This window comes from Zingiber officinale, chromosome 2B (assembly GCF_018446385.1).
Source record: "Zingiber officinale cultivar Zhangliang chromosome 2B, Zo_v1.1, whole genome shotgun sequence".
NCBI classification, from domain to species: Eukaryota; Viridiplantae; Streptophyta; class Magnoliopsida; order Zingiberales; family Zingiberaceae; genus Zingiber; species Zingiber officinale.
This window is the reverse complement of record NC_055989.1, coordinates 75,489,317-75,561,405: the sequence shown is the minus strand read 5'-3', so window position 1 is coordinate 75,561,405 and position 72,089 is coordinate 75,489,317. Positions and strand designations below refer to the sequence as shown.

The 72,089-nt window shown below is 40.8% G+C and overlaps 3 protein-coding genes across 3 annotated transcripts; all 3 read left to right on the top strand.

Moving 5' to 3' along the window:
* Positions 1-5,797: 5,797 nt before the first annotated feature.
* Positions 5,798-9,008, top strand: LOC122045920 (disease resistance protein Pik-2-like). The gene has a single exon (XM_042606354.1). It carries the CDS (start codon positions 5,821-5,823, stop codon positions 8,731-8,733), a length of 2,913 nt encoding a protein of 970 aa, XP_042462288.1. The 5' UTR covers positions 5,798-5,820; the 3' UTR covers positions 8,734-9,008.
* A 2,663-nt stretch (positions 9,009-11,671) lies between these two features.
* LOC122045919 (disease resistance protein Pik-2-like) lies at positions 11,672-14,683 on the top strand. The gene has a single exon (XM_042606353.1). It carries the CDS (start codon positions 11,693-11,695, stop codon positions 13,988-13,990), a length of 2,298 nt encoding a protein of 765 aa, XP_042462287.1. The 5' UTR covers positions 11,672-11,692; the 3' UTR covers positions 13,991-14,683.
* A 19,639-nt stretch (positions 14,684-34,322) lies between these two features.
* LOC122045918 (disease resistance protein Pik-2-like) lies at positions 34,323-37,359 on the top strand. The gene has a single exon (XM_042606352.1). It carries the CDS (start codon positions 34,386-34,388, stop codon positions 37,149-37,151), a length of 2,766 nt encoding a protein of 921 aa, XP_042462286.1. The 5' UTR covers positions 34,323-34,385; the 3' UTR covers positions 37,152-37,359.
* The last annotated feature ends 34,730 nt before the right edge of the window (positions 37,360-72,089 follow it).

The following is a 72,089-nucleotide window of genomic DNA, read 5'->3' as shown; positions in this document are numbered from 1 at the left end:
CGTCCCAATCGATAAGTGGATCGATTGGGAGGAAGTCGCGAAAGCACAGAACGCCTCTGGATCGATCAACTGATCGATCCAGAGACTCCGATCGATCAGTGGATCGATCGGGGTGGCGCGTTTTTTCGCGATAAGCCCTGGATCGATCAGCTGATCGATCCAAGCAAATTCCCAAAGCACAAAGGTGCTCTGGATCGATCCACCGATCGATCCAATGCCTCCCCGATCGATTGGGAACATTCCAATCGATTGGGATCCGACCGTTGGCATCGATAAAGGCTGCAGGCGCTCGATTCCTTCGAGACATCTCTCTCGGCATTCATCTCAGATCTTCACTAGCTTCTCCACAGCGATCTTCCACTCTCAACGCCAGTTCTTGAAGGATCTTGGAGGTTATTCCAAGTCAAGAGGCGTGACTACTACAAGAAGAAGAAGCTAGGGTTAGGGCTCTTGTACTCATTGTAAGCTTGTGCTTGTATTTCATTACCTTTCCCTTTCTTCTTGTATTGAGAGTCTTGTAGGGCTTCTTCGCCTTTGGTAGTAACCATAAAGGAGTGTTTTATTAGTGGAGGGTGCGTGAGTAGGTGTGGATCCTTGGACTAGTCACCTCTTGTGAGGTGGATACCAAGTAAATCATCCTTGTTAGCGTTGTGTGTGTTTGTTTCTTGTATTTCCGCTGCACATCTTTGAAGAAACAAGCAACGCCAAGCACACGAGCACGCGACGAGCTATTCACCCCCCCCCCCCTCTAGCTACTTTTCGGTCCCAACAAGTGGTATCAGAGTCATGTCGCTCTTCACCGGAATCATCGTCGGAAGGGGCAAACAAAACAAGCAAAGCTAGAGGGTGAAGAAGTTGGAGCAAATTCATCAAAGTCAAAGAACTCAAGAAGCTCAACTTCAAGATGCAATTCCAAGATGGACTTGGATTTGACACAAGGGTGGCTCCACCATACACATCTACAAGCTTCGATCTTTGGAGATCAAGGATCGAGAATTTCTTGATGGTGGAGATAGAGCAATGGTTTGCTCTAATGGAAGGCTTTGAAGCTCCAAAGAACTCCAAGGGCAAAGCTCTCAAGAAAAGCAAATGGAGTAAGGAGCAACTCCAAAGATGTGAGACCAATGACAAAGTGACCAAGCTTTTGGTCAATTTATTGCCGAGCAACATTTTGACTTAAATTGGAGAGTTTGAAGATGCCAAGGAGCTTTGGAGCAAATTGGCAAGGATTCATGAGATCCCCTCCACTGTACCAAATCAAGGAGAATCCAAAGAGGGCGGTATTTTAAAGATCAACGATATCTAAATTTTCTTTAAAAAAATATCCCCTTTGTCTGATTAGTGGTTGCACCAAATCAGAGCGGTACTTGCTTTGATACAACTAGTTGGATCATGAATGTTTGATAGAGGGGGGGGTGAATATCGATTTAAAACTTTCGTCGAGTAAGCACAGCAGAAAAGGAATAAGCGAGGAAACAGAACAACACTAACACAGTTCGATTTACTTGGTTCGGAGCCTGTGTCGACTCCTACTCCAAGGCCCACACACAAGGGTGCTTTCGTTGGGCAATCACTAATTAATTCGAAAGATTATTACAAGACTAAGTACATAATTAATTAGGAAAGAAAGAACCGACAATAAAATAAAAGTTAAAAACAAACTGGCACTTGTCAGGGAACTTTTCGCAGCGTTGCAAGAGCACAAGAGAGTAGATTCTGAGTTATTTTTTGAGCTTCAGCCTTGACCCTCCTTATAAAGGAGGTTCGGGGCGCCTGGAACCTTCAGGGCGCCCTGAAAATGATGTAGCCGAGCCAACCAGGGCGCTCCATGTGGTGAGGCAACGCTAAGAATAAATTTTTACCTCTCAGCGCCCAGGTACCTCCCGCCCTGAAAATGATGTAGCCGAGCCAACCAGGGCGCTCCATGTGGTGAGGCAACGCTAAGAATAAATTTTTACCTCTCAGCGCCCAGGTACCTCCCGAGCGCTCGGACCTCCGGGTGCCTAGGTACCTCTCTGGCGCCCGGACCCTGTTTTCCAACAGATTCCTTCCTGCAAGAAAAATGTTAGTCCGAGACACTCATATCTCCTGCAAAACAGATTATTAGCACAGTTCATAATTCAAAATAGAAAGAGTATGACTTAGATTCCGTCTTTCCGAGATCGGAATCTAGTCACGATCTCGACTTAGAGTTCCGAAATGGTTCTAAGTCGAATCGGCGCCTAAGTTCCCTTCCTGGGAACGCGTCCTCACAGTCACTCCCCTCCAGTGACTTACCTTTACTTACCTGCCAGACATCCGATCAACCCTTCAACACATCTGGACTTTGCGCCAATTATCCAGTCAGCCCGTCGACCTAGCTGGACTTCGTGCCAAACGTTCGGTCATCCCTTCGACCAGTTTGGACTTCATGCCAGCTATCTGGTCGACCCGTTGACCTAGCTGGGCTTCGTGCCAGACATCCGGTTAGTCCGTCGACCTGTCTAAACTTCTCCTGCACACTCGGTCAGAGTGTTAGATAACCACGAAACTAATTTAACCTACTTTGTCATTCATCAAAACCTGGGTTAGACCGTTAGTGCTAACCACACCAACAGGACTGACCGGACGTCTGTCAAGTAAGTGAAGGTAAGTCAATGGAGGAGTGCGACTGTGAGGACGCGTTCCCGAGAAGGGAACTTTGGTGTTGATCCAACTTAGAACTATTTCGGAACTCTAAATTGAGATCTTGACTAGATTCTGATCTTGATGAGATGAAATCTAATTAATATTTTATTTGATCATAAACTGTGCTAACACTTTGTTTTACAGAATATATAATTAATATTTACCTCGGACTAACGTTTTCTTGCAGGAATGAAGCTGCTAGAAAACAAGGGTCCAGGGGACCAGAAGGGATCTGGGCGCCTGGAGGCAAATTTTATCCTTATCGTCGCATTGACACGTGGAGCGCTCTAGTTGGCTCGGTTATGTCACATTCAGGGCACCCCGAACCTCCTATATAAGGAGGGTTAAGGTTGGAGCAAAAGAACAACAACAAGATCTTTTATCACGTGCTCTGCTGTGCTCCTGTGACGCCGCAAGGCTACTCCGACAAAAGTGTTTTCTTTCTTCTTTTCCTTATTATTATTGTCAGAATTTCTTTTAGCATTTCCTGTAATTCAATTATATAATACCTATTCGAATTGCTAGTGGATTGTCCAACGAAAGCACTCGACGAGTGCGGGCCTTGGAGTAGGAGTCGACAAAGATTCCAAACCAAGTAAAACGAATCTTGTTAGCATTGTTGTCTTTTGATTTTTCTGCTGCGCACTCTCAATAAATTTTTATCGCTATTCACCCCCCTCTAGCGAATTCTCGATCCAACAATACCTTCTTGCTAAATGATGGCGCCATCTCATGGAACGACAATGGAAGTTGTGTGTCTTGACTTGTGTATCCTTGTCGACAATAGAAGCTATATGGCTTGGCTTATGTAGCCTTGTCGACAATGGAAGTCGTGCGGCTTGTACATCAGTTGTGCAGCAAACTGTCAAGTTGAAAAGGTTCCTAAAACATTTGAAGATTGCTAAGAATAGTGGGAGTCCTATTATAGTGTACTGTGACAGTCAAGTTGAGGATCCCAAATATCACAGCAAAGACAAACATATAGAAATTAAGTATAATTTTGTAAGGGATATCGTGGACAAAAAATGATAATTCTTGAGTATATCCCTACATGTACTATGCTTACAGTCCTTTTACTAAGCTATTGACTAAAGAGTTATTTCAAGGATATAAAAAGTTTTTGTGACTTCGTAAAATGTAACACGTTGTAAAATGTCATGATCTATTCAATGTATATGTTGTTGCATTTTGGATTAAAGTCTCGATTAGCATGTTGGCAGGTTGAGATTGATCCACTCACATGGACAATTATCTCTATTTGTTAAGTATAAATAGAAGTAAGACTGTTAAGGTCGCTTTGATAATTATATCAAGATGAGATCATTTATGTCAGGATCAGAGTAAATGAACCCACCATTTACTGAATCTGCTTAAGGCCGGATTAGAATTCATATGTTGAATTCAGAATTAAACATTAGGTATGTTTAGATCGAAATCTATGCGATGTTAAATTTTGAGAAAAACATGCACTCTTTTTAGTAAAGAGAATAAAATCGTAGCATATGATTTATACCACATGTGTTATGGCGACAATAAGGATAGTAGGAGAATGGATCTCTGCTTCTCTATTATGTGAGACTCTTGAGATTATAAGTTAATTTTAATTTTACCGTAAGTGACTATTTAGTTGTCTATTTGAAGTTATTATTAGTGTCTGCTACTTTAACATGTTTCCTATTAACTATGAGTGATTCAGTCTATAGAGCATAAATAGGAAAGTGACTGATTAGAATAAATAGATTCGACCTAAAAGGGAAGATTAAGATATATTTACATCTTTGATGTTATTCACTGGTCAACTCATTTCTGTTCTGTATAGAAATGATTGTGAATATTGAATATAGAATATGCTCTCGACATAATTGTCGTTATGAGAGATTAGAGATGCTTATAATTTTGTAAATGATTAATATGGGGAAAAGATAAGTTATTGATGTCTTTGATTCATTTTATAAAGCAGCTATGTAAGGTGTAACAATTTTCTTAACAATAATTGCTTAGTGTATTTATTGTCGTCTGAGTCATTTTCTCTAAAGTATTGATTGGATGTTCTTATTTGGTCTTTGTGACTAATTAGTGTTTTATTCTGGTCTGTGTGACTTGATTATAATATAGTTTATATGACTTGTAATATGATCTTTGTGACTCCAATTGGTGCAAAAAAAAAAAGGTGATGCATCAAGAAAAGGTTGTTGCATTATGGACGCAGATGAAATTGAAGCACAATAGAAGTGTTATCAGAATTCTGCTGAGACTATGTGTCATGCAGAGAAGAAGAACATCCTAGGTTTGGGATTTAATTTGTGAAAATCTAAAAGAGCTTTCCAATTCGTGATTGTTCTTCCGACAATATGCGAAGATCAAAATCATCTTAGAATAGTTTTATAGATTTTGTATTTCTATATTTTTTTTATTTTTTTATGCTTTAAAAGTAATAGATGGCTTCCAAGCTGAGAAAATTACGGAGCGCTGCTTCAACCAGTTGGTGAGTCGTAGCTTGGTGCAGCCATCAAAATTCAATTATAATGGGACAGTGAAATCATGTTGTGTCTATGACATGATGCTCGTAATCTTAGTCTCCTCGGGGCGGTGCGATGGTTAAGGCATGGGGTATTGCCACATAAGATTTTGGGATCGAAACTCAGCGTGACCGAGCATAACCTCCCCCATGTCTTGACCATTTGCACTAATGGCTAGTAGACACCTATAATTTACCTTCTCTATGTTAACCTAGAGACGGGTTGATGGGAATACTGAGGACGAGTGAATTATCTTTTTGCCACATGAGGCTCGTAATCTCGATATCAAGAAAGATGAACTTTGCAGTGCTACTGAATGAGCACCCCACGAATCTGCCGCAAAATCAGAAGATAAGACGCTTATCCGACGCTTATCCTGGCAGGGAGGAAGCAGTGGACTAGTGACTAACACTGACCTGTCCCACCCCCGATCCTTCACTGTATTTGGTTAGGATGTACCACCACCGAAGGATTACAGAAAGCAGAGGCTGTTGAGGGCAATTGACCTGGAAGAATAAAAGAAGCACTAATTCGGCACTTGCTTTGAGCTATAAAGCTACAAAGCCACTTTATTTAATTTAATATAAATCATAATAATTTCAGCGGCTTTTTTAAAGTTGCCATCGTCCAAATTATGTTCGATCAATGTTCCAAAGTAAAACAGGACCTGAGTTCTCAGCAACTTTACCTTTCTTTCATCGTCCTCATCTCTCTTCCTTACCGCTGCCGGACGGAGATTGGCAGCATGGAGACGACGATAGCTATGAAGCTTGTGGACTTCTCCTTTCAATCCATCGTGGGAAAACTAAGGAAGATGCTAGAGGAAGAAGCCGCGTTGCTGGCCGGAGTCGAAGATGATGTCCGATACATAGTTGCCGAGCACAAAAGCATCATCTCTTTCTTGACGGCCATATCAACCAGGCACAATCTGGATGCTGAACTGAAGAACTGGGCGCAGGAACTGAGTGAGGTGGCCTACGATGCCGAAGACTCGATCGATGAGTTCGACTGCCATCTCCGATCGACACAAAGTTTTTTCAAGCACTTCCTTCGCAGCATAAAATTATTGAAAGATCGCCGTAACATCGCTTCAGAGATCAAGAAATTGAAGGTTCAAGTAGAAGATATTAAAAAAAGACACGATCGCTATTTCCACCTAAATGAAGCTACAAGCTCTGGCACCGTCACTGGCTTGGACATGACTGACAGATACTCCGATCCACGGATCATCGGCCATTTTGTAGAGGAAGCTCAACTCGTGGGCATCAACCAGAGTAGAGATAAGATCCTCGGGTGGGTGATGGACGAGAACTGTCCCGAGCTTACAGCGATTTCTCTCGTCGGCTTCGGTGGTTTAGGAAAGACAACTTTGGCTAAGACGGTCTATGACGATCCTGTTATCGTCGGAGGCTACTTCCAATCTCGAGCTTGGATCGCAGTGTCACAAAATTACGACATCAAAGAGCTTCTCAAAAAGATTATTCGACAAATTTCCGTCAACGAGGAACAAATCCGAGATGTTTCTGGGTGCCGAGATGCCCGTTTGAACACTGAGCAACTTCTGAACATGATGGACGAGTCGCAACTGGTGCAGACTATCAGAGACCATCTCCATGGAAAGAGGTATTTGATCGCTTTTGACGACGTTTGGAGCACTGTAGCATGGGAAAGCTTGAGTATTGCACTACCACAAGGTGAAGAAGGAAGTAGAGTGATAGTAACCAGCCGCAGTGAGGAAGTGGCAAACTATAGTTGTTCTCGTAATCGTCAATTCATATTTAAAGTCTCTCCTTTATCACCTGAGCTATCGTGGGAATTATTCCGTAGAAAAGTATTTGAAGCGCCTGACTATAGTTGTCCTCCGGAGCTAGAAAATGTTGGCAGGGAAATCTTACAAAAGTGCAATGGACTGCCACTTGCTATTGTGACAATCGGAGGTCTTCTGGCTTCGAAGCCTGATAAAAAACTTGAGGAATGGAAAGACTTGCGCGACCACCTTCGTTTGGAGATACAGACTAATGATATGCTGTCAAAGATCAATCAGATACTAGGTTTGAGTTACAATGAATTGCCTTACTATCTCAAGCCTTGCTTCTTGTTCTTAGGCACCTTCCCTGAGGATTATGAGATTCGACGGAAGCGTCTGATGAGAAGGTGGATAGCAGAAGGGATTGTGCATGGCGTAGATGGCTTACCCGATGAGAAAATGGCCGAGCGCTGCTTCAACCAATTGGTGAATCGTAGCTTGGTGCAGCCGGCAGAATTTGATGATAATGGAATAGTGAGATCCTGCCGCGTCCATGACATGATGCTCGATGTCATAATCTCGATTTCAAGAAAGGAGAACTTTGCGGTGGTACTGAATAAGCACTCCATGCTGACGACCATTCAGCCGCGACATCAGAGGATAAGACGCTTATCCTGGCAGGGAGGAAGCAGTACTGGACTAGTGCCTAACACAGCTGATCTGTGCCACCTCCGATCCTTCACTGCAACTGCATTTGGTGAGGATGTACCACCACTGAAGGATTATAGAAAACATAGGCTGTTGAGGGCAATTGACCTGGAAGGATGTTGGGCAATTGATCATTTCCACCGCAAGAGCTTTTCCAAGTTGTTTCTTTTGAAGTACTTGTCTCTAAGAAATACTGAATTATTTGAATTGCCAGATTCAATAGGAGATTTGCAGAATCTAGAGTTTTTGGATATAAGAGGAACTTATATTCAAAAACTACCTAATACCATCGTCAAACTCCAAAAACTGGTCTATCTGCTTGGTAGCTCCGACAGAGAATTTAATTTCCCGAAAGGAATAAGAAAGTTGAAAAGACTTACCACGTTTGGAATGGCACGTGCTGATAATGTGCATTCGCTACACGAGATTGGTCAGCTTGTCCACCTCCACAAGCTTGGCATCTATTTTGGTGGCTCTGATCTATCACTCAGAATGGTGGAGGAGATCAGCGCCCTGCTCTCGAAGCTCAATGGCAGCCTTCGATCTCTAAATATTTTCCGTACGCCAAACATCAATCTGAAAAAGGCACTAGATGAGGTAGCTTCGCCGCCATTGCTGCTCTGCAAGTTCCAGATAGATGGCAGACTTTACGAGTTGCCTCCTTGGGTTGCATCTCTGAAGCATATTGTCAAGATATCTCTGTACTTAACACGACTGCAGCTCGAGGGTCTACAAGTCTTGAGAAATCTCCCCGCTTTGGTCTACTTGAAATTAGGATACGAGTCATTCGTCATTAATGATGAGGATTTGGTCTTCTATCGGGGAGGGTTCGCACAACTTAAGTTCCTGGAAATTGAAAGGCACAATGTGAGTTTCGAAGAAGGTGCAGTCCGAAGCCTCGAAGTTCTTAAAATCCGTCCTTTTGGCACTAGATTTAGCGTCAAAGGCATAGAAAATCTGCATGGGCTAAGTGAGGTTCACATTCGTACTAATAATGAAGATATAATAGAGATGGTTAAAAATATTGCAGCAAACCATTCAAATCGTCCCAAATGTTTTGCAAAACTACACGAGTATGAATATCACTTATGATTTAACACAGAGGAATCAAGCAGAGCTTTCTGTCAATGCAAAGATGAAATTATTAAAAGATCTGGTGTGGTGTGTACTAGTTCTCCTAGCCAACTTATCCATTGTTAATATCTTCCTTAATTCTCAAACTTGTTTTGCTATTCAAATTATCCTTTGTCAATCTCTTCCATCATGCGTTGCTTGTTAGCCTTTGTATTTCTGAAGCACTATGTAATGTAATCTTCAAACATTGTTCTCTTAAAGTTGTTATTCAAAATAAGAGTGATTATATAAAACCAATATGATTTGAGAGAATATCATTATACTATATAACTGATATGTACCATATTGTTCTTGAATTAGACAAGTAGTAAGTGAAAACTAGAAGTGTAAACATTCTGTAGCCATCCCTTCGATGAATTCATAATTATGTGCTCAGGAATAAATCTATATACTAGTAATTATTAGAAATAGAAAATAGCAAAGGAAACTTATTTATCTAAACTATTTTTTGGAATTTTCTTTTTAAGTAATTAAATGATTCATACAACGTATGTAAATAGAATTTATTTATTTTTTTCATAATATGCGCGTTTAAAAGAGGATCATATGCTTTTGGTAAGTATTCTTGTTTATATAATACTACTATCAATAGTTACACTAATTGTTGGTGCAGCTGGTATCAATGGTCAGACTTGAGTTTTGATAAATGACAAGTGAATTAAAGTTAGATGTGTTTATGATCTAACCTTGTTACCGAATGCACAGGGTTGACTAACTTGATGGATCAAGAGAATAGACACTAGGCAGGAAGTTGGATGTGCGATTCTCGATTGACAAAGTCCAAATATGGGATTATGACAAGAGGTCGAGATGTTTGATTCCCGATGAGTTGAAATCCGGATGTGCGATTCCTGTAGGAGGTCGGGATGTTCGATTCTCAATTAGCGAAGTCCAGATGTGTGATTCTAACAAGAAGACATGATGTGTCAGATTGACGTCAAGAAGGTAACTTGACACTTTGTAAGTGAAAGTAAGTCACTTGACACTTGGTAAGTAAAGGTAAGTCATTAGAGGAGAAAGACTTAGTGAAGATGTGTCTATGTTGAGGGGACAATAGGCGTCAGCCTAATGTAGGTCCATTTCGGAAATCTAAATTGAGATCCTGACTAGATTCTGATTTCAAAGAGACATGATCTAATTACTAATTAATACGAACATGTACTTAGACGACCAATAAATGCTCCAGTTAGGCGATGTGAAACTATGATAAACATACATATCAAACGAGGAAGAGGAAGACAAAAAAAGACTTGGTTAGCAATAATAAAATAAGATAAAATTTATTTAAATATAGTTGATGATATAATAGGAGATAGAGCTCAATGACGTAAAAGGATTCATATAGCCGACTCCACCTAGTGGGAAAAGGCTTGGTTGTTGTTGTTATTGTTGTTATAGAGGAACTGAAACTTTGATTAAGATTTGAATTATATATATATATATATATATATATATATATATAATTTAATAGTATTAATATAGCAAGACGATTATAAGTAACTTATAGCTTAGAATTTTAGGTATGTAGGATTTGGTTTTTTTTTCTATAATGCATCCGAGCCTTCGATCCAACTAGTTTAGAAGATGAACGGTTTGGTCCCACAAATTGACTATTGGACAAATCGGGAAACGTGAGCAATTTTTCACACAACAGTCAACATCCTAGATTTTTTATTCCACTAGCGGAAAATACTCTACAATACGTTATAACTAGAATTCGAACTATAAATGCTTGAGAAACTACTTGAGTGCTTTGTCGTAGTATCATAGCTCCAATGACATATAGGATCATTTTTGTAAAATAATAGAAATGTTGATAAAAATAATTCTATATACTGTTTAAGTAAGATAGTTGAAATGAAGAATAACAATATGTGTTCGTTGTAATAGTAAAGAACCTTTTAAATTTAAAATAAAGTTTTATAAATGAGAGTTAAATTATATGAAATTAAATATTCAGTTATGAAGTGAACACATGAAAAAAAAAATGAGAATTAAAAAAAATAAAGATATTAAAATGAATGTGTAAACATACTAACAAATAAAAAAAATAAGAATTTAAAATTGAATTTAACTAAATCAATATAAAATCTTACTCAACTTTCTCATCGAGAACCAACAAGGATGGAAGATTAAAGTTAACTAATCCTAAACAGTTGTTAAGTCGGTAGGTTATGCCGGCTAAGCAAAGCAATGCCGTGGAGTTGGACCAAATTTGATCATCATCAAGATGAAAAGGAAAGCTAGTAATTGCTAGTCAAATATCGCTTCCTCTATAATTTGATTATGATCAAGATGAAAAGGAAAACCAGTAATTATGATCAAGATGAAAAGGAAAACCAGTAATTGCGTCCATTCTTGATTCTTGCTTCCTCTCTAATTTATAATGATCAAAATGAAAAGAAAAATTAATAATTGATAGTTAATTCATTCATTCTTTTTAATTTGATCATGATCACGATGCCAAAGAAAAGTCTGCTCACAAGCTACAATAGAGTCTTCATGCCCTTGGAATTACGGTACAGTGGAAAAGTGTAAAGTTATCATCCAAACATTCAGATTTTCCACTATGATATATTTATAAGATTTTTTTTTTCAAATGACGCACAATCATAATATTTTTTTTTTATAAGATTGGAATTAAGATATGTTAATTATAATTATTATAATTTTTTTATTTAAATTTTGAGTTACGATGAAAATTAATCCTCAGATTTTCATAAAAAAATTTCTTTTCTCTTCTTTATTTTATCCTTAATTTTATAATCACTATACTATTCTGCACGGCGTGATGTTATAATCATAATAATTTCAGCTTTTTTTAATGTTCCGAATTAAAACAATTAGAGGACCTGAGAGCTTGACTTGTCATTCATTCATCTTTCATCCTAACAACCGCCCGACGGAGATTGGCAGCATGGAGACAGCGATAACTACGAAGCTTGTGGAATTCTCCTTTCAATCGATAGCGGGAAAACTAGGGAAGATGCTAGAGAAAGAAGCCGCGTTGCTGGCCGGAGTTGAAGATGATGTCCGGTACATAGTCGCCGAGCACAAAAGCATCACCTCTTTCTTGACGGCCATATCAACCAGGCACAATCTGGATGCTGAAGTGAAGAACTGGGCGCAGGAGCTGAGTGAGGTGGCCTACGATGCCGAAGACTCGATCGATGAGTTCGACTGCCGTCTCCGATCGACACTAGGTTTTTTCAAGCACTCCCTTCGTAGCATAAAATCGTTGAAAGGTCGCCATGACATCGCTTCAGAGATCAAGAAATTGAAGGTTCAAGTAGAAGATATTAAAAAAAGGCACGATCGCTATTTCCACCCAAATGAAGCTACAAGCTCTGGCACCGCCACCGGCTTGAACATGGCTGACAGATACTCCGATCCAAGGATCATCGGCCATTTTGTAGAGGAAGCTCAACTCGTGGGCATCAACCAGAGTAGAGATAAGATCCTCGGGTGGGTGATGGACGAGAACTGTCCCGAGCTTACAGCGATTTCTCTCCTCGGCTTCGGTGGTTTAGGAAAGACAACTTTGGCTAAGACTGTCTATGATGATCTTATTATCGTCGAAGGCCACTTCCAACCTCGAGCTTGGATCGCAGTGTCACAAAATTACAACATCAAAGAGCTTCTCAAAAAGATTATTAGACAAATTTCCGTCAACGAGAAACAAATCCGAGATGTTTCTGGATTCCGAGATGCCCGTTTGAACACTGAACAATGTCTGAACATGATGGACGAGTCACAGCTGGTGCAGACAGTCAGAGGCCATCTCCATGGAAAGAGGTATTTTATCGTTTTTGATGACGTTTGGAGCGTTGAAGCATGGGAAAGCTTGAGCATTGCATTGCCACAAGGTAAAGAAGGAAGTAGGGTCATAGTCACCACCCGCATTAAGGATGTGGCAAATGCAAGTTGTTCTCGTAATCGTCGATTTATATTTAAAATCTCTCCTTTATCACCTGAGCTATCTTGGGAGTTATTCTGTAGAAAAGTATTTGATGCACCGGACTATAATTGTCCTCCAGAGCTAGAAAATATTGGCAGAGAAATCTTGCAAAAGTGCGATGGACTGCCACTTGCAATTGTGACAATCGGAGGTCTTCTAGCTTCCAAGCCTGATAATAATTTTGAGGAATGGAAAGACTTGCGCGACCACCTTCGTTTGGAGATACAGACTAATGATATGCTGTCAAAGATCAATCAGATACTAGGTTTGAGTTACAATGACTTGCCTTACTATCTCAAGCCTTGCTTCTTGTTCTTAGGCACCTTCCCTGAGGATTATGAGATTCGACGGAAGCGTCTGATGAGAAGGTGGATTGCAGAAGGGATTGTGCATGGCGTAGATGGCTTACCCGATGAGAAAATGGCCGAGCGCTGCTTCAACCAATTGGTGAATCGTAGCTTGGTGCAGCCGTCAGAATTTGATGATAATGGGACAGTGAGATCCTGCCGCGTCCATGACATGATGCTCGATGTCATAATCTCGATTTCAAGAAAGGAGAACTTTGCGGTGGTACTGAATAAGCACTCCACGCAGACGAACATTCAGCCTCGACATCAGAGGATAAGACGCTTATCCTGGCAGGGAGGAAGCAGTGGACTAGTTCCTAACACTGATCTGTCCCACCTCCGATCCTTTACTGCATTTGGTGAGGATGTACCAGTGAGCGATTATAGAAAGCAGAGGCTGTTGAGGGCAATTGACCTGGAAGGATGTAGGAACTTGGATGATTTCCACCCAAAGAGCTTTTCCAAGTTGTGTCTTTTGAAGTACTTGTCTATGAGAAATATTGGATTATCTGAATTGCCAGATTCAATTGGAGATTTGCAAAATCTAGAGTTTTTGGAAATAAGAGGAACTTATATTCAAAAACTACCTAATGCCATCGTCAAACTCCAAAAACTGGTCTATCTGCTTGGTGGTCCCTTCATAGGATTTAAGTTCCCGAAAGGCATAAGAAAGTTGAAAAGACTTACCACGTTTGGAACGGCACGTGCTCATAATGTGCATTCGCTACAGGAGATTGGTGAGCTTATCAACCTCCAGAAGCTTGACATCTTTTTAGGTCGCTCTGATCTATCACTCAGAATGCTGGAGGAGATCAGCGCCCTGCTCTCGAAGCTCAATGGCAGCCTTCGATCTCTAAAGATTTTGCATTGGGCAGACAGCAGTCTAAAAAAGGCACTAGATGAGGTATAGCTTCGCCGCCATTGCTGCTCTGCAAGCTCATGATACAATGCAGACTTTACGAGTTGCCTCCTTGGTTTGCATCTCTGAAGCATGTTGTCAAGATATCTCTGTTCAGGACACAACTGCAGCTCGAGGATCTACAAGTCTTGAGAAATCTCCCCGCTTTGGTCAACCTGAACCTAAGAGGTGAGTCATTCGTTTATAATGGTGAGAATTTGGTCTTCGATCGGGAAGGGTTCGCACAACTTAAGTTGCTGACAATTGTACGGTACAATGTGAGTTTCAAAGAAGGTGCAGTCCGAAGCCTCGAAATCCTTAACGTATTTGATCCCCCTAAATCAGTCAATGGCATAGAACATCTGCATGGGCTAAAGGAGGTTTACATTCAGACTGAGAATGATGATATAATTGAGATGCTCAAAAATATTGCAGCAAACCATTCAAATCGTCCCAAATGTTTTGCAAAACTACTCAAGTCTGCTTAAGGCATATGATTTGACTCAGAGGAAGCAGAGCTTTCTGTCAATGCAAAGATGAAATTATTAAAACATCTGGTGTGGTGTGTACTAGTTCTCCTCTCCAACTTATCCATTGTTAATATCTCCCATTATTCTCAAACTTGTTTTGCTATTCAAATTATCCTTTGTCAATCTCTTCCATCATGCGTTGCTTGTTAGGCTTTGTATTGTGCTGGGGGAGCGTATTCGTTTTTTTTACCACAATTGTTAGGCTTTGTATTTCTGAAGCAGTATGTAATGTAATCTTCAAACATTATTCTCTTAATAAGTTGCTATTCAAAATAAGATCGTGATTATATAAAACCAATATGATTTCAGAGAATATCATATAACTGATATGTACCATATTGTTCTTGAATTAGACAAGTAGTGAGTGAAAACTAGAAGTGTAAACATTCTGTAGCCATTATGTGCTCAGGAATACATCTATATAATTTAACTATCATCATGTGCTTGGTAATTATTAGAAATAGAAAACAGCCGAGGAAACTTAGAGTGCGTTTGATTTGTACCGTTTTCATTTTCATTTTCTGGAAAACGCGCGTTTTCTAGAAAACAGAAAATAACTTTTTGTCATTCTCTGTTTTTCTAGAAAACGATAGCCAATTTTTTAGAAAACGCGCGCGGAAAATGCAAACCAAACAAAGTTTTTCAAAAAACATGCGTTTTTCAAAAAATGAAAATGGAAAATGCACGTACCAAATGCCCCCTTATTTATCCAAATTATTTTTATGAAATTTTCTTTTAAAGTAATTAAATGATTCATAATTGTACGTGAATAAAATTTATTTATTTTCCCAGATATGCCTAATTCAAAAGAGGATTATATGATTTTAGTAAGTATTTTTTTTTTATATAATATAATTATCAATAGTTACACTAATCACCCATGAGATATCATGAGGTGTGGACATTCAAATTGTGATCTAGATATTTATGATTCGATCCCTATTTATGATAAATTTGGAGAAATTTTTTCTCTAAATGAGGCGTTCAACTAAAAGATGCTGGACTTCTTGACGCATACCGTGAGTATTTCCTGATTTACTCTGATAGCTAGTGAAAAAATTTAGTGAAACCGGACCAAAGATTCAGGACTAGAAAAGACAGTATGATCTAAATTGAATTATTTAGTTAGATATGAAAATTATAAATCAGATTGTAATACACAAATAAAAAAAATTATCAAATAATTTTTATATCACCTTGATAACTTAATGAACTTTTAAAAAATGATTTGTACATTTTTTTAAAATTGTTAAAATAACACAATTAACCTCAATGTCAAATTCTTAATTTTCTAATTTCATACAAAATTCCTCATCTTCTATAATAAAATAATAATCATCTGAATGGCTAGCACGCATATATAAATTAGAAAACAAATATTAAAATCAAACAATTTGACAACATTAGATGTAGGTAATTGCAAACACAATGAAAGATAAGAAATTGAAACCAACCGACGAAAACAATAGGAGAAGAAAAAGAATATCACATTCAAAGCTCCCCGCTTTTGCTTTGATTCCGCCATCCTTTGCTTTGACAAGGAAATGATAGTTTTAATTTAAACGTCCCTATATATTTGCAACCACTGGCAGGTAATGCTGGTTTTCTACTTGGTTCATCGTCAAAAGTAGAATTTTGATGGTTTGAAATAGAGAGATTACACTTTTGTTGATTTAGATGTACACAAACAAAACTAACTTAGCTTCAAGTTAATTCAAGGTTATTTATGATCGCCATGTAAATATCATGATTAGTAAAGAAAAACGTTCCGTTAGAAGAATAACATCAGACCCCAACTTTGTGACCAAAAACGTGATAATATAACTAGTTTTTTTCCATCAATCCAAAGAAATAACTAGTTTTGATTAGTAATAACAAAATAAATAGACTCAATTCGCCGGAAAAGGGAAACGAGAAGAACTTCAATAAAATGGAGTAAATGATTTTAGATTTGGAGAGAATGGTCATTGGGATATGATGAGAAACATCATGAAAAATAAGTAGATTGCGCATTCTTTTTAGTAACATGTGTTAAATCTTTAAATCCTAAGCCATGTGAATTCGAATAACAGGGAATACAAGAACAAGTATTTAGTTCCATCAAATCTTACGACAAAATAGAAATTAAGTAAAACTAAAGATTCTGAGACATAGAACATGAATGCAATGGAGTCGACATCGCCTCAAAGAGCGTCGTCCGTCGTCCACTTATCGGAAATCATTCATAAGAAAAAGGAAAAGTGGAGGGTGGTCTTCAGGAGGAGTTAGGGTACGTTATGGTGTCGGAATCTCTACATCAATGGGGAACACAGAAATTTGTCAGATCCATAATCTAACATGGATCAAGCCCTTAAATAGAGGGTCTACATCCGTTATGAGTCCATAGATAATGATGATGCAAATTTAAGATTTTACACATATGAAGTTCGCATCCAATAACCAAAACTCAATAAACTTTAGTCTATCACATAATGGATTTGGTTTCTTAATGACATAAATTCATATGTGACAAATTGCATGTGAGCCCACCTAAAGGAAATAAATGTTGGTGCAACCTTAGGTCAAGGTTGACCTGGTTGACCTGACTCGAGTTGACCTGACTCGAGTTGTATTTTGATATTTGACGAGAATATAAAAGCTCTATTCTGATGTTTGACGAGAGTAGAAAAGTTGTATTCTGATGTTTGACAGAATACAAACTTGGGAGATTGTGGGTGTAATCTTTGGTAAGGTTGACCTGGTTGACCCGAGGTGAGTCGACCTGATTCGGGAAATCCTAGTGAGTGAAGCCAGGTGAAAATCCTGGTGAGTGAAGCCAGGTGAAAGTCCTGGTGAGTGAAGCCAGGTGAAAGTCCTGGTGAGTGAAGTCAGGCAAGGGAAAGTCCTGGTGAGTGAAGCCAGGCAAGGGAAAATCCTGGTGAGTGAAGCCAGGTGAAAGTCCTGGTGAGTGAAGTCAGGCAGTTGGAAAGTCCTGGTGAGTGAAGCCAGGCAAGGGAAAGTCCTGGTGAGTGAAGCCAGGCAGTTGGAAAGTCCTGGTGAGTGAAGCCAGACAAGGGAAATCCAGATAGGTCAAGGTTGACCAGACATCTGGTGAAAAGTCCAACTATGGAGACTTGGCACGGAAAAGTCCAAGTATGGAGACTTGGCACGGAAAAGTCCAAGCAGGGAGCTTGGCACGGGAAAAGCCCAAGTATGGAGACTTAGCACGGAAAAGTCCAAGTATGGAGACTTGGCACGGAAAAATCCAAGCAGGGAGCTTGGCACGGAAAAGTCCAAGCAGGGAGCTTGGCACGGGAAAAGTCCAAGTATGGAAACTTGGCATGGGAAGTCGGAGAGGGCTTGGTAGCTCGTTCTCCGGACTAGGTCAGAGAGGGCTCGGTAGCTCGTTCTCTGGACCGGACGAAGTCGGAGAGGGCTCGGCAGCTCGTTCTCCGGACTAGGTCAGAGAGGGCTCGGTAGCTCGTTCTCTGGACTGGACGAAGTCGGAGAGGGCTAGGCAGCTCGTTCTCCGGACTAGGTCAGAGAGGGCTCGGTAGCTTGTTCTCAGGACCAGGTAGGGTTTAGGGCTGGGAACTCTAAACCTGGATCGGTCTGGTGAACGATCCAGTGTTACGCTGGTTGACTGATCGGTCTGGTGACCGATCAGTAACCAAACAGTGTTTCTGTGAATTACCTGATCGGTCTGGTGACCGATCAGAAGCGAAGAAGATCGGGAGAAGAAAGAGGGGGGATCGGTCTGTGGACCGATCCACCTGAGTCCTGATCGGTCCACAGACCGATCAGAGACGAAGCCAACTCTCACAGAGAGTTGGCTGATCGGTCCCAAGACCGATCAGAACACTCCTGGACCGATCAGGAGTGTGCCTGATCGGTCCAGGCCTAGCCGTTGCGACACAACGGCTATCTCTGCTTCGTTTGTTTTCGTCTGTTCTTCTTCACAGGTTGCAGGGAGATACCAGATGATATAAGGCCTCTACAGTGAAGAACGAAAAACAACACTGGAAGAGCTGCTTCTGCTAATTCTTCTTATTCCTCTTGAGCTTTGCTGAGCTCTCGGTTTGCTGAAGCTTCGCGTAAGCTTCATGCTGGTTTTCTAGCTGCTGGAGCCGTGAAGCTGCTGTTTCATCAACGAACTCCGACGAGAAAGCAAGCAAGTGTGTTTACAATTTCTATTGTTCTTGTTTGCTTCCTCTATTGTTGTACTCCTCTGTTTTGCTGTTGCAAAGACTTTGTGGTGAGGTTTCTCCACCCAGAAGGAGTTCATATTAGCCGGTTATCCGGGGTTTCATCCACCGACGGATTGATAGGCTTCGTCCACCTTACGGACACGCCGAGGAGTAGGAGTATCATCTCCGAACCTCGTTACATCGCTGCGTCTAAGGTTTGATCTTCTCGTTTCTATTATTTTATTTCCGCTGCGCTAACCTAATTCGTAGGAAGAAACGCGAAATTGGGGTCGGCTATTCACACCCCCCCTCTCTAGCCGCATCCGAAGGTCCTAACAATAAAATCCAACAATCTCCTACTTGGGCTGCATATGATTTGTGTACAACATATGAGAAACTTTAGTTTACATCAACAGTAATATCAAACTTTATAGGCACAAATTAAAACACTCCTTGTAAACAATCTAATCTATTAACTTTATTGGTATATGACTAAAGAGGTATAGTTACTATATATGACTATAACAAACCCTAACAGTAATCACAATACCAATGTTATTAATGACATAGATTAAGATATGGATGTATAGTATGAAAATTACATGAAATATAATCAATACATGTCAATTTCTAACTAGTCCAAAGGTGACCCACAAGGGTCTAATCATATTTACAAAATACTTTATGTTGAACTGCAATAGCAAAAAATAATCAAACTTTGTGATTCCAAAATGAATCTATATCATATTTACAAACATTATATGTTAGACAACAGCAGTAAAGCATGATATTTTTATTTCAAAGTGTTAAACAAACAAAATACCCATGAATATTTTGAGCTTTAAGTACGTACAATAATCAAAATAAAATATTTATTTTTATTAAAAAATATAGAGCAATAAAATAAATACTAACTCCCACTAAATGTATACTTCTTCCATAAGATGGGCATTCATATATTTACAACAAGTAAATGAAACTTGATGTGCCAACATAGAAACTTAGTAAGTGGATCTGCCAACATAGAATCGGTGCTGATGTGCTCTTTCTTTTGCTGCTAGAAACTTGATGTCGAAGTGTTTAGACTTCGACGAACTGCGGTTACTCTTTGCATAAAGTTCTGCAGTTTTTTATCACAATTGATCCTTAATGACCTGTCAATGTCGACCGTGTCCTAGCCACGCGTGCCGGCCATGCCCTGGCCATGCGTGTTGACCATGCCTTGGCTACACATGCCGGTCGTGCCCTAGCCACGCGTTCCCTGACCACATGCCCTGGACATGCTTGCCTTGGTCGTGTGTACCCTGGTCGCACGTGCCTTGGCCGTGCATTCCGACCGTACCCTGTCGAACATGTTCTGTCATCGACACCGGTATTAAACTACTTATTATCATACTTTAAATTCTAATTAATTCAACTTGTCTAATTATCAAATTTATTAGTTCTTTGTGAAGGTGCTGGAATTCCGTTCTGTTTAAATTTCCCTGTACAAAAAAAATTGTATAAGAACACAAGAACAGAACTTTTCCTAGCAACCCGTATGTTCGATCAAATATGTGTTTGATCAATCAAGCAATTAGTTCTTGAATGATCAAAGCACACCTTGATCGAAGTACAAGATCGCTAGCCTCTTGTGTTGATATTAAAAAATGATACAAAAAAAACGAAACTAATTACACAATGGAATTAAAAATTAGTTGTACCTTTCCTTTGTAGCTAAAGACATCTTGATCTTCTACAGTATTCCTCTCCTCTTCTTGGACGTTGTGTGGGCGACGATCTACCAAGACAACACCACCTTCCTTCTATTCTCAGTTTCCAAACCGCCGACTACAAAAGGAGGCTCTAGGATGGGGCACCTTCTAATCTTCTTCCTCTTCTTCTTCTCTAATCCGCCGACCACCAAGGAGGAGGGGGCGCCAGCCACGGGGGGGTGGGGGTGGGTCGGCCCTAAGCAAGGAGGAGGAGGGGAAAAGGGGCGCCGACCCTAAGCAAGGAAGGGGGAGGGGAGCCGACCACAAGGAGGAGAAGGGGTTTGTGGACAATTAGAAAATTAGATTTTAGGGGGCACCTCCTACTCCTTTTTATAACCTTTGCCGTCGGTTACAAAGAAAGAAAAATAACAGAACTCTGTTTAGAAAAAATCTAAACCAAACCAAAACCAAGTTAAACAAAGTTAAGTTAAACCAAACCAAGTTAAACCAAGTTAAGTTAAACCAAACTAAGTTATGGGTGGGTGGATGCGAGGCTTTATATAGAGGCTACAACAGGGACCTAGAGGAGGAATTGGTTTAGGCCTCCTGATGGGCTTGAGCTTCCTGTGTTCGCCCCGAACACCCAACCTAAGTCCATCAATAATAACTCATATCACTAAAGGGTTATTATTGAACTACCGCACCAATCCCATATTACAATATGGACTCTTTCTTATCATGAGTGTGTTAATCTCCCTATGTTTAAGATATCGTATGTCTATTAATTAAATGAGTTACTGACAACTCAATTAATTAACATTTGATTCAAGAGTAGTACCACTCAACTTTATTATCATGTCGGACTAAGTCCACCTGCAGGGTTTATATGATAATCCTTATGAGCTCCTCAAGGGGGCATCATCAACCTAAATAATTAGGGCACAGATTCCTTCTATAATCAACAATACATCATATAAATAGTACTATTTCCCAACTCATCGGGTCTATTGATTTAACGAATAAATCTCACCTATTGATAAGTTAAAGAAATAAATACTAAGTATGTGTACTTGTTATTATATATGGATTAAGAGGTGCACATTCATAATAACAGAGACTTTGTTCTTTTATATAGTCAGTATAAATCTAACAACCTCAAACCGTCTTGCTCAATACACACATAGTGTACTAGTGTAATTTTATAGTCAAGATAGATTAATACCAAATTACACAACAACTATTCCAATGGTTTGTCCCAATCCATCTTAGTTGTGAGCTACTATTTATAATTTATAAGGAAGCGATAACATGATCTTCTGTGTGGCACCACACACCATGTTATCTACAATATAAATTAAATGAACAACTGCATTAACATATATATAAATATAAATGCAAACATTTAACCAAAGTGATTCTCATTTCAAAGTATTTAAAAACAGATGTTCATACAAAAGCTAGGCTTATAGTATACATCCCAACAATCTCCCACTTATACTAAAAGACTATGTTGTCATAAATGTTGTCATACATCTGATTCTCATCCCCTCAACACGTCTATCAAAAGCTCTCGCTGGAAGGGCCTAAGTGAAAGGATCTGTCAAGTTATCTGCTGATGTAATCTTCGCGACAACAACCTCCCCTCATTTTACGATGTCTCATATCAGGTGGTACTTGCGCTCAACGTGTTTACTTGCCTTATGGGCTCGTGGTTCCTTCGAGTTTGCTACTACACCACTGTTATCACAATAAACTGTGATAACTTTGGGCAAACCAGGAATCGCATCTAAGTATATTAAAAAGTTTCTAAGTCATACAGCTTCTTTGGTTGCCTCAGAGGCTCCCACATACTCAGGTTCCATGATGGAGTCTGAAACACATTTCTACTTAACACTCCTCCATGCTATGGCTCCACCTCCCAAAGTAAACACATACCTCGAGGTTGATTTACTATTGCCCCTATTTGATTGGAAGTCCGAATCCGTGTAACCCATAGGGAGCAAATCATCTACCTGGTAAACCAACATATAATCTCTAGTCCTTCTCAAGTACTTTAATATATGCTTTAAGGCAATCCAATCTCCCTATCCTGGATTACTTTGATATCTGCTAACCATGCCTACGGTAAAACAGATATCTGGTCTCGTACATAACATCGCATACATTAGGCTTCCTACAGCTGAAGCATAAGGAACTACCTTCATGTCCTCTATCTCCTTTGATGTCTTAGGAGGCATTTCTTTAGATAAAGGTACTCTATACCGAAAAGATAGAAAACCTTTCTTGGAGTTTTGCATGCTAAAACAAGCTAGGATAGTATCGATGTATGAAACTTGGGATAAGCACAACATCCTTTTATTGTGATCCCTTATTACTTTGATCCCAAGAATATATCCACATTCTCCCAAGTTCTTCATATCGAACTGTTTGGACAACCATACCCTTACGTCTGATAGCACTTTGACATTATTGCCAATGAGCAGAATGTCATCTACGTATAGTACAAGAAATACAACCACATTTCCGTCACTTTTCTTATATACACAAGACTCATCCGGATACTGAATGAATCCATAAGACTGGATCATTTCATCAAATTGGATGTTCCAAGATCTTGAAGCTTGCTTCAGTCCATAAATGGACCGATTGAGCTTACAAACTATATGCTCTTTGCCCTTTGCAATGAACCCCTCTGGTTGCTTCATATGGATGTTTTCTTCAAGACTTCTGTTAAGAAAAGCTGTCTTGACATCCATTTGCCAAGATGATGCATTTTTATCTTGGAGTGCTTGATCATATGTCCAGGGATCAGCTTCATGTTCACCAGGGATCAAGTCCAAAGACTCTTCCAAAAATATGAATCTATCAAGTTGCCTAACAACCCTCCCACTACGACGAGACATTACCTGTAATTGTGCATCATTTGTGACACATGTTGCAGTTACTTGTGGTATCTCATCTTGTACCGTTGGTACTAAAGTAGAAGTGTCCTCTCTTATTTCCTCAAGAATAATTTTACTCATGGGCTTGTGGTTCATTATATAGTCCTCTTATAAAAAATGGATATTGGTGATAACAATGACCTTCTAATCTTTAGGACTATAAAATAAACAACCTTTCGTTCCTCTAGGATATCTCACGAACAAGCGAACTTTTGTACATGATTCCAACTTATCAGCGTCTCCCTTCAGCACATGTGCTGGACTACCCCAAATCCGAATGTTTTTCAAACTAGGCTTACGCTCATTCCATAATTCTGTGGGAGTAGAGGGTACTGACTTAGAAGGTACCAAGGATAGAGGAATCAAAGAGTATAGATTAGAATTCGAGATAAGCGGACACAGGATACTTGGATCGAGGAAACACACAGGTCGGGAGGTGTTAGCCAAGGATACAGGTCAGGATTTAAAGTCTTATGGCCCGAATACATAGATCGATGCATCGTACAGGTCGGGATGTGTCAGCCAAGGATACAGGTCAGGATTTAAGGCCTTATGGCCCGAATATATGGATCGGTAAAACGTACAGGTTGAGATGTGTCAGCCAAGGATACAGGTCAGAATTTAAAGCCTCATGGCTTGGATACATGGATCGATGAAAAGAGCAGGTCGGAATGTGTCAGCCAAGGATACATGTCAGAATTTATAGCCTCGTGGTCCAAGATATGCAAAGACAGGCATATAGGTCGGGTTATATGAAGGCAGACGTACAACTTGGGAGTTGGAATAAACAGGCATTAACTAATGTATACAGGGCACGATACGTAATGCAAGTAAGAGGCAAGACCGAGTGGAAGTCTACAATATGAGAGGCATAGGACAATGTTAGATGCACAGGTCTGGAGGCGATATCAGATCAGGGTTAACAAGATATTAGATCGGGGTTAGCAAATACAAAGACCCAGCTTAACAATCACGAGCGGAGGATACCAGGCGCTACATGACAAGTAAGCAAGGGAATTGTAACTACCTGTCAGAGAATAATTAGAGTGTCAGAGAATATGCTAGCAGTCGGGGCTCATTACCCCATTGGTTCTGCCGCCGACCTATGAGAAGGTGTCGCGTGTCATTCACCGCCAGACAAAGCCTGACAGCCGACATTCCTTGACACCCGCCAGACCCCAGAAACATCCGTTGCAGTATAAAAAGGGATGTTTTGTCCCTTATGCAGGTACGTTCACTCGTCATTTATTACTCATCTTTACTTTTCGTCTTTTCTCTGTGCTTTTGGGAAAAAAAAGTACCTGACTTGATCGTCGGAGGGCCTAACCCAGGGACTTTTTCTCTGGTTTCTGGCCTCTAACGACTCGTGGACTCGTCTGAGTGTGCGCAGGATTAGCAACTTCGTCCTTCTCATCGTCAGACCGCTCGTGGGAGCCTTTTTCCGCATGCTGCCAGGTCATCTAGGAGGCTCGACGACTTTCCGTCAACACCGGTGACACCGCGATCATCTTCATCTAACTCAGCTTCCGGACGGGATCACACCCCAAGAACTTTTCCAAGTTATTTCTTTTGAAGTACTTGTCTCTAACATAGTGTTATATATCAGCGTTGCCTGATTCAATAGGAGATTTACAAAATCTAGAGTTTTTGGATACGAGAAGAACTCTGATTAGAAAACTACCCAATTCCATCGTCAAACTCCAAAAACTGGTCTATCTGCTTGGTGGTCCCTTCATAGGATTTAAGTTCCCGAAAGGAATAAGAAAGTTGAAAAGACTTACCACGTTTGGAACGGCACGTGCTCATAATGTGCATTCGCTACAGGAGATTGGTCAGCTTGTAGACCTCCACAAGCTTGGCATCGATTTTGGTGGCTCTGATCTATCACTCAGAATGCTGGAGGAGATCAGCGTCCTGCTCTCGAAGCTCAATGGCAGCCTTCGATCTCTAAAGATTTTGCATTGGGCAGACAGCAGTCTAAAAAAGGCACTAGATGAGGTATAGCTTCGCCGCCATTGCTGCTCTGCAAGCTCATGATACAATGCAGACTTTACGAGTTGCCTCCTTGGTTTGCATCTCTGAAGCATGTCACCAAGATAACTCTGTCCAACACACGACTGCAGCTCGAGGATCTACAAGTCCTGAGAAATCTCCCCGCTTTGGTCTACTTGAAACTAGGATATAAGTCGTTCTTCAATAATGATGAGGATTTGGTCTTCGATCGGGGAGGGTTCGCACAACTTAAATTCCTGGAAATTATAGAGCAAAATGTGAGTTTCAAAGAAGGTGCAGTCCGAAGCCTTAGAAATTTTTAAAATAGATTTGCCCACTACCCCTAGATCATTATTAGTCAATGGCATAGAACATCTGCATGCGCTAAGGGAGGTTCACATTCAAACTGAGAATGAAGATATAATAGAGATGGTCAAAAATATTGCAGCAAACCATTCAAATCGTCCCAAATGTTTTGCAAAACTACTCTAGTCTGCTTAAGGCGTATGATTTGACTAAAAGGAAGCAGAGCTTTCTGTCAATGCAAAGATGAAATTATTAAAAGATCTGGTGTGGTGTGTACCAGTTCTCCTCTCCAACTTATCCATTGTTAATACCTTCCTTGATTCTCAAACTTGTTTTGCTATTCAAATTATCCTTTGTCAATCTCTTCCATCATGCGTTGCTTGTTAGCCTTTGTATTTCTGAAGCACTATGTAATGTAATCTTCAAACATTGTTCTCTTAATACGTTGCTATTCAAAATAAGAGTGATTATATAAAACCAATATGATTTGAGAGAGTATCATTATAGTATACTGATATGTACCATATTGTTCTTGAATTAGACATGTAGTAAGTGAAAACTAGAAGTGTCAACATTCTGTGCTCAGGAATAAATCTATATAATTTAACTATCATCCTGTGCTTGGTAGGTGATTGCAAACACAATGAAAGATAAGAAATTGAAATCCACCATCGAAAACGATAGGAGAAGAACAAAATATCAAATTCAAAGCTCCCTGCTTTTGCTTTGATTCCGCCATCCTCGCTTTGACAAGGTAATGACAGTTTTAATTTAAACGTCCCTATATATTTGCAACCATTGGCAGGTATGCTGGTTTTCTACTTGGTTCGTCGTTACAAGTAGAATTTTGATGGTTTGAAATAGAGAGATTACACTTTTGTTGATTTAGATGTACACAAACAAAACTAACTTAGCTTCAATTTAATTCAAGCTTATTTATGATCATCATGTAAATATCATGATTCGTAAAGAAAAACATTCCGCTAGAAGAATAACATCAGATACCAACTTTATGACCAAAAACGTGATAATATCAAGTATAGTATAAGTATTTAAATGAAATGAACAAAAGTTTTCTTCCATTGATCCAAAGAAATAACTAGTTTCTATTAGTAATAACAAAATAAATAGACTAAATTCGCCAGAAAAGGAAAACGAGTTGAGAAGAACTTCAATAAAATGGAGTAAATGATTTTAGATTTAGGAGAGAATAATCATTGGGATATCATGAGAAATATCATGAAAAATAAGTGGATTGCGCACTCTTTTTAGTAACATGTGTTAAATCTTGTAAATCCTAAACCACATGAATTCAAATAACATGAAATACAAGAACAAGAATTTAGTTTCATCAAATCTTACGACATAATTGAAATTAAGAAAAACTAAAGATTTTGAGACATAAAACCTGAATGCAACAGAGTCAACATTGGCTCAGAGAGCGTCGTCCGTCATCCTCGTATAAAAAATCCTATGGAAGAAGAAGGAAAAGTAGAGGGTGGTCTTCAGGAGGAGTTAGGGTGAGAACACCGGAATCACTACATCAATGGGGAACGTAGAAATTTGTCTGATCCATAATTTAACAGGGATCAAACCCTTATATAGAGGATACACATCCGTTATCAGTTCATAGATAATGATGATGTGGATTTAAGGTTCTACACATATGAAGTCTACATCTAATAACCAAAACCAAATAAACTTTAGTCATATCACATAATGGGTTTGGTTTCTTAATGACATAATTTTGTATGTGACAAATCGCATGTGAGCCCACCTAAAGAAAATAAAATTCAACAATCTCCCACTTGAGCTACATGTGATTTGTGTACAACATATGAGAAACCTTAGCTAACTTCAACAACAATGTCAAACTTTATAGGTACAAAATACCTCCTATAAACAATCTAGTCTATTAACTTCATTGGTATAAGACTAAATAAGTCATAATTAGTATATATGACTGTAACAAGCCGTAACAGTAATCATAATACCAATACTATTAATGATATAGATCATTATGTAGATTTAAGGTTCTATACATATGAAGTCCATATCCAATAACTAAAACTCAATAAACTTTAGTCATATCACATAACGAGTTTGGTTTCTTAACGACATAAATTCATATGTGACAAATCGCATGTGAGCACACCTAAAGGAATAAAATCCAACAATCTTCCACTTGAGCTACATATAATTTGTGTAAAACATATGATAAACCTTAGTTGACGTCAACAACAATGTCAAACTTTATTGGTACAAAATACCTCCTATAAACAATCTGCTCCATTAACTTCATTGGTATAGGACTAAAGAGGTCATAGTTACTATATATGATTGTAACAAGCCCTAACAGTAATCATAATACTAATATTATTAATGACATAGATCAAGATGTGGATGTGTAGCATGAAAATTACATGAAATGTGATCAATACATGTCAATTTTCAACTAGTTCAAAGGTGACCTACAAGGGTCTAATCATATTTATAAAATACTTTATGTTGAACTGCAATAGTAAATCATGATCAAACTTTATGATTACAAAATGAATCTATTTCATAATCATGATCAAACTTTATGTTGATCATCGGGTGGGTGATCAACAATGTCAAACTTAGCCACCTTAGCATGCGTCAGCCCTTGAGAGGTGGATGATTGGCCGCCCGACGCTTTCAATTTCTTGACCTCCTCCTCCAGAAAGGTGAGCCTCTAGCACATGGCCAGACTCTCTATCCAATACTACGAATGATTGGGAAAAGGTAAGCACCGATCGGAGGTAAATTAAGAAGATGAATACAACACTTACCCTAGTGGACATCTTGGTGTGGCTGTCCGCGAGCGCTCCTGGAGGCATCATCGCTGCACAAGCTCGGACGTCATCCCATATCTGTGCGAGCTGCCCCTAGATAATGATCTGATGCTCGGGGGCTCAGGATTCAGCGTTAGCCGACTCACGCCACTCCTCAGTCAACAGATGAATAATTGCCATTATATGACGTTCGCCGCTCGGGGCTGATTGAGCCGAGGTCGCTCGGCTGGATGGCGGAGACGAAGACGCCGGACGGATGCCAGATTTTTTGACCATCGAAGGTGGTGGCATGAAGGACACTGGCAGCGCAATAAGAGTTCCCTGCGACAGATTGGATAGTGACAGCGTCCCATCAGAGGATGTAGAGGCCACAATCTCAGGAACGGGAGTGGGGGTCGAAGTTTCAACCCTTTCGGTGGTTCGCACCATCGAGGAGGCGAAGCGCGATGAAGGCTCCACCCGACGCCTCTTGTGCCTTATCAATGGCTGTCCTGAGGAGGTCGAGCCCTCAGCTTGAGCGACAGGAAGTCGTTCGGATGGAGGGTGTGATCCACCAGCCGCTCCACCGCTGGTTGTCCAACTGGCTGCCCCTTTGCTCACCAAGGTGGGGGCCGCTTCGCTCTCTTCTTGTGGATCTTCTTGAGAGTTGACCGACTGCAGGCCTCAACTCTCCAGCTCCTCAACAGTCGTCGCATTGATCGTGGCATCGACAAGCTTGGCTTTCCGTCCAGACGCATATGTAGCATGACTTCAGGTGCAAAAGACGAAGAGAAATCAGTTAGCATCAAAGGAAGGAGTGAAGAAGCTTCATACCTAGGTTGGATGGAAGCTGAGTGTGGATTGGACTCAGGCCGAAAATATACAGGACACCCTCCGACAGCAACTTGTGAATGTCATGTTTATGACCGGCCAACATTGAAGCTGCATTGAGGTAGTCCGATCGGCTCTTGTACTATTTCAAGGGAGGCTGACTTGCCACTTCGAGCTGCTAGTGGGGTGGAAAGTCTGGCTGCTCAGGAAGGCGTACAAAAAGAAATATTCCCTCCAATGCTTGTTGGAGGTCGACATTTTGTCAAAGAAAACTAAGCCCACTCGAGCTTGGAAAAGGAAGGTCCCTGGCTCAGACAATTTCGGATAATAAAAGTAATGGAAGATTCAAGGAGTGAGATGAATGTTGTGTAGGCGGAATAGAATAACTACCCCGCACAGAAGCCAAAAAAAGTTCGGCACTAATTGATGAAGGGAGATGTGAAAGTATTTACAAACGGCGGGAAAGAAGGGGTGAATAGGAAACCATAGACCGATGGTTAACTGATCCCTAAAAAGCAAAGACAGTTGGGCGGCGGAGAGTCAGACTCTCAGCGTCACCAGCGTCAAACTTGGATTTGGTAGAGGTATACCAAAGCCCAGGGACGTCGGCGGAAGGCTGTGAAGAACTAGCCATCGCAAAAAGCAGGGAAAACAAAGACGTCGGAAAGATGCAACTAGAAGGAAGTTTACTGAAAGCAGCTGGAAGAATGATGAAGGAAAATCGTGGAAGAGAGAAAAGAGGCGATGGAAGGGGAAGAAAGCTTACTAAAGGTCGCTGGAGGAAGACGGAGGAAGAAAATCGCGGAGTAGAGAGGATGTCGCCAAAGAACTCTTAGACGGAGAGACGCAGAGGGAGGTGGGGACACGGGTTTATAAACCTGGAGGCTGGTCGACCGGAGCTGTCTGATCTAGGTCGCAAAAACCCAAGCACAAATCTGGTCGTCGAATTCAAAGCGCCAAACGTTACATTGCCAGCAGATATCTGCCTGTCACGTCAAGCGTGCGGCGGCAACGGGCAGGACACGTGGCGCCTAACCATGGGACGACATTAATGAAGGTAATTAAAGAGGCATGGGAGCACGCTCAGCCATCATGAGCCGGGATTTGCACGATCTCCCAGAAGTATGGCTGACGTCAGCCTGGGTCGCGCTCATCCAAAGAAGTGTAGGAAAATGTTTTTCAAGTACAAATGTTTGTTGTGCTGATCGGCTTAAGTGAGCACACATATGGTCGAACGGTAGCTTTCAACAAGAGCGACAAGACGACCATTAGGTCACGTTTGTCCGAGCAATAACCAAGGAGTGTCAAAGTCGATCGGGTGGAAAGCTTCATAGACAATTTTATCTAGTCAGTCAAATTTGCAGCCTCCTTCGTCTAGACTTGAGGGGGAGGCATGTGATGCGGTGATAAGGAGGGGTCCCACCCAGCGAGGGTCAGTTACCACGATGGAGGTCAAAGTCAAGGTGGTCAACGTTCTGATATAGTGTGACCAAATGGATGTATCATATGGCCGGTCGGTATAACATGTTGCCGACCTGGAGAAGAAGATGTCGGTCCGGGCCGACCCTAGACTCAAGAAGCCGTGCCAAGTGATCAGTGCTCACGGGGTGTTGGATGCCAAAAGGACATGCAGAATCATGGCAGAGCAGTTATCCCGCTCAGCCTGGCAACGAAGCTCGGTACAATTACAACGGAGGTTCAGCCGATCGGACACAGCATAGGCACAGTGAAACTTTGGTCGAGCGGTGAACCTGCTCGGCCTAGCATCAAGCCCACTATTATATCTCGACATCCTTTTGTGAGTCTTCCTCCCTGCCTTCTCGTCCCTCGGACTACCGCGTGCTTTCTTCTCGTCCGTGGATGTACTCTTCCGTAGCATCTCGTCCTTCAGATGCACCAAGCCCGTCGATTTCCTTCCTATCTCATCCTTCTTGCTAGCCACGTCTTCTGCTCAACTAAAAATTTCGAGACATAGAACCTGAATGCAGCAGAGTCGACATCGCCTCATAGAGTGTCGTCCTCATACCGGAATTCATGCGGAAGAAGGAGAAGTAGAGGATGGTCTTTTGTAGGAGTTAGGGTGACGGCGTCAAAATCTCTATGTCAATGAGGAAACACAACAATCTATCATATCCCTAATTCAACAGGAACCAAAACCTTATATAGAGAATCTATATCCGTTGTTAGTTCATAGATAATGCCGGTATAAGTTTAGGGTTTTACACCTATGAAGTTCAGATTTAATAATCAAAATCCTATCAACTTAAATCAGATCACATAACAGGTTTGGTTTTTTAACGATATAAATTCATATGTTAGCCCACTTCACACAAATAAAATCCAACATGTACTAACTTGTCGACGACCATCCTTATCTTGTCTTCGTCGTTAGAATTATGCGCACATTAATTTCAATTGGTTCATATTAAAACTCATTTTTTGTTTGATTATTATTTTTATATTGACCATGAGATATTTTATCTAATGAACGTAGACTTGATAATTCAAATTAAGAGCTATAAAATTATTCTTTTTTTAATAGTATTATTAGCCATGGTGCTTGTATATTTATTTAATTTGGAAAACGAAATACTCAAAAAATAATATTTTTTTTCTTATTCATTAAGTATTTTATATTAAATTAAATATAATATAAACTTTAGATTTAGAATTAATTATATATAAATTTTTGAATAATTGAACTATTTCTAAATTAAAAATATATTCCAATATACTTTAGAAACCAACAATACACTGTACGAATTAATCTAAAACAACCAAACATAAACATAATTGAATATTGAAGTAAATTTGACAACTTACAAACAGGGTGTAATGCCAAATTATATCCAAGAGCATTCCTAATCCATTTCAATAATGATTTCAAGACAAATTACATATGTTAGAAGGTTAAAGAGATTGAGCAATTTGTGATGGCCTCTACCTTACGATCACTAACCCCCTAGACTAGTTAGTCATGCATTTTGAACATTCAAATGTTCCTAGTACCCTAAGGTTGATGAACCAAGTCTTAAAAACTTCTATAGGAAAATCCTTATAGTCGATTTTGACAATTTAATATTAGCTAGCATGACATATGACAACCACCAAAAGCATATTTCTGCGAAGAAGTGGTTATTTGTCAACCTAAAGAAATGTTCGATCCTAGGTTTATCATTTATGCAAAAGACATTTCAACAATCCAAAAAAAAGAATAGTCATGCTTTACTGAAAAACTCAGCGAGACTGGACAATATTATGTCGTCTAGTAACTCTTATATTAAGTTTATATTTATACAAAGATTTTTTAATAATAAAGCATCATTTGGTCACTAATTAAATTAACAAGTTCGGTCAAACATAGCGATGGTCCTCCATTTTCACATTTTAAACTTCACATTTCCAAACTCTTTTTTGCATGTTTCACATTAATGTAGCATATACTAATTTGTCGACGACCACAATCCTTATCATGTCTTCATCGATAGAATTTTCCCCGCACTAATTTCAAATGGTTCATATTAAAGCTCTTTTTTTTGTTTATTTATTTTCTTTATATAATTGATCAAGAGATATTTTAGATCAACTATAAAATTATTATTTTTCAATAATGTTATTTTCTTTGATGCTTGTATATTTATTTAATTTGGGAAACAAAATACTTAAAATAATAATAATTTTTTCCTTACTCATTAAGTATTTTTAAAATTAAATTAATATAATATAAAATTTTAATTTAGAATTAATTATCATATTGATTTCTTTTTCCACTGAGTACTTATCCACTAGTATTTTTCTTATGATTTTTTCCAAATCGAGTGAATGAAAAAATTAGAAATATTGTAACGACGAAGACGTGATGAAGATTATGTTGAGTAAGTGTGAATGGAGAAAAGGTAAAAATTAGTGTGAATAAGATTTTAGTCTCACATTGGGAGTTTTAGGATATATAAGTTGATTTATATTGATTCATATGTATTGTGGATGCGAACAAATACATGGGGAGAGACTCTCTTTCACGCGTGGGTGCACAAGGGGGGTGCAAATCCAAGGCCCGGATTGTATTGAACCATGTTGACTCGTGTGCCGACACGACCTATGCGCGCCGAATGCCAGACCAGTTGGGACAACCAATAACTAACATTTTGCCACGTACACCTTTTGCTGCTGTGTAGCAGATGCATTAAATTCGAGATTAATGCAGAATTAAAACGGTCGAGCGATAATGAGTAAAACGGTGGGCGTTTCGCTGCTCGGCGAATAATGATCATTAAGACCATTAAAGCAGCCGTTGATCTGAGCTCCTATATAAGAAGGCTACGATCATAGGTTTAGACACAGAGAAAAAGCAGCAGAAGCTGTTTCAGGGAAATTACGACTCATAGGCCTTGGTCAGCTTGTCCGATCGGTCTCTTCGTCCGACTGACAAACTTCTCTGTCCGCTCGGAATCTTCGCCCGACTGGCACCTGTTCGCCCGGTCTCTTTCATAGCCCGACCTGTCAGCTCGCTCGGTCAGTCACTATCCGCTCGACCAACCTCTCACACATCCCGGCCTGTCTGCCCGACCCGGTCAGCCCCACACTCGACCAGACTGCTCGACCGTTCGACACTACATCCCGATCAACCGCTCCACGCAGTCTGATCGGCCGAACTGCTCGCTCAGCTTGCCTCTCGCTAGGCCTGACTGTCCGCCTGACCTTATTGCCCATTCGACCGAATTACCTGGTCGGCCTTACTATTGCGACTCTATGCTCTGGATTGCTCGGTTCGGCAATACGGATCTGCTGCCCAGTAGATTTGCCCCGATTGATGACCGAGTCTAATCTATCGTTCTTCGGCACGTAGCAAAAACTAGCTACTATTGATCGCCTGAGATTATTCGTACAGATCATCTCTTATTGTAAGTTGAATTTAAATTCTATGTAATTTTTTTATTAGTTATCAGTATAATTTTCACACCATAATAAGAGTTTTTTTTATTAGCCAATGTCTTGGTATTCATTTTCACACCATAATAATCATAATAATTTTAGCTTTTTTTTTTAATGTTCCAAATTAAAACGAGAGGACCTGAGTTATCAGCTTGACCTATTTCATCGTCGGCATCCTTCTTCCTAAGTCCTAACCACCGCCGGACGGAGATTGGCAGCATGGAGACGACGATAGCTATGAAGCTTGTGGACCTCTCCTTTCATTCCATCGCGGGAAAACTAGGGAAGATGCTAGAGGAAGAAGCCGCGTTGCTGGCCGGAGTCGAAGATGATGTCCGATACATAGTCGCCGAGCACAAAAGCATCACCTCTTTCTTGACGGCCATGTCAACCAGGAGCAATCTGAATGTTGAACTGAAGAACTGGGTGCAGGAACTGAGTGAGGTTGCCTACGATGCCGAAGACTCGATCGATGAGTTCGACTGCCGTCTCCGATCGACACAAGGTTTTTTCAAGCACTTCCTTCTCAGCATAAAATCATTGAAAGATCGCCATAACATAGCTTCAGAGATCAAGAAATTGAAGGTTCAAGTAGAAGATGTTAAAAAAAGGCACGATCGCTATTTCCACCCAAATGAATCTACAAGCTCTGGCACCGCTACTGGCTTGGACATGACCGACAGATACTCAGATCCACGGATCATCGGCCATTTTGTAGAGGAAGCTCAACTCGTGGGCATCAACGAGAGTAGATATAAGATCATCGGGTGGGTGATAAACAAGAACTGTCCCGAGCTTACAGCGATTTCTCTCGTCGGCTTCGGTGGTTTAGGAAAGACAACTTTGGCTAAGACGGTCTATGACGATCCTATTATCGTCGGAGGCCACTTCCAATCTCGAGCTTGGATCGCAGTGTCACAAAATTACAACATCAAAGAGCTTCTCAAAAAGATTATTCGACAAATTTCCGTCAATGAGGAACAACTCCGAGATGTTTCTGGGTGCCAAGATGCCCGTCTGAACACTGAGCAACTTCTGAACGTGATGGACGAGTCGCAACTGGTGCAGACTATCAGAGACCATCTCCATGGAAAGAGGTATTTGCTTGTTCTTGATGACGTTTGGAGCGTTGAAGCATGGGAAAGCTTGAGCATTGCATTGCCACAAGGTAAAGAAGGAAGTAGGATCATAGTGACCACCCGCATTGAGGATGTGGCAAATACAAGTTGTTCTCGTAATCGTCAATTTATATTTAAAATCTCTCCTTTATCACCTGAGCTATCTTGGGAGTTATTCTGTAGAAAAGTATTTGATGCACCGGACTATAATTGTCCTCCAGAGCTAGAAAATATTGGCAGAGAAATCTTGCAAAAGTGCGATGGACTGCCACTTGCAATTTTGACAATCGGAGGTCTTCTAGCTTCCAAGCCTGATAATAATTTTGAGGAATGGAAAGACTTGCGCAACCAATTTCGTTTGGAGATGCAAACTAATAAAAAGCTGTCAAAGATAGATCAGATACTAGGTTTAAGTTACAATGACTTGCCTTACGATCTCAAGCCTTGCTTCTTGTTCTTAGGCATCTTCCCTGAGGATTATGAGATTGGTCGGAAGCGTCTGATGAGACGGTGGATTGCTGAAGGGATTGTGAGTGACGTAGGCGGCTTCCCCGCTGAGAAAGTCGCCGAGCGCTGCTTCAATGAGTTGGTGAGTCGCAGCTTGGTGCAGCCATCAAAATTCAATTATAATGGGACAGTGAAATCCTGCCGTGTCCATGACATGATGCTCGAAGTCATAATCTCGATATCAAGAAAGGTGAACTTTGCAGTGCTACTGAATGAGCACCCCACGAATCTGCCGCAATATCAGAAGATAAGACGCTTATCATGGCATGAAGGAAGCAGTGGACTAGGGCCTAACACTGATCTGTGCCACCTCCGATCCTTCTCTTCATTTGGTGCGGATGTACCACCACTGAAGGATTATAGAAAACATAGGCTGTTGAGGGCAATTGACCTGGAAGGATGTAGTGACTTGGATCATCTCCACCCCAAGAGCTTTTCCAAGTTGTTTCTTTTGAAGTACTTGTCTCTAAGAAACTGTGATATATCAGCGTTGCCAGATTCAATAGAAGATTTGCAGAATCTAGAGTTCTTGGATATAAGAGGAACTCATATTGAAGAACTACCCAATACCATCGTCAAACTCCAAAAACTGGTCTATCTGCTTGGTGGTTTCCTCACGTTCCCGAAAGGAATAAGAAAGTTGAAAAGACTTACCACGTTTGGAACGGCACGTGCTCATAATGTGCATTCGCTACAAGAGATTGGTCAGCTTGTAGACCTCCAGAAGCTTGCCATCAGTTTTGGTGGCTCTGATCTATCACTCAGAATGAGCGCCCTGCTCTCGAAGCTCAATGGCAGCCTTCGATCTCTAACGATTTGGCATTGGGGAGACTGCAGTCTGAAAAAGGCACTAAATGAGGTAGCTTCGCCGCCATTGCTGCTCGGCAAGCTCATGATACAATGCAGACTTTACGAGTTGCCTCCTTGGTTTGCATCTCTGAAGCATGTTGTCAAGATATCTCTGTTCCGCACACTACTGCAGCTCGAGGATCTACAAGTCTTGAGAAATCTCCCCGCTTTGGTCAACCTGAGACTAGGAATTGAGTCATTCGTCAATCATAATGAGAATTTGGTCTTCGATCGGGGAGGGTTCGCACAACTTAAGTTCCTGAAAATTGAACGGCTCAATGTGAGTTTCAAAGAAGGTGCAGTCCGAAGCCTCGAAATTCTTAAAATAATTTATCCCCATGAATTAACCAATGGCATAGAACATCTGCATGGGCTAAGGGAGGTTCACATTTATACTCCGAATCAATATGTAATAGAGATGGTCAAAAATATTGCAGCAAACCATTCCAATCGTCCCAAATGTTTTGCAACACTACCCCAGTCTGCAAGGGAGGAGTTTAACTCAGAGTAAGCAGAGCTTTCTGTTAATGCAAAGATGAAATTATTTAAACATCTGGTGTGGTGTGTACTAGTTCTCCTGTCTAACATATCCATTGTTAATATCTTCCTTAATTCTCAAACTTGTTTTGCTATTCAAATTATCCTTTGTCAATCTCTTCCATCATGCGTTGCTTGTTAGCCTCTGTATTTCCGAAGCACTATGTAATGTAATCTTCAAACATTGTTCTCTTAATACGTTGCTATTCAAAATAAGAGTGATTATATAAAACCAATATGATTTAAGAGAATATCATTATACTATATAACTGATATGTACCATATTGTTCTTGAATTAGACATGTAGTAAGTGAAAACTAGAAGTGTCAACATTCTGTTCTCAGGAATAAATCTATATAATTTAACTATCATCCTGTGCTTGGTAATTATTAGAAACAGAAAACAGCCCAGGAAACTTATTTATCTAAACTATTTTTATAGAATTTTCTTTTATAGTAATTAAATGATTCATAATTATACGTGAATAGAATTTATTTATTTTTCCATAATATGTCCTATTCCAACTATCAATAGTCACACAAATCACCTATGAGATGCTCCTGAATTATGATGTAGCAGTAGGACATTCAGATTGTCACTTAGACACCTGTGATTCGATCCTTAGCTATAGCGAATTTGCATGAATTTTTTCTCTAAATGGGACGCGAAAAATTTCATAGGACCGGACCGATCATTCAGAACTAATCAATGATACTAATTAGGTTTATCTGGGGATGAGATCCATCACATCTCAAAAAAGACAGTATCATCTAAATTCTGCAAGTATTTAGCTCCACATGAAAATTATAAATGAGATTGTAATACACAAACAAAAAAAAATTATCAAATAATTTTTATATCACTTTGATAACTTAATGAGCTTTTAAAAATGATTTGTATATTTTTTAAAATTGTTAGAATAACACAATTAATTAACCTCAATCTCACATTCTTAATTTTCTAATTTCATGCAAAATTCCTCATCTTTTATAAATAATAATAATAATAATAATAATAATAATAATAATAATAATAATAATAATAATAATAATAATAATAATCTGAACGGCTAGCACGCATATATAAATTAGAAATAAATATTAAAATCAAACAATTTGACAACATTAGATATAGGTAATTGCAAACACAATGAAAGATAAGAAATTGAAATCCACCATGAAAACAATAGGAGAAGAACAAAATATCAAATTCAAAGCTCCCTGCTTTTGCTTTGATTCCGCCATCCTTGCTTTGACAAGGTAATGACAGTTTTAATTTAAACGCCCCTATATATTTGCAACCATTGGCAGGTAATGCTAGTTTTCTACTTGGTTCGTCGTCAAAAGTAGAATGTTGATGGTTTGAAATAGAGGGATTACACTTATGTTGATTTAGATGTACACATACAAAACTAACTTAGCTTCAAGTTAATTCAAGCTTATTTATGATCGTCATGTAAATATCATGATTCGTAAAGAAAAAACGTTCCACTAGAAGAATAACATCAGACCCTAACTTTATGACCAAAAACGTGATAATATCAAGTATAGTATAAGTATTTAAATGAAATGAACAAAAGTTTTTTTTTTCCATCAATCCAAGGAAATAACTAGTTTTGATTAGTAATAACAAATAAATAGACTAAATTCTCCAGAAAAGGGAAACGAGAAGAACTTCAATATATAAAATGGAGTAACTGATTTTAGATTAGGAGAGAATGATCATTGGGATATGATGAGAAACATCATGAAAAATAAGTAGATTGCGCACACTTTTTAGTACACATGTGTTAAATCTTTAAATCCTAAGCCATGTGAATTCAAATAACAGGAAATACAAGAACAAGTATTTAGTTTCATCAAATCTTACGACAAAATAGAAATTAAGTAAAACTAAAGATTCTAAGACACATAGACCATGAATGCAGCGGAGTCGACATTGCCTCAAAGAGCGTCGTCCGTTGTCCTTGTATTGAACTCCTTCGGAAGAAGAAGGAAAAGAAGAGGGTGGTCTTCAGGAGGAGTCAGGGTGATGGCGCCGAAATCTCTACTGATCCTGTCTGGGCGTTGAGTCGATCGACGCTGGGGACGTGATGCTCTCCGCTATCTTCGACTGGTGATGTAGATCTCCGGTGAACCTGCAAAGAAGCCGAGCCGGGGGAGGGGGGGGTTCCCTGCGACGACCCTCCGACGATCAAGTCAGGCAGTGAAGAAGAAGAAGAGCAAGGCAACGCTACTGTGGCTACAGTGATGAGAATTGAATACCTCCATTGAAGTCTGGAGGTCCTTATATATGACCCCGGGGAGGCGCAGGCACGCTTCCCCAAACATACCTCAGTAGAGTTGTGTCAGAAAAGCATGCCTGACGCCATTCTGCAATCGTCCGAGCATATCCCGGATGTGACGGTGGAAACTTCCACCGTACGATACTCTGTCCGCTCCGGCCGCCGACCATGCTGTTTGTCGGCGGCAGGTGTCTCGAGGATGAAGTTATCAGCTATCCTTTTTTGTCTCCTAGCGCTCTTACTTGCTCCCGGGTCGATCGGACCAGCCGCTCGGCGCTCATGGCCTCCGGGAATGCGCATACCTCGGCCCAGGCGGGGAAGCCCTGCTCATGTGCTCGGATGGAATTGCGCCTTATTGTCCTGCGGTTCGGCCGAGCGGCCTGTCCGCCCGGCCATAAACTCTTTTACCTTGAGCATCGGAAACCCGACCCCTGGTCGGGCTGTCTTTCGTCCGGTCCGGGAGACCCCTGGCCGGGTGTCCGGTCGGTCCGCTACTCCGCTTAGCACGACCTCTGTCCGCTCGGCACGGCCTTGGGGTTGACCTTCTTGACCATTGACCTCCACGTGTTGTTAACCTCCCGCCAACGAGGGCCCCCCGTCCTTATCACCGAATCACATGCCTCCCCTTCAAATCTAGTCGAAGGAGGCGCCAAGTCCGACTGATTGGACTATGAGTTTGGCCAAGCGACAGCTATCCTGCCACTCTCGAAAGTGTAACTCCGCTCGGCCATTATGGGGTCGACAAGCGTCGGTCGGCTAATTGCCGAGGGCTACCCGACTGGCCTGTCGATGGCCTGTGATGATGTCCGCGGGATCTTCTCGGAATGCATGCAAATCTCCGCCATTATGGTTGAGCACGCGGGTTCTGCCTCGTGATGGGGCTCATTAAATGCCCTCCTTTAATCGAGTGCCACGTGGCACTGTTGACGTCATCGCACGGCCACCACCTTACGCCCGACGCGACGTTCACCGGTTTGAAATGGATGGTTGGATGCGGGCCTCGGATTATGTGACCTGCATCCGATGGCTCGGGCGGCTCAAGCCCATCCTTATAAAGCTCTCGTCGCCTTCTTCCACCGCATTTTCGTCGCCGCGTGCTCAGAAGCTTCTCCCTGCGCTCCTCGCTCCGACGACCTTGTTCCCCGGCATTCCGGCGACCCCTCGCCCTCTCCCTTCGATCAACTTTTCTGTAAGGTTCTTCTGCCTTTCTCCCGTTGGTTCTTGTGTTTTCTTTACGTTCCTTGCCGCATTCTTGCCTGTTGCCTTCCGATTACTGTTCGTTCATCTTCTCTGAGCCTTCGCGTTTTCTTCTGATCCCTGCCTCCTCCACTATTCCGGCGATGGCTAGCTCTTCCCAGCCTGCGAACCTCGCTCTCAACCCATGGTATACTACCATGGAGTCGCGGTTCGATCGGCGGAACGCCGAGAGCTTGATAAACGCCTTTGACATCCCCTCTGATTTTGAACTGATTTTACCTTCTCCTTCCGCTCGGCCACACAACCCTCCGCGTGACACTATCTGTTTTTTCCGCGAACAGTTCAAAGTCGGCCTGCGGTTTCCTCTCCACCCCTTCATCGTTGAAATTTGTAACTTTTTTGCCATTCCGCTCGCCCAATTGGTTCCCAACACTTTTCGCCTTCTGTGCGGAGTTGTGGTATTATTGAAGATACACAACATTTCCCTCTGCCCGGAATCTTCTATTATTTCTACTATCCCAAGTAGTCCGAGCCGAGCACTTATCTGTTTCAGGCTCAGCCCGGCTTAGTCTTTTTTGATAAACTGCCCTCTTCCAACAAACATTAGAAAGAGAACTTCTTCTTTCTTCGTATTCCCGGGCGGCTCCCTTTCCGTACTAAATGGCAGGTCAGACCGCCCGCCCCTCCCGAGCTGAAGAAGTATAAAACTCGACCGGACTACCTCCAAGCAACGAATATGCTAACCGGTCTGAAGCTCGACATCAACAAGCTTCTTCCTGAAGGCGTGATGTATATGTTTGGCTTTAGTCCGAGCCGGACCCCCCTCCCGAACAGCTTTGGTAAGAAATTTACTTGTGCATTTTCCTTGAGTTCTAACTGATTTTCTTCTCTTTTTCTTGCAGCGAACATTGTAATGGAGTCTGTGCTGTTCGGGATCTTGAAGAAAAAAGTGACCGCGCTCGAGGCGGCAACGACCAAGGAAATGGAGCAGTTGGGCATTGCTCCGGTTGGCTCTCACGAGGGTGAGAGCGAAGCAGATGCAGGGGAGTCGGTCGCTCGAGCTTCACCTGTGGAAGAGACTGGTGGTGCAACTTCCGGCAAGGGCCTTTCCGTTCGGGAGGATGACTCAGAGCCGGACGACGAACTCCCCCTCAACCAGAAGAGACGGCGTGTTGAGATGCCACTCCGTTCGGCAACCTCCGCTGTGCAAGCGTCCGAGCGGACGGGTACCACATCTCCCCGCGACAAAGCGCCATCAGTCGAGGCGCTCTCCTCCGACCGGAACCCTTCCCAACTGGATCTGCCTGCGGACCCCATCGAAGCAGTGCCGGTCAGCTCTCTCCCTCCTGCACCTCGCCGAGTCCGCCAATCGAGCATTCTGTCCACGATGTCCAGTCCGGCCTCCGATCCCTCGGCGTCCGCTCACACTACTCCTGCCCGGCGCCGCACTATTAAGGCCACCCTGCACCTCCCCACTGAGGTGTTTATGGCCGAGTCAGATCAGCCGACGACTCCTGAACACATGATCACCATCAAGGGGCCCCTTGCTGAGATGTGGGCGGACACCCGGGCCCGTGTTGCCATGATACGGCTTGACAAACTGGCTGACAGCCACATGCAACAGTCGACAGGGGTAAGCCTCATTTCCACTTTTTTATGTAGTCTTCTCGATCGATATTTTAACATTCCTGTGTATATCAGAGATGGGTGGAAAACATTGTCGTCGCCAACCGCTTGGCCATGGTGGAGGAGGAGCTGAAGAGACTGAAGAGTCCGGGCAGCCCGTCTTCTTCTCAAGGCCCTTCATATGTTGATCTACAAAAGGAATTAGAAAAAACCCAGGGCCTGCTAGAGGCCGAGCGGAAGAAGACGGCTGACCAGGCCTACATGTTGGCCCAATACGAGAAGCAGGTCAAGACCTTTGACCGGAAGATGAGCTTGGCCACCGATCGGAAGAATACCGCGATCGCCGATCTGGACAAAAAGAATGTTGAAGCGAGGGCTCTGGAGCAGCGGGTGAAAGAGCTTGCGGATCTGCTGGACCGCGAGAAGAAGAGCCGCTTGGTCGAGGCGGCGGCTCTCAGGGACGATTTGAAGGCCCTGCAGGAAGCTCTCGATGCTTCCCGCGCTGCCTTCAAGGAGTATTAGGAGGCGGAGCTAGGTCGTGTTGCCACCTTGAGGCAGAAGTACATCCGCTCGGAGGAATTTGCCGAAAAGGTCTGCGACCGGATGGTCATTGCCTTCGAGTTGGCTATCACCGCCACGACGGACTATCTGAAGTCCAAGGGTCAGCTCCCCGAATCCGTGGTCATCCTTGCTACGGAGCATGCGGCGCTTCTCACCACCATTCCAAAGCATGTTTTCAATTATCTGGAATGAAGTGTTTTTTGTAATCCTCCCGATCGGCGAACTTATAATTTTTGGAATGCCAATTTTTGCTCTATTAGCTTCCGTGAAGTGTTTCTTGTAACTGCACCGCTTGACCTTCATTTCGCACGGAACTTCTGTTAGTTTTTCATTAGGTGTTTTTCTCAACTGCGCCTCTCGGTCAAACGACCTTCATTCCGCATGGAACTTTCGTTAGTTTTTTAGAAGTGTTTTTCTCAACTGTGCCGCTCGGTCAAACGACCTTCATTCCGCATGGAACTTCCGTTAGTTTTTCATTGATCGACGCTGGTAAGCGCACGCCATCGTTTTCTCCCCGTCCTTAGGATCAAGGCTTGCTGATCATCGACCCTAGATGCTGGGCCTCAGTCTATCTGCGAGACGCTGTCCCGTTCGGGGGGTTTATAGTTGCTGGTTCGACTCAGGAGTTTAACGTCGCCGCTCGACGGTCTTCGAGCCGGGGGGTTTATAGTCGCCGATTCGACTCTAGAGTTTAACGTCACCGCTCGACGGTCTTCAAGCCGGGGGGTTTATATTTGCCGGTCCGACTCTAAAGTTTAACGTCGCCGCTCGACGGTCTTTGAGCCGGGGGGTTTATAGTCTCCAGTTCGATTCTAAAGTTTAACGTCGCCGCTCGACGGTATTCAGCCCGTTCGGCAACAAATGCTAATATCCTTTGTCTTTTTTAATTTTTACTCCTGCAGCCAAAGGATACAGACAAACGAGGCATACATGGAATACGAGACATATCATTAGCGCACCTTTTACCTCGCTCGGTACGACTGGAGATGGTTTGCGCTCCATGGTAATTCTAGCCGCCGTCCGTCCTCGTCTTCCAGATAGTATGCACCCGATCGGAGCTTCTCGACGACTCTGAAGGGCACTGCCCAAGGAGCTTCCATCTTGCTCACATCGCCGACCGGCTTCAGCTTCTTCCACACAAGATTGCCTACCTGGAATGCTCTGGGAATTACACGCTTGTTGTAATTCTGCTTCATTCTCTGCCTGTACGCCATCAGCCGAATGGCTGCTTTAGCTCTTGCTTCGTCAACTAGGTCCAACTCCAGCTGCCTTCGCTCGGCATTGTCCCTATCGTAGCTTTGTATCCAGTCGGATTCTACTTCGACCTCGACTGGGACGACCGCCTCGCCTCCGTACACAAAGTGGAACGGTGTTACCCCTGTTCCCTCCTTTGGGGTTGTGCGAATGGCCCATAGTACGCCCGGCAGCTCGTCCACTCAGCTTCTTCCCACGTGGTCGAGCCGAACCCGAAGTATCCGCAGGATCTCCCGATTGGCCACTTCGGCTTGACCATTGCTTTGAGGGTATGCCACGGAGGTGAAGTGTTGTTCGATGCCATACCCCTTGCACCATTCTCCGAGCTGCTGACCGACGAACTGCCGGCCATTATTCGAAATGAGCCAACGAGGAATGCCGAACCGATAAATTATATGCTGCCAGATGAACTTCTTAACCATCTGCTCGGTTATCTTGGCCAGGGGTTCGACTTCGGCCCACATGGAGAAGTAGTCAACTGCCACCAGTAGAAACCTCCGCTGACCGGTCGCCATGGGGAAAGGCCCTACGATATCCAAGCCCCATTAGTCGAATGGGCAGGATACTGTGGACGCCTTCATTTCCTTCGTATGCCTATGGGAGAAGTTGTGGTACCTCTGACAAGAAAGGCAGGAAGCGACGGTCCAAGCGGCGTCTTCCTATAGGGTTGGCTAGAAGTATCTGGCCAGCAAGATCTTCCTAGCCAAAGATCGGCCGCCCGGATAACCTCCACAAGATCCTTGGTGTACCTCTTGGAGAATGTACTCTGCGTCCTCCGAGCTGACGCACTTTAGCAGCGGTCGGAAGAATGCCTTCTTGTAAAATTGATCCCTGATGAGCGTGAACTGGCCGGCTCTCCTCCTCAATAGCTGGGCTTCCTCCCGATCGGACGGCGTGGCTTCCGATCACAAAAATTATATTATGGATGTCCTCCAATCGCTCGGGAATGTGAGGCCTTCCATCCGGTCGATGTGTGCCACCAGGGACACTTGCTCGATTGGTTGCTGGATGACGACCGGCGATATCGAACTAGCGAGCTTGGCTAGCTCGTCCGCAGACTGGTTCTCAGCTTGGGGGATCTTCTGTATGACAACTTTGACGAAGTTGGCCCTGAGCTTTTCAAAGGCCTCGGCGTAGAGCCTGAGCCTCGCATTGTTTATCTCAAAAGACTGATGTGCTTAGATTATATACTCTTTTATGCATGTTTTTTACGCACATTTACATACTTTGAGCATGCTTGATCTATGCATTTTTATACTTCCAGCTTTCCTTTTAGCATATTTACTCTTTTGGTTCGGAGATCTGCTTTTTGTGTATTTTCTGTACACAGGAGTCGAAATTGGTGAAGATTATGCGTCCTCGGGCAAGCTTGGAAGGAATTAAAGGGAGAGAGAGCATCAGGCCGTGTACCACACACGACCGTGTTGTTTTAACAGGAAGGGAAGAGGACATGACCGTGTGAATCTCACATGGCCGTGTCTTGATTTGAAGAAATTAGAGCAGATGCCTTACATGGCCGTGGAGATCTACACGGCCGTGTGAGGTTTCCAGAGGCCAAGCAGGTGGTGGCCGTGTGCACCACACGACCGTGTAGCATTTCTAGAGAGCAGAAGGGTCCTAGCCGTGTGCATCACACGGCCGTGTAGCATTCGGAGAGCGAAGGGTCTGGCGTGTGAGTCCTGCAGTAGTGCGGCTGGCGGAGAAGGAGGCTGGACATTGCCGTGTGAATCTCACAGGCGTGTCATGGGGCCGTGTGGCGCCGATTTCTGCTCTATTTAAACCCTCCTTCATGAATTGAAAGGGATCTCTCCCCTTTGGGAGAAGGCAAGATTTGGTGGTATCCTCCCATTCTTGGGAGGATTTCAGGGCGATTCGAGGGGAGTTCTTGACGATTTTGACTCGGAGGATTGGATCCGAAGGCGAGGCTTCTTCGTAGATAAGTTTTCTCTTTTCCCCTTTCTTGGTTTCTTGGATTGGGGATTTAAGAAATGCTTGTAATCTTTATTTCTTCGGGTATTCTTCCTCGATTCATGGAGTAGATCTTGTATTCTAGGATTAAGGGAGTATTTGTATGATGGATTGATGTAATCTCTTATGGATTTGCCATTTTCCTGTTTCAATGACATTGTCTTGCTTGTATCAATTAGATCTTGAATGATTAATGGTGATTTGTGCTTAGTTCTCATTCTTGATTGATTGTTTGGATTTCTTGTGGACTTTGTAAAGATAAACTCTCACTCGATCATCCGAAGGATCCACGTGACAGGTGCAAGCCCGTGTAAGGACGTTTGAGAGATAATCTTGAAGAGGAAATAGGAACATTTAAGAGAGTAGGATGGATCTTGTGCTTAGTTTCTTGTATCCTGATAGATTAATAAGTTGTGGGCTTCTATGTTGATATCCGAGGAAGGCATAGTAATAGGTGCGCTTTTGTGTAAGGACAACGTAGGTTCACGTCTAATTGATCATATTTAGATAATTTCTAAGTCCTTAGCCGGTTATCTATTGCAAGAGAGAACCGGCAACTTTCTACAAGTGTTTGGCAATTGAGGGATAAGAATTGGTGAACCGTTTACATTCGAGAAATCTTACAAAGAAACCGAAACTCCTAGAATCTCCCTTTATCATAACCCAAAATACTAAACTCTTGTTTGTTGATCTTTAATATTAGATTTGTTTACCTTCACTTTGCATTTGAAATAATTGGATAGTTGTTTAGCTAATTCGCATTGAGACATTTCTAGTGCTTATTCCAGTCCTTGTGGATACGATAATCTTTTATATTACTTGCGACATTTCCGTACACTTGCGGAGTGCAACAAGTTTTTGGCGCCGTTGCCGGGGACTGCGCTATAACATTAGGAATTATCAATTGAGTTAGACTAAACATAACATTTGTTTTCCTTTCATATTGCATAGTTGTAACTAATCATTAGATTTCTGTTTTTACTTTCTTGTATAACTTTTACTTCTTGTTAATTCTTTTTGTACAAATTCAATTCTGCATTTTTGATTCTTTTATTTTTTTTTCTTTTTCTGTTGAATTGTCATTTTCTATCTTGTTCTTGTGTATGCGAAGATCTAACTTTGCAGGGGAATTCTTTCCTTTTGACCCTGAGATTGACAGAACTTTCCATAAAAGAAGAATTCTGCAAAGGCAAATAGAACAAGAATATCTAAACATGGTGTGCAAGTCACTAGGAGATTATGGAGCTCCGAAGTCTGCAAAACAAATGGGAGCAATTGTTTACCCTAACATACAAGCAAGAAATTTTATACTCAAACCATCTTTTGTTTCCATGGTTCAGAAAACTCAGTTTGGAGGATTGGAGATTGAGAACCCTTATTCCCATTTGATGGAGTTTTATAGATATTGTTATACTTTGAAATATGAAGAAGTTTCATCTGATATTGTTCAGCTGCTTGCTTTTCCTTTTAGTCTGAAGGATGCTGCAAAAAGATGGTATAATTCTCTAAAGTCTCAAAGTATCAGAACATGGGATGAGTTAGAGCAAAAATTCCTTGACCAATATTTCCCTCCAAGGAAAACTACTTATTTGAGAAGTCAAATTTTAAATTTTAAGCAATTGGATGGAGAAAAATTATACCAAGCCTGGGAAAGATATTCTTCTCTTCAGCAGTTATGTCCACATCATGGAATTGAGAAATGGTTAATTATGCATTTGTTCTATGTTGGACTTTCTTTCTCAAATAAGAATCAACTGGATTTAGCATCTGGAGGATCATTCTTGAAAAAAAGTCTAGAATAAACTTTTGAGATAGTTGGCAGAATTACGCAAAATTCCAATGATTGGGCAGAGCAAGATAGCTCATTCTCAACAATGGATATCATTAGGGAAAAGGATGATGTTGAAAAAGGGCTTATCTTGAATCAAAACGATTTCCAAACATTATTTCCTTGGTGCTGTGAATCATTATCAACAATGTTTGGTGAAAAAGCATTCTCAACAGAAAAGGGGGTATGTCTTGGTGATCTTAAGGAGGATGATCTGTCTTTAGATAATGAAGAGTTTTTAGAAGAAAGCTTGGCTAAGGAGGAGACTATGTTGATAGAACAAGAGCCAGTTTTACCAGAAATAGTACCACCTCAACTTGAACTTAAACCATTACCACCAAATCTTAAGTATGAATTTCTTGGGCCGAATTCTACTTATCCAGTTATAATTAATGCTCAGTTAAATGAGTTTGAAACAAAGAGACTGTTGGATGAGTTAAGGTTGCATAGAAAGGCCATTGGATATACAATTGATGATATAAAAGGGATTAGTCCATCTCTCTGTATGCATAGAATTTTACTTGAAGAGGGGTACAAGAACTCAATTGAGCATCAAAGGAGACTAAACCCAAATTTAAAAGAGGTAGTAAAGAAGGAAGTGATTAAACTTCTTGATGCAGGGATTATTTACCCAATTTCGGATAGTGAATGGGTGAGTCCAGTCCACGTGGTTCCAAAGAAAGGAGGAATGACTGTTATCAAGAATGAAGAAGATAAGATAATTTCAACACGAACAGTGACGAGGTGGCGAATGTGCATTGATTATCGGAAGTTGAATAAAGAAACAAGGAAGAATCATTTCCCTTTACCATTTATTGATGAAATGCTTGAAAGATTAGCTAAACATTCCTACTTTTGTTACTTGGACGGATATTCTCGATTTTTTTCAAATTCTAATTCATCCTCAAGACCAGGAGAAGACTACTTTTACTTGTCCTTATGGTACCTTTGCTTATCGTCGGATGCCATTTGGGCTTTGTAATGCTCCAGCCACTTTTCAGAGATGCATGATGGCAATTTTTTCAGATTTAATAGAAAAAATTATGGAGGTTTTCATGGATGACTTCTCAGTTTATGGAAATGACTTTGATTCTTGTTTGTCAAATCTTTCTACTATTCTAAAAAGGTGTGAAGATACAAACCTAGTGTTGAACTGGGAAAAATGTCATTTTATGGTTAAGGAAGGAATAGTTTTGGGGCATAAAATTTCAGAGCGTGGTATTGAGGTAGATCAAGCAAAAGTGGAAGTAATAGACAAATTACCCCCACCCATCAATGTAAAAGGAGTTAGGAGTTTTTTAGGACATACTGGTTTCTATAGACGTTTTATTAAGGACTTTTCAAAGATTTCCAAGCCATTAACTAATCTGTTGATTAAAGATGTTGAGTTTTGTTTTGATAGCGAATGTATTGAAGCCTTCAATAAAATCAAGAATGCTCTTACAACAGCTCCAGTCATTCAAGCACCTGATTGGGATCTTCCTTTTGAAATAATGTGTGATGCTAGTGATTTTGCTGTAGGAGCAGTTTTGGGACAACGAAGAAATAAGATTTTACATGCGATCCATTATGCAAGTAAAACACTTGATGCATCCCAAGTAAACTATTCTACTACAGAAAAAGAATTATTGGCAGTGGTATTTGCTATTGATAAATTTAGATCCTATCTAGTAGGATCAAGAGTAATAGTATATACTGATCATGCAGCTATTCGGTATCTACTTGGAAAGAAAGACACAAAACCTAGGTTAATCAGGTGGATTTTACTTTTGCAAGAGTTCGACCTTGAGATTAGGGATAAGAAAGGAGCTGAAAATGTAGCAGCGGATCATTTGTCTAGAATATCTCAAAAGTCAGAAAATGAGGTGGATTTTGATTTACCTATTGATGACATATTCCCGGATGAACACTTATTAGCTTTATCAAGTGTGAAAACTCCTTGGTACGCAGATTTTGTGAATTTCCTTGCTAGTGGAGTGTTACCTCCGGATTTTTCTCATCAACAAAGGAAAAAGTTTTTTTCAGAAGTTAAGAATTATGTTTGGGATGAACCTCTCCTGTATAAGAAGTGCAATGATGTGATTTATCGAAGATGTATACCTGAAGAAGAAGTTAGAGATATCTTGTTTCATTGCCATTCTTCGTCCTATGGAGGACATTTGGATAGTTCAAAAACGATTACGAAAATTCTTCAAGCAGGATTTTATTGGCCAACCTTATTCAGGGATGCTAAGTTGTTTGTTCAGTCTTGTGATCAATGTCAGAGAACTGGGAATATAACTAAAAGAAATGAAACGATGTTAAATTACATTCTTGAGGTTGAGTTATTTGATGTTTGGGGAATTGATTTCATGGGACCTTTCCCTCTTTCATATGGGAATAGGTATATTCTTGTGGCGGTAGATTATGTGTCCAAATGGGTAGAAGCTGTGGCATTCCCTACGTGCGATGCGAAAACAGTTATCAAATTATTTAGGAGTATTATCTTTCCAAGATTTGGGGTGCCAAAGACAGTCATTAGTGATGGAGGATCACATTTTATAGAGAAACAGTTTGAAAACTTACTTAGAAGATATGGAGTGAAGCATAAAGTAGCAACATCTTATCATCCTCAAACTAATGGGCAAGCTGAGATATCTAACCGGGAAATTAAGTCCATATTGGAAAAGACTGTATCCACTTCAAGAAAGGATTGGGCATTGAGATTAGATGATGCTTTATGGGCATATCGAACTGCTTATAAAACTCCTATTGGGATGACCCCATTTCGATTAGTTTATGGTAAGCCTTGCCATCTTCCAGTCGAACTAGAACATAAGGCTTATTGGGCAATTGCAAATTTGAATATGGATTTAAAGGAAGCAGGGGAGAAAAGGAAACTTCAGTTGAACGAACTTGATGAATTAAGGATGGATGCATATGAGCATGCTAAATCTTACAAAGAAAGGACGAAGAAATGGCACGATCAGCACATTCTTCGTAAAGACTTTAATGTAGGAGATTTGGTTTTGTTGTTCAATTCAAAATTAAAACTTTTTCTTGGGAAGCTTAAGTCAAGGTGGACGGGTCCATATGAGGTAAAGAAGGTTTATCCTTTTGGAGCTGTAGATATTTGGAACAAAGATTTTGGGATAATCAAGGTAAATGGTCAACGTTTGAAAAAATATATTCATGGTACGAAAATAGAAGAGGTACAAAGGTTGTATTTTTCTGAACCTCGCCCTCCAGATTGAATTCTTTTAGCTAGAATAAATTCATTTTGTTGGTTTTTACTTGTTTTTAATTTTGTTTTTAGGTTAAGCCATGACATAGAAGGGAAGTGCTTGGGCCGTGTCATCCAGACACGGCCGTGTAGGATCTCCCGAGGAGAAAGAGGTCTAGGCCGTGTCTCAAACACGGCCGTGTAAAGAATCCCGAGGAGAAAGAGGTCTAGGCCGTGTTCCAGACACGACCCGTGTCTGGAATCCAGAGAAGAAAGAGAAGGGGGCCGTGTCACAGACACGGCCGTGCGATGAGAAATGAATATGGCCGTGTGATATCACACAGCCTGATCCACATCTTTTTAAGGAATTAGGGCACGGGGTGTGGGCGGTACACGGCCGTGTACCGCCGCTCGTTCCTCTTTCTTATTTTCCCATTTCTAAAGGTTTAAACTACTTCTTCTAATTTTTCTTTCTCATTCTTCTTAAGGAGATTTGATTTTCTTCCATGGAAAACGTGATTGAGGAGATTTCGGCCACAAGAAAAGGGAAGGAGAAGGTGGTTGCAAGAAAGGAGAGGAATGTTTGCTTTAAAGGTATTTCTAATGACTTTGGTATTGTTTTCTCTAGTGATGAGCAACGGTATAGATATTCTTCTTTATGTAAACGACCTCTTTTAGGCACTAGGTTTCTTGATGTTGAAACTTTAGAAACTTTGGGGTTTAAGGATGATTTGGTTTGGTTATTTGAAAGGATAGGATGGAGTGGTTTAGTGAACATAAAATATCCTACTTATCCTAGAATTTTTTTTGAATTTTTCAGCTCAATAGAGGTTGATAATGTTCAAGGTGGGGAGAAGCTTAAATTTTGTTTGTTTGATGAAAGTTATGAATGGACGTTGGGAGATTTTAATGCTTGTTATGAATTGCCAAAGAATGAGGTGTGTGTGATTTTGCCCCAATTTGAGAATTCACATTTTTGGCGACAAATTTCTGAACAACCGCTATTTGATCCTCATAATTTTAGAGTTTCCCAAATTATCAATCCTATTTTTAAATATGCTTACTTATTCATGAAAAACACTATATTTGGAAGGGAGGACAAAGAGGGATCAGTAAGACTTGTAGATTTGTATTGTTTGTGGGCAATGGTCGAAAATGTTCAAATTAATTCTGGTTATTTCTTTCTTAAACATTTGGCAAAATTAGGGAAATCGAATTCTACCACACCTATTATTTTAGGGGAATTACTTACTCAATTGGCCTTAGTATTAGGATGTGATTTGAGTAAATTAGAGGTGGTGGAGAGTTCTTGTACATTGGATTTGAATTCATGTTTAGCAATGAAAATGATTAAGCATGAAGAGCATGGATTTAGTTTATTCATTAAAAATGGGTTCCCTTTAAAATTGCCCAATCATGATTTTACTACAATTCATAACAAAGAGAATTGGTGTTTAAAGTTAGCTAGGCAACAATCTAGAGCTTTGTCATCTTTTACTCCAAGAAATGTTTCTAAGGGTAACCAAGAGATTCATAGTTTTATGTTTCAAGAACTTAATTCTGCTTTAGAGAATATTAATAGTGATTTAGATTCAACTAATGAATTTCTTGAGAATAAGAAGCTTATGGAGGAGGAACTATTTAAAAAGCTACAAGATTGTTTTAAGAGTGAGAGAGAATTGTGTGATAAGATTTCTAAAATGATGAATGCTTATAAGGCTAAAATGGAATTTCATGAAGATCTTAGAGGTTTTATGAGATTTGTGCAGGATGATATTGATAAATTGTTTGAGTATCATAATTTTTTCAGAAACGAAGTTAAATGGTTTGTTAATGATTTTGCATCTTTCTTCCCTGATTTTCCTGATCTTCCACCTCCACCATATTGATTTCATCGGGACGATGAAAAGTTTAAGTCTGGGGGGGGGGGGGTGTCATGTACTGTCATGGTTTGGTTTTCAGTTTTTAGTTTTTTGTTAGTTTTTCATGTTGGTTCTTATTTTCATTGCTTGTTGCTTTATTTTGCTTGTTTTCGAAATAATCATGGCAAAAATTTTTTTGAGAACATCAAATCTTCACTTATATGCTTTCTTGGATTCAAGTGAAATGTTAGCACGATTATTGTCTTGATTCATGATGTTCGAATGATGCTAGTAGTAAACTTTGTGTAGTTCTTTTTTCTATCTTGGGAAGCATTAATAAGCTGAGAATTTTATGGTGATGAGTTTTAGTTTTGGTTCAACCTTAAGGATTTTATCTTCACTACACTTGTGCTTGATGCTTGAATAGTTGATGTCATTGAAATAGTCATGATTCATCTTGTTTGCTTAGTACTTGGTTTCCATGGTGATTTCTCAACTTTCATTTTGGTTACTGGATGAGGCTCAAATCATTAAAGCTCATTTGGAAAAATCAAAATATCCCAACATGTGTGCTAAAAGTACAGTTGTGAATAAGTTTTGCACAATGCAAATACTTATAAAATTAAAAAAAAAATAAGGGATATAAAAAATAGTTGTCATGAGTGGAATCTAGCAAGTCACCCCTTTGAGACCGAGTTAGGTTACTGGGGAAATGACTGCTTAGCTTCCCTTGAGATTGAGCACACCTTTGAGACCTTGGGTTAGTTGAGAAATATGAACCAAGTGAATGGTGAGTAAGTGCCTATCACTGGTTACTTGTCTTTCACTGGAAACATTAGGAATTCAAATTTGATGACGACTTGACTAGGACATGGATTGAAACTTGAAGGGTGTTGAGTTACTTTTACACTGTGCACAAGATTCTTATGCTTGAACCATACTTTACTTGTTTCCATGATCACGCTTGTTAATGAAACTTTTTGATAGAGTTAGGAAAGTGCACTAGGTTTTATGAATGTGTTGTAGAACATATGAATTTAGACTGCAGCATTTTGCTTGAGGACAAGCAAAGGTTTAAGTCTGGGGGTGTGATGTGCGTAGATTATATACTCTTTTATGCATGTTTTTACGCACATTTACATACTTTGAGCATGCTTGATCTATGCATTTTTATACTTCCAGCTTTCCTTTTAGCATATTTACTCTTTTGGTTCGGAGATCTGCTTTTTGTGCATTTTCTGTACACAGGAGTCGAAATTGGTGAAGATTATGCGTCCTCGGGCAAGCTTGGAAGGAATTGAAGGGAGAGAGAGCATCAGGCCGTGTACCACACACGGCCGTGTTGTTTTAACAGGAAGGGAAGAGGACATGGCCGTGTGAATCTCACACGGCCGTGTCTTGATTTGAAGAAATTAGAGCAGATGCCTTACATGGCCGTGGAGATCTACACGGCCGTGTGAGGTTTCCAGAGGCCAAGCAGGTGGTGGCCGTGTGCACCACACGGCCGTGTAGCATTTCTAGAGAGCAGAAGGGTCCTGACCGTGTGCATCACACGGCCGTGTAGCATTTCCAGAGAGCAGAAGGGTCCTGGCCGTGTGAGTCACACGGCCGTGCAACTTTGGCAGAGAACACGGCCGTGTCATGGGGCCGTGTGGCGCCCGATTTCCTGCTCTATTTAAACCCTCCTTCATGAATTGAAAGGGGATCTCTCCCCCCTTTGGGAGAAGGCAAGATTTGGTGGTATCCTCCCATTCTTGGGAGGATTTTTGGGCGATTCGAGGGGAGTTCTTGACGATTTCGACTCCGGAGCGAGGATTGGATCCGAAGACGAGGCTTCTTCGTAGATAAGTTTTCTCTTTTCCCCTTTTCTTGGTTTCTTGGATTGGGGATTTAAGAAATGCTTGTAATCTTTATTTCTTCGGGTATTCTTCCTCGATTCATGGAGTAGATCTTGTATTCTAGGATTAAGGGAGTATTTGTATGATGGATTGATGTAATCTCTTATGGATTTGCCATTTTCTTGTTTCAATGACATTGTCTTGCTTGTATCAATTAGATCTTGAATGATTAATGGTGATTTGTACTTAATTCTCATTCTTGATTGATTGTTTGGATTTCTTGTGGACTTTGTAAAGATAAACACTCACTCGATCATCCGAGGGATCCACGTGACAGGTGCAAGCCCGTGTAAGGACGTTTGAGAGATAATCTTGAAAAGGAAATAGGAACATTTAAGAGAGTAGGATGGATCTTGTGCTTAGTTTCTTGTATCCTGATAGATTAATAAGTTGTGGGCTTCTATATTGATATCCGAGGAAGGCATAGTAATAGGTGCGCTTCTGTGTAAGGACAACGTAGGTTCACGTCTAATTGATCATATTTAGATACATTTCTCAGTCCTTAGCCGATTATCTATTGCAAGAGAGAACCGACAACTTTCTACAAGTGTTTGGCAATTGAGGGATAAGAATTGGTGAACCGTTTACATTCGAGAAATCTTACAAAGAAACCGAAACTTCTAGAATATCCCTTTATCATAACCCAAAACATTAAACTCTTGTTTGTTGATCTTTAATATTAGATTTGTTTACCTTCACTTTGCATTTGAAACAATTGGATAGTTGTTTAGCTAATTCGCATTGAGACATTTCTAGTGCTTATTCCAGTCCCTGTGGATACGATAATCTTTTATATTACTTGCGACATTTCCGTACACTTGCGGAGTGCAACAAGGACCCTGAGAGTTGCTAAGCAGCCAACTGGGAGTCTGAAAATAGTGTCACCCGGTTGGCTCCCACGTGCCGCGCGGCCTGCAGGCCGGCTATGAGGGCCTCATACTCCACTTTATTATTGGTTGCTCGGTAGTCCAGCCGGAGGGACAGGTGCATCCGCTCTTTTTGAGGGGAAAGTAACAGGGTACCAATTCCACTTTCGAGCCGAGTGGTCGATCTGTCCACAAATACTTTCCACATAGCTTCGGGCTCAGGATTTTGCACCTCGGTCACAAAATCTGCCAAGGACCGCACCTTAATCGCCGAGCGGGGTTGATACTGAATGTCGAATTCACTCAGCTCTGTTGTCCACTTGATGAGCCGCCCGGATGCTTCTAGATTCAGGAGCACCCTTCCCAGCGGGCTGTTCGTCATCACGATGATTATATGCGCCAAAAATTAAGGGCGCAATCTCCGCACGGCAAGGATCAAGGCAAAAGCCAATTTATCAAGACCGGTGTAGCGAGGTTCAGCATCCTTTAGAATGTGGCTTAAGAAGTACACGGGCTACTCTTCGCTGTTCGGCCTCACTAATGCCGAGCCTACAACATGCTCGGTCGAAGACAAGTAAATACGGAGCGGCTCTCCTACAGCTGGTTTGGCCAGCACGGGCAAAAGAATTGAGATAAGTCTTCAGCTCCTCGAACGCTCGATCGCATTCCTTGTCCCATTGAAACTTGGTCGCTTTGCGCAGAATCTTGAAGAAAGGGAGGCTTCGGTCGGCCGTTTGGGAGATGAATCGTGATAGCGCCGTTATCCGACCGGTGAGGCGCTGTACTTCCTGAAGATTTCTGGGAGGAGGCATATCTTGCAACGCTTTCACCTTGCTGGGGTTCGCCTCTATGCCCCGTTCGGTCACAATATAGCCCAAAAAACGCCCGCCTTTTGCTCTGAACAAGCACTTCTGGGGGTTCAGCTTGACCCCGTATCTCCTCAGTGTCTGGAAAGTTTCTTCCAAATCCGCATAAAGGTCCGTCGCTCGGAAGAATTTGATAAGTATATCATCTACGTATACTTCCAAGTTGCACCCGATTTGCTCCCGGAATACCTTGTCCATCAGCCGCTGGTAGGCAGCTCCTGCGTTCTTCAGCACGAACGACATTACGTTGTAACAGTAAGTGTCGTCTGCAGTGACGAAACTGACCTTCTCTTGGTCTCCTCGGGCGAGCGGCACTTGATGGTAGCCATGATAAGCATCCAACATGCATATCAGCTCGCACCCGGTTGTGGAGTCTACTAGTTGATCGATCTGGGGCAGAGGGTAGAAATCCTTTGGGCAGGCCTTGTTCAGATCCCGAAAATCAATGCAGACTCTCCATTTGTTGCCTAGTTTGGACACCAGCACCATGTTTGCGAGCCAGCTCGGGAATTGCACCTCACTTATGTGGTCGGCCTCCAAGAGCTTCTCCACCTCCGCTCGGATGATGATATTCTGTTCAGCACTAAAGCCCCTCTTCCTTTGCTTTACCGGCCGAGCATCCGGTCGGACGTGAAGCTCGTGCTACGCTATGCTCGGAGAGACTCCTGGCAACTCGTGGGTCGACCAAGCGAAGACGCCGCAATTTTTCTGGAGGCATCTGATCAGCTTCTCTTTCTGGCTCTCTTCCAGGTCGGATGCTATGAAAGTCGTGGCCTCTGGTCGAGTAGGATGGATCTGTACCTCCTCCTTTTCTTCATAAACTAGAGAAGGTGGCTTTTCGGTTATAGCGTTTACCTCGACTCGTGGCACTTTCCGAGCGGATTTAGCCTCGGCTCGGACCATCTCTACATAGCATCGCCGGGCGACAAGCTGATCTCCTCGGACCTCCCCAACTTGGTCTTCCATTGGGAACTTGATCTTCTGGCAGAAGGTGGAGACGACCGCTCGGAACTCGTTGAGAACCGGTCACTCTAGGATAACATTATATGCGGAAGGAGCGTCGACCACGATGAAGTTGGCCGTCCGCGTTCTTCTGAGCGGCTCCTCTCCCAGCGAGATAGCCAGCCAGACTTGTCCGACTAGAAAAACTTCATTACCCGTGAACCCGTAGAGGGGGGTTGTCATCGGCAGCAACTCAGCCGATTTGCAATTGGTCGAATGCCTTCCGGAAGATTATGTTGACCGAGCTGCCTGTATCAATAAAGATGTGGTGAATAGTATAGTTAGCTATTACCGCTCGGATGATGAGGGCGTCATCATGCGGGACTTCGACTCCCTCGAGGTCCCTAGGCCCAAAACTGATCTCGGGCCCGTTCACCCACTCCTGACTGCAGCCAACTACATGGATCGTCAGCTGCCTTGCGTACACATTCCTTGCCCTGTTGGAGTCACCTCCGGTCGGCCCTCCGACAATGATGTTGATTTCATCCCTCGACGCATTACCTCTATTCTCCTCCTCCCGAGTGGATGGTCGGGGTTGTTCATGTGATGCCCGAGGAATGGCCCTGTGCTGCTGGTTCTGTTGCCGTTCGGGAGATCTCTTTCTGTACGCCGGGCGGGGCTTTGCTGTTGATGTAGTCGATTCGGCGAAGGTGATCGACGGCGATAGCTCCTTGGTGTAGGATGAGTGATTGGGGGGAGGCTCCGACAGTCGCGGGTGTTGTGAGTTGCTGACTGATGGAGCAAACAAAATATGGGAGTCCATACCTTCCCCTTGGGCTTGGGTCGATCGGCTGCCACCTGTTGGACGGCGTGCGGCCTTGTGTGCTGATGAGGACGGGTTTCTTCTGCCCGTGGTCCTCTCGGTGGTTGGTGAGTAGTGGGTGGTTTCCGCTCGGCTGAAGATGGTGGCTCGGAGAGTATTTCTTTTTTCCTTGCCATCTGAGCTTCCTCCACATTGATGTACTCATTGGCTTTGTTCAGCATGTGGTCATAGCTGCGAGGCGGCTTTCGGATAAGCGATCGGAAGAACTCACCGTCCACAAGCCCCTGTGTGAACCCGTTCATCATAGTTTCCGAGGTGACCATCGGGATGTCTATGACCACCTAGTTGAAGCGTTGGATGTAAGCTCGGAGCGACTCCCACGATCCTTGCTTGATGGCGAATAGACTGACGCTGGTTTTTCGATAGCGTTTGCTGCTTGCGAAGTGGTGGAGAAAGGCCGTGCGAAACTCTTTGAAGCTTGTTATTGATCCGTGTGGCAACCTCCGGAACCACCGTTGCGCCGACTCAAAAAGGGTGGTGAGGAACACTCGGCACTTCACCCCATCTGTATATTGATGTAAAGTGACGGTGTTGTCGAACTTACCTAGATGGTCGTCCGGGTCAGTGGTCCCATTGTATTCCCCGATCGCCGGGGGCGCGTAATGCCTTGGTAGTGGGTTACATAGGATGACCTCGGAGAACTGCCGATTGATCCGCTCGGGGGACGAATCTGTCTGGGGCGCCTTACCCTTCCTTGCGTCATGGATGGGCGCCTCGTCAGACGAAGAGCCACGGTCGAGGTTGGCTTGCTCGACTTCTGACGACGTTTGGAATAAAGCCTGATGGAACGGTATCGGGGCGGGCGGAACTTCCACCTGAGTACCGGTCGGACCTTTGTTCTGGCCCTATATTGAGAGCTGCTCCGGTCGATCGTCTAGTGCCGCCCGACTGCCTGATGCCGACGTTGCCTGTTGCGCTATCCGATCGGCTTGAGCCTTTTCTATAGCTCAACTATCTTGTCCGCCCGTGCTTGGATGAGTGCGTCTAGTTCTTCGGGAGAGAGTGTCACCGTGAGTTGGCGTCCATCTTCTTCCATCGTCTTTGTTCGGATTCAGGTGTGTTCCCACAGACGGCGCCAATTTGATCCTGTCCGGGCGCTGAGTCGATGGACGCTGGGGACGTGGTGCTCTCCTCTGTCTTTGACTGGTGATGTGGATCTCCGGTGAACCTGCAAAGAAGCCGAGTCGGGGGGGGGGGGGGGTTTCCCGGCGACGACCCTCCGACGCTCAAGTCAGACTGTGAAGAAGAAGAAGAGCAAGGCAACGCTACTGTGGCTACAGTGATGAGAATTACATACCTCCGTTGAAGTCTGGGGGTCCTTATATAGGACCCCGGGGAGACACGGGCACGCTTCTAGATGCGTGCACGCTTCCCCAAACATACCTCAGTAGAGTTGTATTAGAAAAGCATGCCTGACGCCATTCTGCAATCGTCCGAGCATATCCCAGATGTGACGGTGGAAACTTCCACCGTACGATACTCTGTCCGCTCCGGCCGCTGACCATACTGTTTGTCGGCGGCAGGTGTCTCGAGGATGATTTTATCAGCTGTCCTTTTTGTCTCCTAGCGCTCTTACTTGTTCCCGGGGCGAGCGGACCAGCCGCTTGGCGCTCATGGCCTCCGGGAATGCGCATACCTCGGCCCAGGCGGGGAAGCCCTGCTCATGTGCTCGGATGGAATTACACCTTATTGTCCTGCGGTTCGGCCGAGCGGCCTGTCCGCCCGGCCATAAACTCTTTTACCTTGAGCATCGAAAACCCGACCCCTGGTCGGGCTGCCTTTCGTCCGGTCTGGGAGACCCCTGGTCGGGTGTCCGGTCGACCCGCTACTCAGCTTGGCACGATCTCTGTCCGCTCAGCACGGCCTTGGGGTTGACCTTCTTGACCATTGACCTCCACGTGTCGTTAACCTCCCGCCAATGAGGGTCCCCTGTCCTTATCACCGGATCATCTACATCAATGCGGAACGAAGAAATTTGTCAGATCCCAAATCTAACAGGGAACAAACCCTTATAGAGGATCCACATCCGTTATCAGTTCATAGATAATGATGATGTGGATTTAAGGTTCTACACATATGAAGTCCACATCCAATAACCAAAACCAAATAAACTTTAGTCATATCACATAATGGGTTTGGTTTCTTAATGACATAATTTTGTATGTGACAAATCACATGTGAGCCCACCTAAAGGAAATAAAACTCAACAATCTCCCACTTGAGCTACATGTGATTTGTGTACAACATATGAGAAACCTTAGCTAACTTCAACAACAATGTCAAACTTTATAGGTACAAAATATCTCCTGTAAATAATCTAGTCTATTAACTTCATTGGTATAAGACTAAAGAAGTCATAATTACTATATATGACTGTAACAAGCCCTAACAGTAATCATAATATCAATGTTATTAATGACATAGATCATTATGTGGATTTAAGGTTCTACACATATGAAGTCCATATCCAATAACCAAAACTAAATAAATTTTAGTCATGTCACATAACGAGTTTGGTTTCTTAACGATATAAATTCATATGTGAAAAATTGCATGTGAACCCACCTAAAGGAAATAAAATCCAACAATCTTCTACTTGAGCTACATATGATTTGTGTATAACTTATGAGAAACTTTAGTTGACGTCAACAACAATGTCAAACTTTATTGATACAAAATACCTCCTATAAACAATATGCTCCATTAACTTCATTGGTATAGGACTAAAGAGATCATAGTTACTATATATGATTGTAATAAGCTCTAACAGTAATCATAATACTAATATTATTAATGACATAGATCAAGATGTGGATGTGTAGCATGAAAATTACATGAAATGTGATCAATACATATCAATTTCCAACTAGTCGAAAGGTGACCTACAAGGGTTTAATCATATTTGTAAAATAATTTATATTGAACTGCAATAGCAAATCATGATCAAACTTTATGATTCCAAAATGAATCTATTTCATATTTATAAATACTATATGCTAAACATCAGCAGTAAATCATAATATTTTTATTTCAAAGTGTCAAACAAATAAAATACGAAAGAATATTTTGAATTTTACGTACGTACAATAATCAAAATAAAATGTTTATTTTTGTTAACAAATAAAGAGTAATAAAATAAATACAGACTCCCACTATATGCATACTTCTTCCATAAGGACCCTCATATTCACATGCGAATGAAACACCTTATGCACCAAGCCCTTAGTGAGTGAACTACCAACATGGAATATGTACTGACATGTGGTGTCGACCTTTTTGTATGTCACGAGGCGCATCAAATTAATAAAGATTGGAAACTCATTAAAATTAAAATAAGTGTTGTAGTAACGAGTCCCAAGTCGTATTTTTCCAAAGATAACTAATAAATGTGTGTGAATTCAAGAATTGGTTCCAATCAAAAATCTAATTAAACTTGAATACATCTAAGCCCCAAAAGTGCACTAGAACAATTTAAAATGACTCAAAGAAATGCGTTTCTTATCCAAATATTTCCTACTTCATCTCAACACATTAGGATCAATTTAGTATCATTGAATCGAATTCTTCCACTAACAAATTATCCAATCACTTAACATTCAACCACATATCACATAGGTTAACAATGCAAAGCTCACGAGGTATATTCAACATTCAGTAATGAACACATTCACAAAACATCAAATGTATAAAACAAAGGGTTGTTGATTTCATTAATTGAAACTAAACTAAAACTAACAATTAACAAATGCAAATTAAGCTTATGAATGGAATTGTGCATATTTTAGATTTGCTTCAGTTTCAACAATGCAATGAATACAAAGCTAATGCATGCTTTAACTGTCAAGACCCTAAATCATATTGTTAACACATTAAACAGCTAAATGGGGTTTGGATTACATGAACTCTAAAGAAATTGGATAGCAAGCCAAGAAATCAAACAGAAATTGCAAACTAACTATCAGATCATCAGATCTGAGCCAATTCGTGAACAATTCAGATAAGAAAACAACAATAAAAACATTCCACAACCAAAACTGAAACTAAACCTCTTCTTCCCTACCGTGAACAGAAATGCTATCGGAAACCTCTGTTGGTTAGTCCTAGGAAAACCGTACCGGCTCCACTGTACAAAATTTTTTGTACAAGTGTCGAACCTTTCCTTAAATAACCTATTGTGTTCTTTAGAAGTTAAATTAAGAATCACAGACGGAACTTAACATCATTGATTCCAAATTTAACTTATCTGTTCTTAATGGTTTAGATTTGAATCGCAAGCGGAACATAACACTATAGATTCAAATCTACCTAAGTTATTAATTCCATAAATATTAATTTCCAAAATTGGCTTCCAGGACTGCATGGCGAGGCACATGGCCTTCTTGGATATGGGAGCAACCACCACCGTCTAGGCAAAGCCTTTTAAGGAAAGCTAATATTTATTTCCTTAAATAACTCTAGGTTAACCAAAAAGAACAATCGAATCACAAATTCGAAAAAGAAGAAAACACAAACTCGAAAAAAAAAACTATTTTGAAAACTCTAGAATCATATGCCTCTTGTGTTTGGTATTTCCATAAATAACTATACAAAGAAAACTAGTATGATGCGGAAAACAATTACTAGTTATACCTTTCTTTGTAAGCAAAAATAACCTCTTGATCTTCTACCGTATTCCTCTTCTTATCTCGGACGTTGTGTGGGCAACGATCTTCCGAGACGAGAACCACCAAGCTCCTTCTTCTCCAAGCTAGATTCGGCCACCATTAATTCTCCATGAGAAGTAAAGATCCGGTCACCACCACCAAGCTCCAAGGGATGCTAGAAACGAAGCCTTCTTTCTCTCCTTCTTCTCCTAGCTAGAACCGGCCACCATGGACTTCCCTTAAGTTGATGTCGCCAGCCACAAAGGAGGAAGAGAAAAGAAGGAGAAGAGGAGACCCTAGGGCCGGCCACACCAAGGAAGAAAAGAGAGGAAGAAAAGAATAGAGTCGTTATCCATGAAGGCACCTCTACCCCCTCTTTTATAATCCTTGGTCTTGGCAAATAAGGAAATTTAATAAAAAACTTCCTTAATTCTTTTTCCATGAAAAAGAAAAATTATTTAATTAAAAATAATTTTCTTTTCTTAATAACAATGGTCGGCTACCTCAATCCCCAAATCAAGGAAAGTTTTAATTAGAACAAGAATTAAAACTTCCTAATTTGTTTCCGGAAATTTATAAAAAATTTCACCAATAATTTTTCCCTTCATGGTGGGTTATAAAAAGGAAATTTTATATATTAAAATCTTTCTTTTAAACATGTGGATAATTTTCAAAAAGGAAAGTTATCTCTAAAAATTAAAATCTCTTTTCGATCTACAAATAAGGAAAGATATCAAATCTTTTCTTAATCTTTTGTAGAAACTAATAAAAGAGAATATTTAATTTTTAAACTCTCTTTTAAATTATGATCATGGTTAAAAAGGAAAGTTTTCTTAAAATTAAAATCTCCTTTCAATCTACAAATAAGGAAAGATTTCAAATCTTTTCTTAATCTTTTGTAGAAAGCTATAAAAGGGAAGATTTAAATTTTAAACTCTCTTTTAAATCCATGATATCCACATAAGAAATAATTTTAATAAAAAATCTTTTTTAATATACTAGTGGCCGGCCACCTAAGCTTGGGACCCAAGCTTTGGCCGACCACCAACTTGGCTCATCCACTTGGTCTTGGCCGACCCTAGCTTGGGTTCCAAGCTAGCTTGGCCGGCCCCATTAAGATGGGTAAGAAGGTGGGTATGTGGTGAGTATAAATCTCTATATACAAGAGGCTACGATAGGGACCGAGAGGAGGAATTGATTTTGGTCTCCCGATGAAATTAGGCATCCCGTGTTCACCCAGAACACATAACTTAATTTCATCAACAATAATTCATTCCACTAAAGAACTATTATTGAACTACCGCACCAATCCCAAATTACATTTTGGGCTCCTTCTTATTATGAGTGTGTTAGTCTCCCTGTGTTTAAGATGTCGAATGTCCACTAATTAAGTGAGTTACTGACAACTCATTTAATTAATATCTTAGTCCAAGAGTAGTACCACTCAACCTTATCGTCATGTCGGACTATGTCCACCTGCAGGGTTTAACATGACAATCCTTATGAGCTCCTCTTGGGGACATTATCAACGTAGATCACTAGGACACAGTTTTCTTCTATAATCAACAACACACACTATAAGTGATATCATTTCCCAACTTATCGGGCTTATTGATTTATCGAACTAAATCTCACCCATTGATAAATTAAAAAAATAAATATCAAATATATGTGTTTGTTATTATATTAGGATTAAGAGCACACACTTCCATAATAACTGAGGTCTTTGTTCCTTTATAAAGTCAGTATAAAAGAAACGACATCAAATGGTCCTACTCAATACACTCTAAGTGTACTAGTGTAATTATATAGTTAAGATAAACTAATACCTAATTACACTACGACCTACCAATGGTTTGTTTCTTTCCATCTTGGTAGTGAGCTACTGTTTATAATTTATAAAGAACTGATAACACAATCTACTGTGTGTGACACCACACACTATGTTATCTACAATATAAATTAATTGAACATCTACATTTGGTATATATAAATGTAGACACTTGACCAATGTGATTCTTATAAATGTTTATACCAAAAGCTAGGCTTTTAGTATACATCCTAACAATCTCTCACTTATACTAAAAAACTAAGCTGCCATATCTGCTGCCATACATCTGATTCCCAAGTCTTTCAAAAGGATCTTGCCTTAAGGACCTTAGGTTATCATCTGATGCAATCTAGGCGGCAACAACTTTTCCTCGTTATACGAAATCTCGTATTGGGTAGTACTTGTGCTCTATTGTGTTTACTTACCTTATGGACTTATGATTTCTTCGAGTTTGCTACTGCACCATTATTATTACAATAAATTGTAATAATCTTTTGGACAAACCAGAAATTATATCTAAGTCCATCTTGAGGTCACTTGAGTCATTCAGCTTCTATGCCTGCCTCAGAGGCTGCCATATTCTAGCTTCTATGGTGGAGTCTGAAAAACACCTATGCTTAACATTCCTTCATAATTATGACTTTACCTCCTAAAGTAAACACAAAACCCCGAGGTCGACTTTCTATTATCCCTATCTGATTGGAAATCCGGATTTGTGTAACTCACAGGGTGCAAATCATCTGACTGGTAAACTTAGCATATAATCTTTAGTCCTTCTAAGGTACTTCAACATATGCTTTCGCAGCAGTCCAATGTCCCTGTCCTGGGTTACTTTGATATCTGCTTAACTATGCACTAGGTAAAACAGATATCCGATCTCGTGCATAGCATACATTAGGCTGTCCAACTGTCGGAGCATAAAGAACTGGCTACTGTTGGTTGCTACTCGGAAAACCTAGAGGTTCCACTGTAAAAAAATTTTGTACAAAGGTCTGAACCTTTTCCTAGCTACCATGTGTTCTTTTAAATTAAATTTTGGATCACCTGCGGAACTTAACACGTTTGATCCAAAACTTAATCTATTTGTTCTTTTAGGTTTTGACTTGGATCTCCTGCGGAACTTAACACGTTCGACCCAAGTCACCTTAAGTTATTAATTCCATTAAATATTAATTTCCATAATTGGTTCCCAGTACTGACGTGACGAGGCACATGACCTTCTTGGATATGGGAGCAACCACCACCGACTAGACAAAACCTTTTATAGAAAGCTAATATTTAATTTCCTAAAATAACTTTAGGTTTACCGAAAAGAACAATCAAATCACAAGGAAAAGAAAAAACAAAAGAACACAACATCGAAAAACATATTCGAAATTCTAGAATCGTAAGCCTCTTGTATTTGGTATTATTTCCATAAATAACTAGTATGATGCGGAAAGAAAAATTACTAGTTATACCTTGTAGAAAAACCTCTTGATCTTCTACCGTATTCCTCTTCTAACCTCGGACGTTGTGTGGGCAACGATCTTCCGAGATGAGAAACCACCAACCACCTTCTTCTCTTCCTAGCTAGGTTCGGCCACAAAAAGCTTAACCAAGGATGAAGAACAAAACACCAACCAAGCTCCAAGAGATGCTAGCTTTCTCTCCTCCTCCTTCTTCTTCTTCTCCAAGTAGTATCCGGCCGCCATAAGAGCTCCAATCCTTTGAGAGTTTCGGCCACCACAAAGAGGGAGAGAGGAAGAGGATGGCCGGCCACTCCAAGGAATAAAAGAGGGAGAGAAAATAATAGAGGTTGTGTCTCATGAAGGCACCCTCACCCCTTCTTTTATATTCCTTGGCCTAGGCAAATTAGGAAATTTAATTACAATAAAATTTCCTTAATTTCCTTGACATGATTTAATTGAGAAAAATAAAATAAAATTTCCCAATTTAATCTATATTGGCCGGCCACATCAAGGGGAAACAATTTAGACAAGTTTTTAATCAACAAATTAAAACTTCCTAATTTATTTCCGGAAATTTTAAAAAATAAAATTTCTCTTCAAAAATCTCTTCATGGTTGATAAAAGGAAATTTCTATAATTTTAATTTTACAACATGTGAATAATTTTTAAAGAGAAAATAAAATATCTCACCAATCTACAAATAAGGAAAGAGATCTAATCTCTTTCTTTAATCTTTTGTAGATCTTTTATAAGAGAGATATTTTAATTTTAATTCTCTTTAATAAATTATTTCTTCCACATAATAAAAATTAAAATTAAAATTCCTTTTTAATTTAATTTGGCCGGCCCCCACTAGCTTGGGTTCAAGCTAGGGCCGACCATACCTAGGCCGGCCCTAGCTTGGTTCCCAAGCTAGCTTGGCCGGCCCCCTTTGGGTGGGTATAGAAGGTGGGTATAGGTGGGTATAGTACTCTATAAATAAGAGGCTACGATAGGGACCAAGAGGAGGAATTGATTTTGGTCTCCCGATAAAATTAAGCATCCTGTGTTCGCCCCGAACACACAACTTAATTTTATCAATAATAATTCATTCCACTAGAGAACTATTATTGAACTACCGCATCAATCCCAAATTACATTTTTGGGCTCCTTCTTATTATGAGTGTGTTAGTCTCCCTATGTTTAAGATATCGAATGTCCACTAATTAAGTGAGTTACTGACAACTCATTTAATTAATATCTTAGTCCAAGAGTAGTACCACTCAACCTTATCATCATGTCGGACTAAGTCCACCTGCAGGGTTTAACATGATAATCCTTATGAGCTCCTCTTGAGGACATTATCAACCTAGTATCTCTAGGACACAGTTTCCTTCTATAATCAACAACACACACTATAAGTGATACCATTTCCCAATTTATCGGGCTTATTGATTCATCGAACTAAATCTCACCCATTGATAAATTAAAGAAATAAATATCAAATATATGTGCTTGTTATTATATTAGGATTAAGAGCACACACTTCCATAATAACTGAGGTCTTTGTTCCTTTATAAAGTCAGTATAAAAGAAACGACCTCAAATGATCCTACTCAATACACTCTAAGTGTACTAGTGTAATTATACAGTCAAGATAAACTGATACCTAATTACACTACGACCTTCTAATGATTTTTTCCTTTTCATTTTGATCGTGAGCTACTGTTTATAATTTATAAGGTACTGATAACATTATCTTCTGCATGTGACACCACATGCTATGTTATCTACAATATAAATTAATTGAACAACTACAAACAAATATAGATAATTTGACCAAATGTGATTCTTTATTCAAAACAAATGTTTACAAAAGCTTAGGCTTTCAGTATACACTCCAACAGCTACATGTCCTCAATCTCCTTTGATGTCATCGGAGACATCTCTTTAGATAAAGACACTCCATGCTTAAAAGGTAGAAAACCTTTCTTGGAGTTTTGCATGCTAAAACGAGCTTGTTATACAAAGCTTGGGATAAGCACAACATTCTTTTCTTGCGAACCTTGTTCCTAAGAATATGAGCTCATTTTCCTAAGTCCTTTATAATAAATTGCTTGGACAACCATACCCTTACTTCCGATAACACCTTGATATTTTTTCCAACTATAAAAAATGTAATCTACGTATGGTACAAGAAATACCACCACGTTTCCATCATAATTCTTGTATACACAAGACTTATCTGGTAACTAAATCCTTAAGACTGGATTACAACCAGATGTTCCAAGACCTTGAAGCTTGCTTCAGTCCATAGACTGATTGAGCTTACAAACAAAATGCTCTTTTGCCCTTTGCAATGAATCCCTCTGGTTGCTTTATATGGATGCATTCTTCAAGACTTCCATAAAGGAAAGCTATCTTATCATCCATTTGCCTAATCTCATAGTCTATATAAGCAGCAATAGATAAAAGAATCCAGATAGAATTAAGCATGACTACCGATAAAAGGTTTTCCTTTTTTAACAAGCCTTGCTTTGAAAGTTTCCACTTTCCCATCTATCCCTTTTTTCTATTGTAGACTTATTTTCACCCAATGACTTTTACACCATTTGGTGATTGTATAAGCTCCCAGAATTTTATTAGAATACATATATTCTAATTCTGTATTCATTGCTCTTTGCCAAGATGCTACATCTTTATCTTAGAGTGCTTCGTCATATGTCCGGGATCAGGCTCATGTTCATTTGGGATCAAATCCAAAGATTTCCCCAAAACATGAATCTTTTAGGTTGTTTGACAACCCTCCCACTACGATGAGGCACTGTCTATAATTGTGTATCAATTGTGATACGTGTTGCAGTTTCTTGTGATATTTCATCTTGTACAGTTGGTACTAGATTAGACGTGTCCTTTATTAAGAACAAATTTACTTATGGGCTTGTGGTTCATTATATAGTCCTCTTCTAAAAATCAGTCATTGATGCTAACAATGACCTTCTAATTTTTAAGACTATAAACCTACTTTCGTTTCTCTAGGATAACCCTCAAACAAGTGAATTCCTATCAACTTATCATTGTCTCTCTTTAACATATGTGCTGGACTACCTGAATCCGAAAATGCTTCAAAATAGGCTTACGCCTATTCAGCAATTCTATATGAGTAGAGAGTTCTGACTTTGGAAGGTACTATGTTCACTTCTGTTTCCAGAATATATCCTTAAAATGAATTTGGTAATTTTCTGAATAACTCATCATCAATCTACTCATTTCCTTAAGAGTCTTATACCTTCTACTACACCATTCTGCTGAGGTGTACCAGGTGTAGTTAGTTGAGATTAAATTCCGACTTCTGATAAGTGACTCCTAAACTATCATAAGAGGTACTTGTTACTACGATTTCACCGCAGTATCTTGATACTTTTACTTTGACGTTACTCCACATCAGCCTAGTATTCTTTGAACTAATCAAAGTACTTAGACTTGTGGCGAGTCAAGTAAATGTATCCTTATCTCAAATAGTCGTCTATAAAAGAGACGAAATATTCGATACTACCTCTTATCTGGATAGTCATAGGATCACACAAATCAGAATGAACCAATTCTAACATATCTTTGGCTCCATACCCCTTAGATTTAAAAGCTTCTTGGTTATTTTTCCTTCCAAGTAAGACTCGTAGGTTGGAAAGATTTCCACTACCAATGAACCTAAGAGTTCATTGGTTATTATCCTTTGAATCCTACTCAAGTTAATATAACCTAGCCTTAGATGCTAAAAATATGATTGGTTCATTTCCGAAGGTTACTTTCTCTTAAAGTTAGAAGATGTGTTATTAATTTCCATTTGTTGCATCGTGGGAGTTATTGGATTTATAAATTGCAACCAACGTACCAGAACAGATTACTTCCCTCTTTTTCTTGATAACAACTTTGTTATTAAAAGAGGCAGAATATCAAGTTCTTTGAATAGTTTAGAAACTGAAATAAATTTCTTTCTAAACTTGGTACTTAAAAGTAATTTCTTAAAATCCATGTTTTATTCCTATCAAAGGATAAACATCTCCCATTGCAACAGCTGCTACTTTTACAACAGTGCCCATGTGGACGATGATTTATATAGTTGTTGGATTTTCTGGAACCCCTGCAATGAATTGCAGACATAATCAGTGGTTCCTGTATCTACACGCCAGGTACCAGTAGATAACACCATTAAATATGTTTCAACAACTAATAAAATACACCGTTATTATTCTCAATTCTGAGAAGACAGTCTACCTTAATGTCCAAGTTTTTTAATCATTACAATTGGGACTACTAAGTCTATTCTATAGTATAACAACTAGGGGATTGACTAACATTTGAAATCCTAAGAATCACAAAAATATTTGGTCAAGACCAACATCTCAAAATCCCCGTGAATTTTGTATGCCACGTTAGTGTGGACGTATACAAATTCTAAAAAGAGATTTCTTCCATTAATTTTATTATCTTGTCAACCTATGACAAATAAAATTAATAGTTGGTCTGTCTTTGATCAAATATTTAGTCAAGACTCTAAATTTAAAATAATATTGATTCCTCAAAAAATACTATTTAAATTTACCAACACCTCAAAACACCGTGAGTTTTGCATGCCACGTTAGTGTGGACGTATACAAAATCAACATTTGTAAGAGGAGGGTTTTACCTATTGACTATCTTGTCAATATAACTTTTTGACAAATAAAATTACCTCAAATACCATGAATCTTATATGCCACGTTAGTGTGGACGTATACAAATTCAAACATTTGTAAGAGAGGTTTATTAATTTTATTATCTTGCCAATCTAGTTTTATGACAAATCAATAGTTGGTTTCCCTTTGGTCACACAAGTGATAGTAGTGACTCCGTTGGGGAGGATACTATTAAATGTGTCTAAGTGTATACCATTACTTGATACTAAATCCATTAAATAGAATTGTGCCCCTTCAGTTGGAGAAGATCACACACATCCTAAATAACTTCCTATAACCAACCATTAAGGAAGTTTGATCTAGTGATCCACAAACAAACTCATCTGTTGTGGAGGGAGGCACTCAGAGCCAACACGCAAGCATGTTGCATCACTTACAAACCAGTAATGGAGACCGTGGGATTAATATACTAATCCCTCTCCCACTTAGTTATTTAAGGTGAGGAATTTTAACCTAATCTAGCATTCATCACATGCACACACACATCACAGTAAATAAAGCAATAAATATGGAAATTAATTTTCCAACTATTATGGCTTCTTCCCTCACTGTCCTCCGTGTGCTTCAACCCTAGCTGCTGCCATCTTTAGCCACCGCCATCAGGTCGATTCGTCACATCAATCTTGCTTCTTATTCCGCTGCGCCACTGGTGCTGCAAAAGTACCATGCCTCGCAAGCATCCGATCCGCGACAAATATAGAATTTTACATACATCGATCCTATATTCCACGAGGGAATGTACATGTATTCTAGATCGAACAAAAATGTAAAACCTAATAACTAATACAGCTCCTACTGTATTTAATTACATAGAATCATGCACACACAAAAATAATGCCCTTGACATGTCCAAGGGTCCAATCACACACAACATCTATAAGCCATAATAGTTGGAGCCTGCAACCACAAAGTTAGCACATCCTACTATTATCCTACCTAAATTATGTATGACATGTGCATAACCTAATTGAAAACCAAACACACAGATGCAAACCCTAGCTCTAATACCAATTGTTGGTTAAACTTAGGAAAACC

What these genes read in the sequence shown, in the direction of transcription:
- LOC122045920 (XM_042606354.1), top strand. Translation starts at nt 5,821, where the DNA reads ATGTTCGATCAATGTTCCAAAGTAAAACAGGACCTGAGTTCTCAGCAA.
- LOC122045919 (XM_042606353.1), top strand. Translation starts at nt 11,693, where the DNA reads ATGGAGACAGCGATAACTACGAAGCTTGTGGAATTCTCCTTTCAATCG.
- LOC122045918 (XM_042606352.1), top strand. Translation starts at nt 34,386, where the DNA reads ATGGAGACGACGATAGCTATGAAGCTTGTGGACCTCTCCTTTCATTCC.